Genomic DNA, 72,089 nt, shown 5'->3' with positions numbered 1-72,089 from the left:
GTTGACCAATCCTACGGGGGGAGGCGCGCTGCATCATGGGGGGCGTTTCATGGCGTGTGTGGGCGGGGCCTAATCCTTCAAACTGAAAAGCAAGCGGCGGCTATTGTTGTTTGTGATGGAGCAACTCTGCCTCTGTCTGACCATTGGGCCCCCAGTCCCACCCTCAACCTTCTCCTTCTCTCCGCTTTCTTCCCCCTCTCTCCTGTCACCCCGGCCTCTCTGCTCGCGGGTTTTTTGCATCCACGGTGGATGAGAGCTGCCTGCAGTCCCCAGGCCTCGAAGCCTCGGCCTCCTCCTCGCCAGCCACACCCCGAGCTAGGCACCGCCCGTCCCGCTGGGCCTGATTCCAAACCAACGGCCCGCCATCGCCACCATCTTGGTAAAGGCTTGCTGCCTCCTCCTTCTCTCCGCTTTCTCCCCTCTCTCCTGTCACCCAGGCCTCTCCGCTCTGCAGGATGTCAGTGCCGAGCTCTTCAGGCCGGAGGGAGCGGGAGCTCAGCTCGGGTGACTTGGGCTGGGCCTGAAGCGATACGCCGCCCACGGTTGTCTCCGGGGGCGGCGCAGGCCGCAGCGGCGAACTCAGTTCGGGTGACTCCGCCGGGCCTCAGGCGCTAGGCCGCCCACGTGTGTCTCCGGGGCGGCGGCCTGCAGCGGGAGCTCATCAGCGGGGGAGCTCAGCTCAGGTGAGTCGGGCTGGGCCTGAGGCATTAGGGAGGGAGAGAGGAGGGAGGGAGAGAGAGGAAAGGAGGGAGAGACAGGGGGAGGGAGGGAGGGAGAGAGAGGGGGAGAGAGAGCGGGGAGGGAGAGGGAGAGGGAGTGGAGAGGAGTGAGGGAGAGGGAGAGAGGAGAGAGGGAGACGGGAGGGAGGGAGAGAGAGAGGAGGGAGAGAGAGCGGGGAGGAGGGGCAGGGAGAGAGAGGGGCAGGGAGAGAGAGGGGCAGGGAGAGAGAGGGGGAGGGAGAGAGAGAGGGTGAGGGTGGGAAAGAGTGAAGGGGTGGGAGAGGGAGGGGGAGCTCGCCTTCTTCCTCCAGGCTAATCCCGAACTAAATCCACCAGTCTCTCTCTCTCTCTCCCCCCCAGTCTCTCTCTCTCTCTCCCCCCCAGTCTCTCTCTCTCCCCCCAGTCTCTCTCTCACCCCATCTCTCTCTTCTCCCCCCAGTCTCTCTCTCTCTCTCTCTCTCTCTCCCTCCAGTCTCTCTCTTTCTCTCCCCCGTCTCCTCTTCTCCCCCAGTCTCTCTCTCAATTCAATTCAAATTCAATTCAAATGCTTTATTGGCATGAAAGTTTACAGGGAACCATGTTGCCAAAGCTTACATAACAAAAAGTACAGGTTTCCAACATTCTGTAGGTGTCAAACGTTTTGACCCTCTCTCTCTCTCCTCCCTCTCTCTCCCTCCCTCCCCTCTCCCTCTCTCTCCTCTCCCTCCTCCTCTCCCTCCCTCTCCCTCTCCCTCCCCGCTCTCATCTCCCCCTCTCTCCTCTCTCTCCCTCCCTCCCTCCCCCTGTCTCTCTCTTCCCCCCGTCTCTCTCTTCTCTCCCCAGTCTCTCTTCTCTCCCCCCAGTCGTCACTCTCTCTCTCTCTCCCCCAGTCTCTCTCTCTCTGTCTTCCCCCCCAATCTCTCTCTCTCTCGCTCCCCCGTCTCGCTCTTCCCCCCAGCCTCTCTCTGTCTCTCTCCCCCCCAGTCTCTCTCCCTCTCTCTCCCCCGTCTCTCCTCTCTCTCCCCCCGTCTCTCTCTCCCCCAGTCTCTCTCTCTCTCTCCCCCCCAGTCTCTCTCTTCTCCCCCAGTCTATCTCTCTCTCCTTCCCACTCTCTCTCTCTCTCTATCTCCTTACCCCCTCTCTCTCTTTCCCCCCTCTCTCTCCTCCTTCCCCCTTTCTCTCTCTCTCCTTCCCCCTCTCTCTTTCCCTCTCTCTCTCTCCTTCCCACACAGACAATCCCAAACAGTTTCATAAACAGTTTTATAAACATTGCACAGGTTTCTTCATTTCCCTCAGCACCGCCGGGCACTCCAGCTAGTTATGCTATAAATTGGGTAGCATATAGCTACGGACCTGTAATTTCCCACACAATGGCCTGCATATTTACTGGGGCGGGTTAAGTAGGTGGGGGGGTGGTAGAGTTTCAGAAGGAAACAGGAAGTCATGGTTTCCCTGCATGCTATGGAGTTTTAACTCCGTAGCATGCGTCTTTTAGCCCTGACAGGTTCCCTGCCTGGAAGTCAGCCTGATTGGCAGGCTTCGCTTCCAGTTCGGCGGGGAGAACTCCTGAGCAGGCCACAGGACCAGGTAGGTCCGATCCATGACTCCTGGGGGGAGTGGTCCGAACCCGGGGGAACGGGTCCAATCACTGACGCCGAGGGGATCCAATGCCAGACCTCAGGGGGGGGCGGGGGGTGGTTACCGATCCCAGACTCCCGGGGGAAGGTCCAATCCCCGACCCCGGGAGTCTTTGTATGGAGGGGTCTGATGGAGGGAGGGAGATTGAGGGGCTGGGGGGAAGCACTCCTGCGCCTCTTGGCCCACAAGCAGTGCTGTAAAGGCACTTACCTTCTCCCTGAAGCTGTCCTCACCTTGCTTCAGCAGCTGGGTTTCCCTGGCCTGGAAAACCTGGCTGCCCACTGTAAAGCAGGTCAAATCAGAGGCTGCCAGTCTCGGTAACATATTTAAAATGCCAACCCGCCTCCTGGGAGCGGGTTGGCTGCCCACCCCTTGTCCTGCCTCCGTAATACCGCGAAGTCGGGCGGGTTGTAGGCTGGCTTCCCGATGCACTCAGAATTTTTTTCCGATTTCAAACCCCTCACCCCATCCCAATCCCATGTGCTGACCAATGTTAAAATTCCCCCCAATGAGTTTCCTATCTCAGGTGTGCTGTTAGGGAAAGGTATTTAGGTGTTTTATTACCTCCGAGGAGGAGGGTAAGTCATATTGAGTCACCAGCTGTCTTCTCTTGTAGTCAGCTCGAAAATAACCTATTGGTGTACCTGGTCACAGGGTTAAGTAATGGTGTATAACCTCCAGAGACCCAAGGAAGGACAGAGAAAATGAAAGTAAACTAGCAATACGTGTGCAATTTTAGATTTAAATTAGACTGATTTCATATTAATAGTAAATCCTTATCTGTGAAATTATCATACTTGCCTCGTCATTGCTGCATATAGGGTTAAAGGTTTCATCTCTCTTGTATAAGCCAGCAGCTTTTCATAGAGATAATTGGACATTTTTACCATCTCCATATAGAGAATTAAAAAAATACATAAAACTCTGTTTGATTATATTAATAGACTTTAGTTCTCTGCTTAAGGTTGCTGATGGAATGCATTTTCCCTACTGGGGGAAATGCAAAGGCTTCAGTTAGACGTGAGTGCCTGCAGGCAAAGATTTCCTTGAGCTTTCCCCTAGTTAATTCTAGTAACCATGAAAGGCAATAGAATTATTGCTTCATATTAAAACACATCACTAAACACTAGCTATGCCTCCTAGTTTATCTCCCAAAAATAATTTAATTCTAATAATAAAAATGACTAAATATAATAAAAAAAGAAATATGACATGAAAGCCAACCTGATTTTCCCCAGTTCCACTCTAAGTTGCTGTATTATGCAGCAGTAAATGAACAAATTATTGACAAAACAAATTGCAGGGTTGCAGTATTGGTACCAATGCCAGTGTTGCAGCTCAAATTACATTAGCTACATCTTAATGGTTTCAGCCTTGGCTCATTGGTAGCACTCTCACCTCTGAATCAGAAGATTGTGGGTTCAAAACCCATTCCACTAAGACTTGAGCACAAAATCTAGATTGACACTCCAGTGCAATACTGAGGGAGTGCTGCACTGTCGGAGGTGCTGTCTTTTGGATTCTCAGGTGGATGTAAAAATTCCATGGCACAATTCAGAGAAGAGCAGGGGAATACTTCCAATATCTTGGCCAATATTTATCACTCAACCAACAACACTAAAACAGATTACCTGATCATTATCTCCTTGCTGTTTGTGGGGGCTTGCTGTGTGCAAATTGGCTGCCGAGTTCCTTACATTACAACAGTGACTACACTTCAAAAGTACTTCATTGGCTGTAAAACATTCTGGAATGTCCTGAGAATATGAAAGGCGTTATATAAATGCAAGTTTGTTAATATATCCTGTGAGTTTACATTGACACACAAGTGTAATCTGTAATGAATAGAAATGGATAAAAGTTATTACATTCATATAAGTGATATATTGTGTGACAATTATTGCACAATATTAATATTACCTGTTAGTTCTAAGCTAAGAGAAATCAATATATGCAATTTAGAATAGCTAAAGAAAGTTAATGAAAGCAGAACAGTTTGTTTATCTCATGCCATTTCACTGCCTGCTGTATCACTGCATTTCAATGAAAATACTGTGCAAAAAATGTAAATGAAATTGCTGTGCAAATTAAGTGAGTGTAAAGGACTTTTGACCTTTCCAGACGTGAGATTTATTATTTGAAAATTAAAGAAAAGTTCTGCTGACTTTCAGTTCTGCTTGATAGTTTGAGATGTCTATTGAAGATATTGATAGTTAATAGCTGCAGCAGAGTATGCCTGCTTCACAATATGTTGAGTTTGGAAGTAGAGCTTGTCTCAGGAACTCTTTTGTCACTATCTGCCGGGTCTATGGGGCTATATGTATGCTCACAGTGTTGTGATATCAATGACATGGCTTTAAGCTGAAAGCAAAATGGAAAAACATGTGGTCATAGTGCAAATCTTTTTCATTCAGTTAGGATAAAGCAGTTCATTGCAAAAATTGGGATTGGCGATTTTGCATTGAATGGGTTGAATTATCTAAAGTATTTAATCATGTCAAGCTGCGTTCACCATGTTCTTCCTACTACAACAACAACTTGCATTTATATAGCGCCTGTAACGTAGTAAAACGTCCCACAGGCACTTCAGAGGAGTTTAATCAGACAAAATTTGACACCGAGCTACATAAGGAGATATTAGAACAGATAACCAAAAGCTTGGTCAGCAAGGTAGGTTTTAAGGAAAATCTTAAAGGAGGAAAGAGAAGTAGAGAGACAGGGAAGTTTAGGGAGGGATATCCAGAGTTTAGGACCTAGGCAGCTGAAGGCACGGCCGCAAATGGTGGAGCGATTAAAATCAGGGATGCACAAGTGGCCAGAATTGGAGGAAGGCTAAACATCAACTATAGTGACTATCTTTTCCAGTAATGCTGAATTTCTTGGTCCTACACAATGAACATTTATGCTGCTACAGAACACAGTATGCAGAACGGCTTTGAAAATTGAGATTCAACGAGCCTGTACCAGCCCAACCGACGTAACCAGGACAGCTGTGGCCTGAAAATGGCATCGGATTTCTTACCAACCCACTTACACTGATTCTCTGGCCATCGCTATTTTGGAAGGGGTCTTCTAATGGGCGGTCGGCCCTTTTACAATGTTAATCGGGGTCCTATACCTATTTGTCCCAGGCAGCAATTTCAGAAAATGGCCCCAAGTCTCTTTTGTTTTCATTTTTGTGGGGCTAGGAGGAGCAGGAGTGTTCCTCTGGGCTCCAAAAGAATACTTTGGGCTACTGCCACACCAGGCTTATCCACCCTCCCCACTCTATGCTAGGTCCTTCTCCCCCCTGCCAGATGGCTCAACATCCAACCCAACTAGAATTCTTCCATTGGCCATCAGGTGAGCTGCAGCAGAATGCCCGCTTGGCGTATTTAGCTAATGAAGTCCGAGCCTCAAAATGGCTCAGACCTCTCCGCTGGACTAGTGAGCGAATGCCCAGCATACTCTGCTGGTTGGCCACCCAAAGGTCTAAACATAGAAACATAGAAGATAGGAGCAGGAGTAGGCCATTCGGCCCCTTGAGCCTGCTCCGCCATTCAATGCGATCATGGATGATCATCCAAATTCAGTACCCTATCCCTGCTTTCTCCCCATACCCCTTGATCCCTTTAGCCTTAAGAAATATATCCAACTCCTTCTTGAATATATTTACTGAATTGGCCTCTACTGCCTTCTGTGGTAGAGAATTCCATAGGTTCACCACTCTCTGGGTGAAGAAATTCCTCCTTATTTCTGTCCTAAATGGCTTACCCCTTATCCTTAGACTGTGACCCCTGGTTCTGGACTCCCCGACCATCGGGAACATCCTTCCTGCATCTAAATCTACCTCAAGATGTTTTCACAAGATTATAAAAACATGTCATAGTGTAGGAATTGTCAGATTCCTAAACAAAAGACTGAGATCGAGTCAGTCTGTTAACCAAACGAAGTTTAATACTGTTTTGCAGAAGTAACAATCAAACGCAGGAGAACTAACAGGTCTGTGCTCAATGCTGGCTCCACGAGGACTGAGAGAGTGAGCTCCTCCCTCTGACGTCATGACATCATCACGTTTCCTGCCGTTGGGAACATCACGTGACCCACGTGGTGACGTCATCGCGTTTGGTCTTAACCCTCTAGGGACCGCGCTATTTACATGTAGTAAAACGAATACAGGTACCGATTCATTCTGTTACAGATAATTATGTACATCGATATAAGAGTCCCTTGGTGGCTCTGCCACATGCGCCCCCCCCCAAAATTGTCTTTAACAGTGAAAGTCAATCGAAGAGGAGGTCAGACAATTCTGTTCCAACGACTCCTATATTCCCGGAATCGCCATCACGGCCGTGGGACATCTCTCAGGCTCGGGCTTCCTTTCCCAGACTTGGTGTTGGTGTTTTTTCTTTAGTTGAGGCGTGAAACTGCAGGGAGGCTGGCATCATCTGGCTCTCGCGTCAAAACGGGCGTGGTAAAAGCACAAGCCGGGCGATGGAGGCATCGGGGCGGGATCCGTGAGGGGGGGTCGCCTCGTGATGGCGCAGTTCTGCTGCGTGACCGCATAAATGGTGTCTGTCTCAGCGGCAAGTGCGACGCAATCCATAGCATCCGATCTTGCGAGAGCTGCCTGTACCTGCTCAGGCAATTGGCTCAAAAACAGCTCTCGAAAGAGGAAGCATTGTGGTTCGGCGCCAAGGAGTGTGAGCATCTGGCACATTAACTCAGATGGCTTGGAGTCGCCTAACCCGGGCAGCGTAAGTAAACAGCGTGCGCGTTCCGCCTTCGTGAGGCCGAAAAGCTGAATTAACCGCGCTTTTAGCATTTCGTACTTGCCATCGACCGGGGGGTTTTCAAGCAGGTTGATGATCCTTGAAGCCGTGGAGCCGTCGAGTGCAGAGACCACATAGAGGTAACGGGTCTGATCCGCCACGATATTTCGCAGTTCAAACTGAGCTTCCGCTTGCACGAAGCAGGAGGCTGCCTGTTGTTCCCAGAACTGAGGGAGCTTCAAAGCCACCGTGTTCGCTTTCATCATCTCGTTGCGCGTCACTTCCTCCGTGAAGATCGTTCGCGAAAGTTCGGGGTCACCACTGTAGGAATTGTCAGATTCCTAATCAAAAGACTGAGATTGAGTCAGTCTGTTAACCAAACAAAGTTTAATACTGTTTTGCAGAAGTAACAATCAAACGCAGGAGAACTAACAAACAGGTCTATGCTCAATGCTGGCTCCACGAGGACTGAGAGAGTGAGCTCCTCCCTCTGACGTCATGACATCATCACATTTCCTGCCGTTGGGAACGTCACGTGACCCACATGGTGACATCATCGCGTTTGGTCTTAACCCTCTAGGGACTACGCTAATTACATGTAGTAAAACGAATACAGGTACAGATTCATTCTGTTACAGATAATTATGTACATCGATATAAGAGTCCCTTGGTGGCTCTGCCACAATAGGATGGTTGCTCTGACAGCAAGATATCCCTTGATAAAAGAAAGTTTTTGAATGCAGGGCAGGTCATTGATATTTATTTGCTGAGGGTATTAGGGTTTGGGGAGTATCTTGCAGTAGATAGGTTATCAGTCAACTCCTTATTATAACTTTATTCAATTTAATTCCCTGCATCATTCCTTTCTCCGTTGCTGATGTTATTCAATTGAAGCTCTTTCACTTGGTCTCATTTACAATTCAATGTCATTGCACCTGGCAGTTTTATAGACATCATATTTGATTTTAAATGAGTTGATGATTCAGACTTATACATCAGTAATAAGCCAAGAGATCAAACTGTCCAATTTCAAACACACAACAATATCCATGAGCAAGATCTCCTCTTGGAAAACTTATGATTACATCCAAACCTCTAAGAAAAATCCACTGAAACACATGAAAAGTAATATTTAGAACTAATCTAAGCAGTTACATGACTGTGATAGACTTTGAACTAGTCAAAGTGTTGCAATTTTATGGCATTTAAATATGGTTAATATTTGTTAATGGTAATGTTTAAAGACAATCTGGATTTTTCAATATTTCCTAACTTACCCCGCTCCCCCAACCCTGCCTATGCTACGTGTTGTACTGGGTGTTACATGGGTAACATTATGATGGTCATAGAATCATAGAATCAAATAGCACAGAAGCAGGCCATTTGGCCCATCATGTCTGCCAGCTTTTTGTAAGAGCTATCCAATTAATTCCACTTCCCTGCTCTTCCTGCTCATGATGTTTGAGTAACACAAATCAGCATCAGATGTATCAACTAATTGGGCTAGAAATTCATTTTGGCCTGTTTTTGGGCACAGAATGGTCGGCACGCTGGGTGCATGCGCCAGTTGCTGGGAACCTGAGACGCTGAGGCACTATTCAAAGAAGAGCAGGGACATTCTTCTGGTGTCCTGGGCAACATTTATCCTTCAAACAATACTTAGAAAACTGATGATCTGGTTACTTATTTCATTGCTGTTTGTGGGAGTTTGCTGTGTGCAAATTGGCTGCCACATTTCCTACATTACAACAGTGACTACACTTCAAAAATGCTTAATTGGCTGTAAAGTGCTTTGGGACATCCTGAGGTCCTTTAGATGATTTCCTAGACCAGGAAACTCACCCAGCTTTCAATGGCTATTAAATCTTTTCTCACGAAGGTGCAATACGGTGATGCTCACTTAGTCTTTAACTGCATTGCTGTTCACAACATTAACATAATTTATTAAAGCAATAACTGATTCAAAGAGGTAAAGAAAGAACTTGCATTTTTCTAGCACCTTTCACAATCTCAAGATGTCCCAAAGTGCTTCACAGCCAATAATGTACTTTAAAAGTATAGTTACTGTTGGAAAAAGATGGAGAGATTGTGTTCTAGCGCACATAGTTGGACCAGTACCATTATAACGCTCTTGATTCATATGTGGAGAATTGTAAGGTTGATGCAGATGAATATCCACAAGCAGCATTTGCCAAGCCTTTCTGCTCAGTTTTCTGTGGAATGATACAGTTGCAGGGCACCTTGCTCAAAGTGTAGATATTCAATAGCGAGAATCAAAAAGTAAATTTGATACTATTGTCAATATTCAATTATGTGAGCCATAGCTGACATTTCCGCTACTGTCAAGAGTTGGTGAAAACTCAAATGACATCTGCACACAATGGGGGCCTAAATTCTACACGGTATGATTTGATTGGCTGTGTGTTGCTTGACAGATCTCTGCAGTGCTGACCCTATTACAGTTTGTGGGGACAGTAGGAGGGAAACGAATTACAATGGGGCAGGCAGGCACAAGCACCATTACTGACGCATCTCCAGTAGTCAATGGCCCCAGGCAGTGGAGATTCCAGCACACACCCATCAATGGGGGTAAAGGTTGTACAGGTGCTTTCTGGCGCTGGCTGTGATTCCCCCAGCCCCCTGTGTATGGTGGGAGACCAGCAGAACACCTCCAGAAAATGACGGAGACTTGTGGCTCAGTTGAGATGCAGCTGTTTTTTTAAATGGTTAATGCCCTGTTTTAAAAAGCTGAGGGAAGAATTTGCTTGAGCTTGTTAAGAATCTGTTTGCTGTCACCGTTGAAAGTAATTCTACGCTACAGTGTTTCTTTTGATATTTTGATGACATTCTCCAAGCTAGTCGGTTTCTTATAACACCAAGGCTATCATTGGTTTAACTAAAGAGAAAACAACATTGTTGCACACATTTGTAACAAGCTGGTTCAAAAATTGTCATGGCATTTAAGATAAGTCTGTTGTTTATTCTGAGATAATAGGTAGCTCGACATTGCCCCTAAATTCCTCACAATTGGTCCCTCACTGATCAACGACTACAAACAGTATCTCTGTGAGCAATCCTGAGATACTAGTCTATAAACGAACATCTCAAATACACCCCAGCCCTCTTAACGGTATCTCAAAATTTATAAACAGCACCGAATTGTTTGAAACTGCTTGTAGTTTGGCACAGCTCCAGAACAATCAAACTTTTTCCCTTCAGTCATCACCAGAAGTGCAATGAACTTACTAGCGTAAAACTCCATGTTGCTGTACAGGAATTTAAGGGGGTAAAATTGGATAGCTCCCAAAAATTGGCGCGGGAATCGCAATGCGCGATTAACCTGTACCTGTTGAGTGGAATGCAGGCAGTATGCCAACTTCCTGCTGCCTGCTAATTATAATGGGCCGGATATTCCGATCCCTGTAGGGACATCGAAAATGCCGGTTTCAGGCATGTCAAGCATCTGTGCTGAAAACTGGCATTTCTGTTCTGTCAAGAATGCTCTTGACAGATTAGACACCTGCCCTAGAGAAGGGCCTCTGCGAGCGGATAGTTCCGCTTTCTGGCAAACCTCTGCCTACAGAAAACACACAGAAATCTTACGCCTGGTAAAAGGCATAAGGCCTGCTTTTACCAGCATAAGATTTGAAAAAAGTAAAAAAAAAAGTTTCACTCATTTATCATTTAAAAATACTTTAAAAAAGGTAAGTTTATTTTTAGCCCCGTAAAAAAATTTAATTATTTTTTTCAAAAAATTAAATTTTTGTTTAAAATAGTTAATTTATTGTAATTTCAACTCATTTTAAAAATGTGATGGTTTTTTAAAAATGTATTTAATGTTTTACTGTGTTTTTGGGGTGATCTCCATTCATATATTGGACAGTTCTATCTGTCAAGTGTATGAAGGGAGATTCCCTTCTTTGATTGGTTCCCCATGGCCCACGTGATCCCAGGAACGCTGCAAACCACATGCGCCTCAGGGATACCTGGGTCCTGCACATTCCGAGTTGGAAAGGCCCAGGAGCGGAAGTGTCTGGACCTCGGGAGCCCTCAGGTAAGTTCGTAGATTTTTTCCAGATCGGAGCCATCTGCACGCTGGAAGCCTCTGATCGGAAAATACGGCCCAATGATTTCTGCGTGCAGCCAGCACTCGCTACGCTGTTCATTGGTTGCACATATCACCAGAGGGCCAATATCATTACTAACTTGCACTACTTGAAGCTAGTCTGCACTTCTTAAAAGGGAAGGTACATTGTGGCTGGAGCAGGCGCTGGGAGCCATTCTGCAGCTGAATCTCACCTGGGAAAGAGCGATCAATGGCTGACCATGGGAGAGAGTAGTCACCCAGGTTTTAGGTTGCTGCACTGGAGGTCTTGGTGGAGGACGTGAGAAGGAGAAGAAATGTCCTGTATCCACAGGGGAGGCAAGAGGCCCTCCAAACACATAATGAGAAGGCAGAGGAAACAGATAGCTGTGTAGGTTATTGCCAGGAATGTAACCCCAAGGACCTGGATGCAGTGCCGGAAGAAGTTCAATGATCTCACATGAGTGGTCAAGGTCAGTGAATGCAACTTCAAATTCCATATCCTACCAACTGCACCACTAGCCTCAGCTGCTGCTCAATTCACCACACCCCCATCACTCTCCTACAACAATCTCTGTCAATCAGGACTCATACATAAAATTCATATGCTTCACCTAACTCTCACACACTTAGCATTGTTGCAAGCCTCACACCCACATCTCACAGCTTGCACACACTGGGAGCTATTCAACCATGATAGCCACAGCAGCCAAATAGATTGCACCACACTCACTGACACTCTTCCCTCTCTCTTGCAGGAGAAGGTGGCACACAACCGGAGGCAGCAAAAACTAACCAGAGTGGGAGAGGCCGCCTGCATGTTCCAACCTTCATGGAGGAGATGGTGCTGGCCATTATGGGAAGGGCCATTGCTGAGGCCAGGGCCACCATTGGGAATGAAGCCATTGAAGATGACGGTATCCTCATACCTAATCCTTCCACTTCTCCCTCATCCCTAACTCTCTTCTGATTTGCAAGCTGCAGATGGTATAAGCATGCACTTCTTACTCTCTCCTCTCCCCTCACCAGAACCCAACCCTTGTCCTTTTTTCATTTCAGATACCCAAAAACTGCAACCTGCCCAGGCAGTTTTGGACGAGCAGGAAGACAGTGAATATGAAGACACGTAGTCACTGGATTTCACACTCACAGCCACTAGCTCAGATACTGACATTGCGTGTAATTTAGAGGAAAGCATAGAGGCGAGATCTGCACATGGTGGGACACCGGGCACAAGTGCGCTGCGGCCAGGGCAGGGGAAAGGAGAGTGCAGCAGGCAGCTCAGCGGAGTGCAAGGTCGCGCATTGGCTCAGCTGCAGAGGGCTCAGACGAGGAATTTGATGGGCCAGGCTACAGAAAAAGGCTGATGGGTGTACATACCGAATGCTCCCAGAAAGAATGGGCTAGAAATTCAGTGGGCTTTGCGCCCAGTTACCGCCAAAATAGGGTTTCTGTGCCAGTGTAAGAGGGTGCGCTGATATTCAGCGCTGCGGTAATGGCGGCGGTAGTCGGTAGCGCTGCGCCGACACCGATGACGTCATCGGTGTGCGCAGTGCCCCGGTTCCGCCCCGCTTCCGGCCCAAACCCCATATTTAGTTGCGGCCACCTCTTCTGCAGTGGCCGCAAACAGCGATTGAAAAACGGGGCCGTACTGCTGCGCTATTGGGGCGCTTTAAGGTGGAGGTGCGGCCGGCCGCTTTTTCGGCGGCCGCCTGCCCGCACCTCCTTCCCCGGCCTCCTCCACCGCCCCCCCCGCGGCATTGCCGGCTGCTTTCCGCGAGCCCGGCACTTCTCCGTGGTGCCGGGCTCATTTGCCGGCACAATCCAGCGGTGATCTCCCCGTTGCAGGCACCTCCACCTTAAGAGAAGGAGGAGGCCTGCAGTACCGCAGCCTGCCGCACCGCATCGGGTGGCGCAGTGGCACTTAGAGCGCTGAAATTCAGTTTCAGCGCCCCAAGCGGGGGCGGGCACACCCTGGAATAGCGGACGGTTCCAACTTGGGGCGCAAAAAGCGAATATCGGACGGTCGCACATGGCTCCGCGCCCAGCGCTAACCTTTGGCCGTTAGCCAGCTGGTGGGGCCATAGTGAATTTCTAGGCCAATGTGTTTAATGTCAAGGAACATGGAAGAGTCTGACATCAACTTGGCACAGGGCTTTCCACAGAGCTTGGAGCCCATACTTTCCAGCGTGGAACATGTGGCCTACTCCATCATAATAGGGGGAATGTTTTGCAGACAGGAAACCCAGAAGTATGGGTTTTCCGCAGATCCTACTGAATTTAACTGTAGGACCTGTTATAACATTTTTGAGAAGGATTCCTGCCTGACAGCCTGCGCTCAGTTTGGGTTCCACGAGTATCACTCGGCTCCAGATGTTGTACAGCTTTGGTCCAAATATGGACAAAGGAGCTGAATTCCAGAGGTGAGGTGAGAGTGACTGCCCTTGACATCAAGGCAGCATTTGACCGACTGTGGCATCAAGGAGCCCTAGTAAAATTGAAGTCAATGGGAATCGGGGGGAAAACTCTCCACTGGCTGGAGTCATACTTAGCACAAAGGGAAATGGTTGTGGTTGTTGGAGGCCAATCATCTCAGCCCCAGGACATCGCTGCAGGAGTTCCTCAGGTCAGTGTCCTAGGTCCAACCATCTTCAGCTGCTTCATCAATGACCTTCCCTTATCAAACGGTCAGAAGTGGCGATGTTCGCAGATGATTGCGCAGTGTTCAGTTCCATTTGTAACCCCTCAGATAATGAAGCAAACTGTGCCAGCATGCAGCGAGACCTGGACAACATTAAGGCTTGGGCTGATAAGTGACAAGTACCATTCGTGCCACACAAGTGCCAGACAATGACTATCTCCAACAGGAGAGAGTCTAACCACCGCCCCTTGGCATTCAACAGCATTACCATTACCAAATCTCCCACCATCAACATCCTGGGGGTCACCATTAACCGGGTAATAGGCTCATGGGAACACCATCACCTCCAAGTTCCCCTCCAAGTCACACACCATCCTGACTTGGAACTATATCTCCATTCCTTCATTGTCGCTGGGTCAAAATCCTGGAACTCCCTCCTTAACAGCACTATGGGAGTACCTTCACCAAATGGACTGCAGTGGTTCAAGATGATGGCTCACCACCACCTTCTTAAGGGCAATTAGGAATGGGCAATAAATGCTGGCCTTGCCAGTGACACCCAAATCCCACAAATGAATAAAAAAAGATTGTAGTGAGCAGATGGAGATCACGGAGAGGTGGTGGGGGCAGTCGTAGATCACGGGATCCAATCACGGGGTGTATAATGAGGTTAGCTTGGCGGGCCAGTGGCAGCACTGCTGCTCCTCCTGGCCCACAAGCAGTTCTGTAAATGCACTTACCCCATACCCTCCTTGTCTCCTTTTATCTGCCAGGATTCCTGAGCCCCAGGAATCCCGGGCTCCATGGGTTAAAATGAAAGGTTTAGGTAAAATGAAAGCACACAGCCTCCTTAAACGATTTTACTGACCTAACCACCTCCTGAGAGCAGGTTGGTGCCCGCCCTCCTGACCTGCCTCCATTAAAACTAGAATTGGGTGGATTGGAGGCTGGTTAGAATTGGGTTTGAAAATTTTAAAATTTTTACCACCCACCCACCCCCAACCCACTCATCCTTGGCGGTTAACATAGAAACATAGAAGATAGGAGCAGGAGTAGGCCATTCGGCCCTTCGAGCCTGCTCCACCATTCAATGTGATCATGGCTGATCATCCAAATTCAGTACCCTGTCCCTGCCTTTTCCCCATATTCCTTGATCCCTTTAGCCTCAAGAAATATATCCAACTCTTTCTTGAATATATTTAATGAACTAGCCTCCACCGCCCTCTGTGGCAGAGAATTCCACAGGTTCACCACTCTCTGGGTGAAGAAATTCCTCCTAATTTCAGTCCTAAATGGCTTACCCCTTATCCTTAGACTATGACCCCTGGTTCTGGACTCCCCGGCCATCAGAAACATCCGTCCTGCATCTAGTCTGTCCAGACCTGACAGAATTTTATAGGTTTCGATGAGATTCCCTCTCAATCTTCTAAACTCCAGTGAGTATAAGCCCAATCGACACAATCTCTCCTCATACGTCATTCCTGCCATCCCAGGTATCAGCCTGGTGAATCTTCACTGCACTCCCTCCATGGCAAGAACGTCCTTCCTCAGGTAAGGTGACCAAAACTGCACACAATACTCAAGGTGCGGTCTCACCAAGGCCCTGTACAACTGTAGCAAGACATCCTTGTTCCTGTACTCGAACCCTCTTGCTACGAAGGCCAACATACCATTTGCCTTCTTAACCACCTGCTGCACCTGCATGCTTACCTTCAGCGACTGGTGCACAAGGACACCCAGGTCTCTTTGCACTTCCCCTTCTCCCAATCTATTGCCATTCAAATAATAATCTGCCTTCCTGTTTTTGCCACCAAAGTGGATAACCTCACATTTATCCACATTATAGTGCATTTGCCATGTTTCTGCCCAATCACCCAACCTGTCCAAATCGTACTGGAGTTTCCCGACATCCTCCTCGGAGCTTACCCTCCCACCCAGCTTTGTGTCGTCTGCAAATTTGGAGATATTACATCCAATTCCCTCGTCCAGATCATTAATATATATTGTGAACAGCTGGGGTCCTAGGACCGATCCTTGCGGTACCCCACTAGTCACTGCCTGCTGTGGTGTATGTAACCTGTTCCACCTTAAGAGAACTTAAGCCTGTTCCACCTTAAGAGATGTACTACTTTCTCTGGCTGCTGTATACGTAATACCGGTGGTGACCACCGGTATATAAGCACTGTGTAGTAATATTGTATTTAGTATAGTCCTGACCTCCAACCAGTAAAGACCTGTTGAACTTTAATCTTGTAGTCTGTGTTAGTAATTACAACTAGAACACACAGACTTAACAGTGGCGACGAGTCCGATTCTTACCCTGCGGCAGTTTATATCCACGGCGGCTTCGTCCACAGAACGGACGTCGAAGAGAGGCTTCCACCCTCATCACCCTGCTGGAAGACACGTCGCGCGGCAGACATCGAGAAACCAGAGTGCAGAAGACACCCTGAACTCGAAGCCTCCATCAGCGGCTGTCAGCTATCTTCTTTCTACCTCGGTGGTGGGTAAGCCGGGCAGCGACGTGACCAGAAAGTCGGCCGCGTTGGCTGTACAGACGGGGAGGGAAGATGGAGGAATAAGGGCGGTGAGATCGATCGCGACCGGAGATAAGGGCCGGGCCGCATTCGGGCTAAAAAGGCGCAGCGTCTGGGGCAACTGAAGGCGTGAGAGCCGCGGTGAAGCGGAGACAGCGTCGGGGGACGGGTGAAGACTGCCAAGGGCGGGAAAACCACCATTTTGTAGGCGGAGGACGAAGACAAGAGCCGGAAGCCGCCATCTTGGATAAAAATAAAAATAAATTAAATTGCAACGATGCCTAAACATGGGAACATTAATACCTTTGATAGCGACATCGAAGATTGGGCCATGTATGTAGAACGCATACAAAATTATTGTAAAGCAAATAAAATCCCAGATGAAGAGAAAGCACTAACATTATTAAACTTAATGGGTGCGAAGACATACGGGCAATTGAAACACCTTTTACCACCAGATGAACCGGCGGATAAGACGTTCGAGGAGATTGTTACTGTCCTGAAAAATCATCTAAACCCCACGCCACTGATGCTAGCGGAACAATTTAAATTTTACAGCAGAAGGCAGCTGAAGGATGAAAGCAATGCTGAATATTTAATGGAATTGCGTAAGCTAGCAAAGCACTGTCAGTTTGGAACGAGACTGACAGAGGCGCTACGAGATAAATTTCTGTGTGGTTTATTAAAAGAAGATACACAAAAGCGACTGCTCGAGGAGAATGAGCTGACGCTTGAGAAAGCGGTCACTATGGCAGCAGCACACGAAGCCGCAGCGAGAGGCACGGCAGTAATGCAGCTACGGTCACCGGAACTCAGTACAAATAAATTGGGTTTGAGTACTGTAAAATGTTATCATTGTGGAAAGACAACGCACGATCAGAACCAGTGTTGGTTTAAAAACCAAGAATGCAGAACATGTGGCAGGCTTGGCCACATAGCTAAAGTATGCCGGTCAGGAAAGAAGACCATCAACAAAAAGTCACCGCAAGGAAAATGCATAAAGGTACACAAGGTGACAAAGAACAGTTTGACCGAACAGAAGTCAGATTCAGATGCTAGCAGTAATGAACTGGGTAGTTTAAGAATACACAACGTTGGTAAGGATACAGACCTCCAGACAATTTGGGTCACCCTTCAGATAGCAGGAGTCCAAGTAAAGATGGAATTGGACACTGGATCGGCATTGACGGTCATGAATAAGAAAGATTACAAAAGGTTATTACAACATATTCCCCTACGGGATACAGAGGTAATATTGAAAACATACACGGGGCAAAGAGTGTACCCCATCGGAAAGATAGAGGTAAAAGTGGTCCACAAAGGCGAAGAAAGCCAAGTAATGGACTTATATGTGCTACCTGAAGGAGGTCCACCACTACTGGGATGGGAGTGGATTAGGAAAATGAATACGGACTGGCACTCCTTGAAGGCACTAACGGTAGATTCCGGGGAAGCAGATGTCAAACCTAAACAATTGTCCAAAATATTGGATGATGCTAAAGAGGTGTTCCAGCAGGGACTGGGAACACTGAGAGGAATTACGGCAAACATCAAGATTGATGAACATGCACACCCAAAATCTTTTAAAGCCAGACCGGTACCCTATGCAATACGACCTACTGTAGAAGCGGAACTGGAAGCGCTAGAATGTTCAGGTGTACTGTCTAAGGTAGATTGGAGTGAGTGGGCTACGCCCATTGTCCCATTATGAAACGTCCTTCGAGCAACAAGCCAGGAGAACCAGGGAATGTTCGCATCTGTGGAGATTTCAAAATCACCGTTAATCCGGTGCTTCACACGGTGCAGTATCCACTTCCGCGGATTGAGGATATTTTTGCTTCGTTGTCTGGCGGGAAACACTTCACCAAGATAGACCTGGCGCAGGCGTACTTGCAGATGGAGGTTGAAGAAGAGTCACGCCAATACCTCACGATCAACACGCATCGAGGTTTGTACCGGTACAATAGGCTGGTTTTTGGAGTGGCATCGGCTCCAGCAATTTGGCAGAGGGCCATGGAGCAGGTATTACAGGGAATTCCAGGCACACAATGTTACCTGGATGATATTCTGATTACAGGTGATGGTGATGAAGAACACCTCGCAAACTTGGAACTGGTGCTCAACAGACTGAAAGAGTATGGACTTAGAGTTAATCGGCAGAAATGTGAGTTCTTTCAGAAGCGGATCTCGTACTGTGGTCATGTCATTGACCGGGAGGGGCTTCATAAGTCTCCTGACAAGATAGAGGCAGTTGTAAAGGCTCCCGCTCCGGATAATGTCTCTCAGTTGAGGTCGTTTCTAGGATTGATTAACTATTACCATGAATTTCTACCAAACCTATCCACGGTACTGCACCCGCTAAACGCTCTTTTACAGAAGGGGGTACCATGGGAATGGAGCGAAAACTGTAAGAAGGCATTTCACAAAAGCAAAGAATTGATCACCTCAGAGGAAGTGTTGGCTCACTTCAACCCGACACTGCCTATTCGGTTGGCTTGTGATGCTTCTCCATATGGTATTGGGGCAGTACCCTCACACAAGTTGCCAAATGGCATGGAAAGGCCAGTCGCGTTTGCATCCAGATCATTGACCTCCGCTGAGCGCAACTATGCGCAGATCGATAGGGAGGCTCTCAGCCTTGTATGGGGAGTGAAGAAGTTTAATCATTACCTGCAGGCCAAAAATTCACACTTCTGACAGACCATCAGCCGTTGGTATCCATTTTTAACCCTAAGAAGGGTGTTTCAGTGATGACAGCACAGCGTCTCCAGAGGTGGTCCCTTTTCCTAGGGGCACACCAATATCAAATAGAATTCAAAGGTACGAAGCAGCATGGCAATGCTGATGGGCTGTCGCGCCTGCCACTACCTGAAGAAGAAGAAATGACGAAAGTTGACCCTGTTGAGTTATTTCATTCGACCATCATCGAGTGTTTACCAGTCACCAATGCAAGTATTGAAAGAGAAACCAGGAACGACCCGACACTGTCCAGAGTCTACGAGGTGACAGTGAAAGGATGGCCAACACGTGGTGATCCTCTGTTACCGGCATTCTCGGCAAGGCGAGACCAGCTGTCCGTCTGCCATGGTATTTTGATGTACGGGACAAGAGTGATTATTCCTCCCAAGTTAAGGGAAAGAGTTCTAAAAGAACTGCATGAAGGTCATCTGGGGGGAGTTAAGATGAAAATTCTTGCTAGGGCTTATGTATGGTGGCCGGGTATTGACCAACAGATAGAGGAGTTGACGAAAAGCTGCGCTGGGTGCCAAAAAGTGCAAAATGCACCTCTGATCGCACCACTACACCCATGGGAATGGCCTTCAGCCCCATGGCAACGCGTACATATTGACTTTGCTGGTCCATTCATGGACTCGATGTTCCTAATTGCGGTGGACGCACATTCCAAATGGCCAGAAGTGATCAAGATGAATACCACTACTTCAGAAAAGACAATTGCGGTGTTAAGAACAATATTCGCAAGGAACGGATTGCCAGAACAGATCTGTTCGGACAACGGACCACAGTTCGTGTCGGAAGAATTCCAAAAATTCTTAAAGAAGAATGGGGTGAAACATTATACCTCTGCCCCATATCATCCGGCGACAAACGGGTTGGCCGAGAGATTTGTCCAAACATTCAAAAAGGCAATAAAGGCCATGAACGATGATCAGATTCCGCTGCAGCACAAGGTGGACAATTTCCTAATGGCATATCGAAACGCCGCTCATGCAGTGACTAACCAAAGTCCTGACATGATGTTTTATAACAGGAGGTTGCGGTCCAGGTTGGACATGTTAAAACCAAATGTGCGGAGGGAAGTGGAAAACAAACAGTTCCAGCATATTAATAACAAGACCACTCGAAGTTTCGACATAGGACAACCAGTGTTGGCAAGGGGCTATGGAAACGAAAAATGGCAGTCCGGAACAATTCGGGCCAGACAAGGACCTCTGATGTACACAGTAGATATTGGTAACAATGTGATAAGGCGTCATGTGGATCAACTGGTAGAATCGAGAGCAAGGGTCGAACCTATGGTTGCGACAGAGACAACTGTGGAAGACGTTAATGAACCTGAAGCATCTACCTCGGCAGGGAATGTACCTGATGATGATAACACCCAATGCATGGGAGACCAACTAGAGGAGTCACCTCAGCAACAGGAATCAGAGATCACTGAAAGGCGTTATCCAAACCGAATCAGAAGGCCTTCTGAGAGACTGAACCTTTGAACTGTTTATACCTGAAGTTATATATGTTATTATGTTATGTTAAATGGGGATATGACTGTTAAGCTAAAAAGGGAGGATTGTGGTGTATGTAACCTGTTCCACCTTAAGAGAACTTAAGCCTGTTCCACCTTAAGAGATGTACTACTTTCTCTGGCTGCTGTATACGTAATACCGGTGGTGACCACCGGTATATAAACACTGTGTAGTAATATTGTATTTAGTATAGTCCTGACCTCCAACCAGTAAAGACCTGTTGAACTTTAATCTTGTAGCCTGTGTTAGTAATTACAACTAGAACACACAGACTTAACACCTGCCACTCGGAAAACGACCCATTTATTCCAACTCTTTGCTTTCTGTCCGCCAACCAGTTCCTATCCAAGTCAATACCTTGCCCCCAATCCCATGTGCCTTAATTTTGCATGCTAATCTCTTGTGTGGGACCTTATCGAAAGCCTTCTGAAAGTCCAAATACACCACATCCACTGGTTCTCCCTTATCTATTTTACCAGTTACATCCTCAAAAAATTCCAGTAGATTAGTCAAGCATGACTGCTGCCAACGAACCAGAAGCTGCGTGGAAGCGTTCATTATGGGAGCAGGCTTGTTAAAAATGTTTTGAGAAAGCCAGGAAGGGAGCGGGCTCATTAAAAAAAGCCGGGAAAAGAGCGGGTTCATTTAAAAAAAAAGCCGGGTAGGGAGCGAGCTCATTAAAAAAAGCTGGGAAGGGAGCACGCTCGTTAAAAAAAAGCCGGGAAGGGAACGGGCTCATTAGTGTGCTCATTTAAAAAAAAGCAGAAACATCATGCTGGAGTGCGCAGTACGCTTCTGCGCAGCTTCCGGTCGTTGGCAGCAGTCACTCCGAGATTTAAACTCCTCCCCCAATCCCAATCTCCACTCCTCCTAAGTGATTCCATTAAGGAAGGAGTAAGAGTGCTGACAGGTTGCTGAGATTCTGGTGACCCTTGACATAAGAACATAAGAACATAAGAAGTAGGAGCAGGAGTAGGCCATACGGCCCCTCGGGCCTGCTCCGCCATTCAATAGGATCATGGCTGATCCGAACTCAGACTCACGTCCACTTCCCTACCCGCTGCCCGTAACCCCTAATTCCTTTATCTGCTGGGAAACTGTCTATATCCATTTTAAATTTATTTAATGTCGCAGCTTCCACAGCTCTCTGAGGTAGCAAATTCCATAGATTTATTACCCTCTGAGTGAAGAAGTTTCTCCTCATCTCAGTTTTGAAAGGGCAGCCCCTTATTCTAAGATTATGCCCCCTAGTTCTAGTCTCACCCATCAGTGGAAACATCCTCACCGCATCCACCCGATCAAGCCCCCTCACAATCATATATGTTTCGATAAGATCGCCTCTCATTCTTCTGAATTCCAATGAGTAGAGGCCCAACCTACTCAACCTTTCCTCATAAGTCAACCCCCTCATCTCCGGAATCAACCGAGTGAACCTTCTCTGAACTGCCTCGAGGGCTGTGCATTGCAAAGAGCCTGAATATCATTCTTGTTGGGATGGTAGTCGCTGTCTAGTGCTGCCTGTTTTTGTGACAACCTTGCACTTGAACGTTTGCATTACTAATTTATTTTGGAATATATTGTGAGTTACTGAATCTCTTTTAATAATGTGTGCATCTCAGAGTGAACACAAAAACAAGAGTTAGCTAAAAGGAGGAAATTATTGTACCATCGTTCAACAAATACCTTTGGTTAACAGAAATTTATCAATCTCAGATTTAAAATTAAGAATTAACCCAGCATCAAATGCCGTTTGAGGAAGTGAGTTCCAAACCTCTACCACCCTTTGCAGGTAGAAGTGTTTCCTAATTTCACTCCTGACAGGCCTGGCTCTAATTCTTAGGCTCTGATCCCTAGTCCTAGATTTCCCAACCAGCGGAAATAGTTTCTCTCTATCTACCCTATGAGTTACCTGTAATATCTTGAAAACTTTGATCAAATCACCCCTTAATCTTCTAAATTCCAGGGAATACAATCTTAGTTTGTGTAATCTCTCCTTGTAATTTAACCTTTGGAGTCCGGGTATCATTCTGGTAAATCTACACTGCACTCCCTCCAAGGCCAATATATCCTTCCTAAGGTGCGGTGCCCAGAACTGCTCACAGTGCTCCAGGTGTGGTCTAACCAGGGCTTTGTATGGCAGTAGCATAACTTCTACCCCCTTGTATTCTAGTCATCTAGATATAAAGGCCAGCATTCCATTAGACATTTTGATTATTTTCTTTACCTCTCCATGACATTTTAATGCTCTATGTACATAGGCCCATAAGGCTCTTTGAACCTTTTAGCATTTCACCATTTATAAAGTACTCAGATCTATCCTTTTTAGGTCCAAAGTGAAAGACCTCACACTTGACTATATTGAACTCCATTTGCCATAACTTTGCTCATTCACTTAATCTATTAATATCTCTTTGTAAATCTATGCTTCCATCTACACTGCCTACAATACCACCTATCTTTGCGTCATCAGGAAATTTGGACATGTGGCTTTCTATCTTATCATCTAGGTCATTAATAAATACAATGAATAGTTGAGGCCCCAACACAGAACTTTGCGGGACGCCACTAGTCACATCCTGCCAATTAGAGTACCCGCCCATTATCCCTGCTCTCTGTCTCCTGCCGCTTAGCCAATCTCCTAACCAGGTCAATAGTTTGCCCTCAATTCCATGAGCTTCAACTTTAGCTAACAGATTCTTATGAGGGACTTTATCAAATGCCTTCTGTAAGTCCATATAAATAACATCCATAGACATTCCCCTGTCCACTATTTTAGTCACCTCTTCAAAAAATTTAATCAGGTTTGTCAGGCATGACCTACATTTTACAAATCCACACTGGCTCATTCAAGGTGTTCAGTCATTCCATCTTTAATTATAGACTCTAGCAATTTCCTGACAACAGATGTTAGGCTAACTGGTCTATAATTCCTTGGTTTCCCTCTCTCACCTTTCTTAAATAGCAGAGTGATATGTGCAATTTTCCAATCTAAAGGAATGGTTCCTGAAATTGAGAAAATTTTGGAAGATCATCATTAGGGCTTCTGCAATGTTCTCACCTACTTCCATTAAAGCCCTAAGATGAAAACTATCTGGTCCTGGGGATTTGTCACTCTTTAGTGCTATTATTTTCTTCATTAATTTGCTTACGTTCATTTTGGTGCGTCCCCGTCCCTTATTGAATATTAGTTTCTTTGGGATGTCTGGCATGCTATCCTCTTCCTCTACTGTAAATACTGATGCAAAGTAATTATTTAACATGTGTGCCATTTCCTTATTTTCATTTATATTTATAGGCTGAAAAGCCTAAGGGGGAAAAATTGGGTTGCTTTGCATCTCCCATTAGTGTCCCCAGGGGGGCGCTAATGGGGCACAAAGCCCCAAGCGCCTGGGTGCAGTGCCACTAATGCCTCCTGCAAAATTTGCGGGAGGTTAGTGGCGGCGGCAGTTGGTAGCGCCCCATGGCACTGCACCTCCGGTGATGTGTGCAGCGCCACGCTCACGCCCCGGCCACAAACTTTGGGCATGCCCCCTGACCTACCACTGGACGATATGTCCGACAAGGTCAGGGTGGCAAGTTTGTGGCCGCGGTGGTGCAAATTAAAGGGCAGGTGCCGGGCGGCCATTTTTTTTGGCTGCCTGCCGGCACCTGCCCCCTTCCACCTTTTTAAGCGGGGTGCCAACCGCGATCCATCCCCAGTGGTCCAGCAGGGCCCCAATGCACGCAGCGTTTGGCCCCTCCCCTTTAATCAGGGGAGGGAGGCCTGCAATACCGCGTGGCGCTGTTGCACGTATTCAATGGTAGTGCCCCAGGAAGGAGGGGGAGCGCTACCACTGAATTTATGGTGCAGGGGCGCTAACTTTTTTGGGGCACTAAAAGTAGCACCCCGGCGAAGTTAGCACCCCAAAGGGAGCACCACCAAATTTGTCCCCCTAAATTTCTCCAATTTTTCTTATACCTCAGGCCCCTGACACTAAAGATCAATTTCATGGCTCATCTCTGCACTGTCTCCAGTGTTTAAACATCTTTCATATTTCCTGGTGACCAGAATTGGATGCAGTATTGAATGTGTGCTCTGTCCAGAGCACTATACTTCCTCTGGCCTATACTCTATTGTTTTGACTATGTTGATTGATACTCTGCATTGGTCGTCCATGTTTATCAGGACTCTACTAAAATGCCTGGGGGGTCACATTCAACGTTGCTGCCTGGGTGGTAACCTGGCAAGATGGAATGCCCAGCCATTGTAGAACTTGCCAGATTGTCGTTCCATTGATTTTGATGGAACAAAAATCAGGCATTTTGTACAATGCCTGCATTAAATTTCATCATCCAACATCCAAATGATTAAATCCGTCCACGAAACTCACAGGGTTAATGTACAGACAGGAATAAAATAGCTTTTATGCTGACAGTCAGGATGATTCTGGATACTATCATTAAGCCAAGTTGTTTCTATTTCAAGTGTGTATGTTCAGCTCCCTCACAATGTTGGAGCCAAAATCTGCCCTCAAGCCAATTGCGCCATTGTGTCATTGGCATTTGCTTTTTATAATAAGTTTCCAAACAATGCAACAGACATAAAACAATGTTAAAGCTAATGCTAGTTTATGTTATGGTATAATTTTGAGAAGAGGTAATGGTGATGGCATTCTTTAATATGAAGCAACAGTACGTAGGAATAGGTGTATTCCCAACAAATAACGGAGTTTGACTCGGAAGAACAACAAACAGGATTTTAATGTTGAATTAGATGAAGTACAGCAAACAACGTAGAACGATGCAGGAGAGTCGTGGAACAGGTCTTTCCCCAGTGGGGATGCCACGAGGACTGACTAGGCAGTCCAGAGGTTTGCGCGATGATGTCATCGCGTTTGCGTCATGACATCATCGCGTTTCCTGCGCTTGGGGCGTCACGTGACTTGCGATGTGATGCCATTGCATTTGCCCGCGCTTGGGCCGGTCACGTGACTCGCGTGATGACGTTATCATATCTACCCGGCACCCGGCATTGGAGCTGGCCTTTGCGGCCGAAGTCGCGGGAGCGGGAGGCCGAGCTGGGCCAGCGATTGATGCGGGAGTGGGAGGCCAAACCGGGCTGGCGATTGCCGCACTCTTAAAGGGGCAACGGCCCGAATAGGTAAACTATAGGTAAGTTAAAGGGAATTATGTATCATAAGTAAGGGACACCCGTTGGTACCGCTACAAGTAGGTCATTTCTAAAGCTTTTAAGTTTTGTGTTTGTAAGTTTGATCATTACTGAAGCAGATGGCTGGTTATGGAAAATTAAACTCTAGTGGATATCAGTTATTACATAAACCAGCATCATAGGTAAGTCCTGAATTATAAACATCACAGTTAATTTTATCGAAAGCACAGCAATATATCCAGTTTTTTCTTCATCTCAGTGGAGTACTAATCTGGTAATCTGCTCTCTCCTGACAAAGTCTTCAGTATAAGGATCCTATTACGGTAAACAAAACAGGATAAATTATGTGCTTGTCTTTTTTATTAATGGCATCATTAATGGTTCACTAACACCCAAGGGGCAACTTCAGTAATTCACCTACATTTTACAAAGTACAGCAATCACAAAAAATTTTAGTCAATTAATTGCAGAGTGCACAGTGTGGCTCAGTAATCCAACCACATTTGTCAGAGATGAAGTTTGATTCGGTAACAAGGTTCCGGGAATAACCACTAAAAGATTCCATACAAAAATGTGTTTAAAATTATGATGATAATGAGATGTTAAGTAACAGGGCAAATATGATTAACTGGTAAGATGCTAGTCACTAACCACTTCTTTGGCCGAACAATGCAAGGTTTCTGTGAATTGATCCGGGTAAACATTAAGATGTCTCTATTGTGTAATTAATGAGATGATCAGATTTTTTTGGGCGGGAAGTTTCTTTGTCAATATTTTCAAGTTGGTATTGACTATATTCCTATTAGAAACATTTCTTCATTTATCCCTACAGTCATTACAACTAACAAATACTTACATGATAGAATCATAGAATGATACAGCACAGAAGGACGCCATTCAGCCCATCGTGCCTGTGCTGGCTAGTTGAAAGAATTATTCAAATAGTCCCACTCCTGTGCTCTTTCCCCAGAGCCCTGCCGATTTATCCACCTCAAGTATTTATCCAATTCCCTTTTGAAAGCTATTATTCAATTTGCTTCCACCACCCTTTCAGACATTACATTCCAGATCATAACAAATTGCTGCATAATATTTTTTTCCTCATGTCGCCTCTGGCTCTTTTGCCAATTATCTTAAGTCTGTGTTGTCTGGTTACCGACCCTTCTGTAAGATTTGCAAAATTCCTACATTTCCCCAAAGGTTATTATTAACAAAAGGGACCCTGCGTGGACATTTTAACTGAAAAGGGTACCCAAGATGGTGTCCGCGCCTCGTGGCAGAAAGCCTGTGAGATTTTAAAAACTTGGACTCTGCGGCACAGGCAGCTTGTGGAGAAATCGAAACCAAAGCCGCAGTTTCTGTGAAGAGAGACTTTGCATTTTGAAAACCAGACATGACCTTGAATTATGTATTAGACCAAATCGGAGACAGATCAAAACCCAGTTAGGCCTATAGTTAAGGTCATCAAACTGTTTGCATAAATAATCGGGAACAACTTAAGGAAGCCATCGAGGCTGGACAGGCCCATTAAGATGTATTAATAACAAAACAAGTCAATTATCAGGCCAGTAGATGCGATTACCGGCCATCTAAAAACAGTTAGTGTAGATTGCTACAATTATTTAAACTAGCCCGCCAAGACTGTGACAAAGAACTAACCTGATTTGGCGCGCAGATAAGGGGCGTCCGAAGGAGTATAATTGTAGGCCCACTGGCATCCTTCTCTCTCTGCTCTCTGCCCTTGATCCCGGCTCCTGCTCCAACCCCTCGCCCTCGTGGCTACTGCTCTTCCCCCGTCCCAAGCTTACCATCCGGCCACTGCCCATGCGTTCCCCATTCCATCAGGGACACCGGGCATTGCACCAGGCGGACACAGACAAACCAGGCCAGGTGAGGCGGGACCCGACGAGGCGAGGTGGTGAAGAAGACGAATGGAAAGACGATTGAAGAAAAGCTTCAAATAATCGGGCCTTCAGTCCAGCTGACCTGCGACTATCTTCATGCAAACTCCAACTGTCGGCCGAGGAAGAGGAACCATCATCCCTGCGAGGTAAAGTACCCAAGCAGAGACTTTAACTTTGGGGTACTCGTACCTGGACAACGCCCTTGCAGCACCCGGAGACCAAGTGACGACGGCAGGCTCCAGAGAGCACAAAGAGCGAACCCCAAGCCCCACTGCTGTTTTGAATTCAGTAGATCTTTGATTGGTGAGCATAAATTCTGGCCCATCATAGCTTAATCTAGTTAGGTATAGGGGGTGGGATAAGGATAAGGGGATTGTTAAGATAGTTGTTCTCCCTCGATGTGCCGTGTGTTCCCCATTCCCTGTATAAGTATAGTTATTTGTATTTGTCTGTAATTTTCTTTATACCAGTAGCTTCTCGTAAGACTGTGTTATTTCTGCTTCAATAAAATCTTGGTTTTGCTTACATCCAAACCACCTGTCTACTCGAGTCTTTTCTGTATCGCCGCCTTGGACCTAAGTCCGGTGTCTAGAACCCAGGGGTGTGGGAGCGATTCGAACCACTCACAAACAGTCAGAGGCATTACTGACTGGGTGTACGAGCCACCCCACCACCACCAACCCCTACAGAAATGGCGGCCGTGGCAGGACACTGGCAACAGTGTTGCGATACAGTAGACAATGGTTCGGATGAGCAAACCATGATGGAGGAAAGGATTTCTGATTATGTGTTTAGCAAGGTGAATATCACTAAGAAGTGGATCTCCACTCTGTTAAAGGCTGGGCGCCCAGTAGATGCAGCAGCTAAGTGGACAGATGGAAAGGAACACAAGAAGTCCGTAGAAAAGGCAGTTTGGCTGATGTGTTTTAAAAAGCATGTCCAGCTTTTGGACAGGCTCGTTGCAGCACAGGCAGTCGAGTTAAGGGAGTCAGCCCTGGAGATCCAGGATAAGGCTCTCACAGATGAGAAATTATTAGTAGCTTTGCAGGCTTTGAATCAGGAGAGGGTGCATTTAATAGGAGAACACAAGGCCCAGTTGGAATACCTACCATGCCAAGTCACCGAGGCCAAGGGAAATGAGTTAAGGATATGGGAGAAAAACGCCCGCTTGGCAAGGCAGATTAGGGAACAGGAAGAGAAAGTGCATGAGGTAAAAGCCGCTTACAAGCTAGCAAGGGAACAGGGGTTTGAGGAGGCAGACCACGGCCCCTGTAAAGAGAGGATAGAAAATCTGAGCCGGGCCCTCCGGAAGGCAAAAGGCATGGTATGCCTCATAAGCCCAAAGGCAGGCCAGGCAGATTTTATGGAGAACGAGGGGAGGACAGTTCCAATGTCACTGGTATTGTCTAGGGACAACCCAGTTGAAAGAGAGGAGACCTCAAGACCACCACCCGTAGCGCCAAGTTTCAGCGAGGTTTGGCAGCAAGGGGGGGTGGAACCCGGAGTGGAGCCAGAGGTGGAGGCGGAGGTAGAGCAAACCCTGCCCGAGAGGTTAGAGCCGAGACCGATGTGCCCAGCACAGCATTGGAGGTTCGGCCCACCCGCCAATGACGACAATGAGGGACCCCTCCAAAACAGTTCGTATTACCCTTTAACACCCAACAGCTTAGGGTTATGGTCAACCATATCCCGAGGCTCTCCGAAAAGGGAGACCCCTCGATCCACTTCAGGGAAATAGAGCAGACAGCCAGCGCCAACAACTGCGATGACGCTGAGAAGGCCAAGATGCTGCTATTCTCCCTGGAGAGTAGTCTCCTCCAATCCCTCTCTGACAAGTGTAAAAGGGGGCAGAGCGGGTACGAGGAGCTTAGAAATGCGGTTCTGGAGGCCATGGGGATGGATGTGGGAAGTCCTTTCTCCTGCGTGGAGATGACGATCCAGCTCCCAGGGGAAACCCCGCAGGCTTTTGCGGACCGGCTGTGGCCGGTGTACTGGAAGGCTTGCCCGGGGATGCCGGAACGAGTGTTCCTGAATGGGGATCTCCTGTGCCCATTGGCTCCGTTGCCTGGTGGCGAACAGCTTGCCAAAGGTCCGGGCCAAGGCAGAAGCCTGGTTCGACCCCAAAAACCCCCAGACCACCGAACTTATGGTAGTTAGGCAGCTCACTCTGGCCTATAAAAAGGGTAGGGGAGCCGATGCACACCCACCCAAGGGAAAGGTGCATGAGGTAAAACCAGGACCGGGTAGCAAAGAGTGGCACCAGGAAGGGATTAACCCCCCCAACACAAAGACCAATTGTTATGGGTGTGGGAAGGATGGTCACTGGCGGAAGGAGTGCAAAAATCCTTGGAAAGATAACAAGGGAAAGCATCCCACAGCCCCAGCCCAAAAAGCGGGGGCAGGAACCCCTTCCGCAGAGGTCGAGTCACTTTTGGACGCCATGAGGTCCTTATTGACTGGCCAGGGGAGAGTAGCAGCCGCCACCGGTGCTTTCACCCCGTCAGCCCCATCCGACCCACAGCCATGACGAGAGCCAGCGCAGCCTGTTTATCTGTGTTCTCTCCGGTATGATGAGTGGAAAAGACCCCTTTTGGAGATGGAGGTGGAGAAGGTGACGAGGACCTATCTGTTAGACACGGGGGCATCATGCACTGTGGTCTACTCAGCTAACCCCACCAGTTCACCTCTCTCCAGCGGGGTCCCATACAGTCTATCGGGGTTCACGGGTAGGGAACAGGCTGGCTTGTTTTCCATCCTGCTCACCATTCGGTTAGGACCGCTCCGCTCCAAGTGGACCTGTGTCCTGATGAAATGGGATGTGGAGGGTGGAAGAGGGGTCCTGGGAGCCGACTTTATCATAGGCCACGGGATCCTAGTGGATTTGAGGAATCACTGCCTTTGTGGGGCAGGTAGAGTAAAGAACGGAGAGGTCGTAGTAATCCCGGGAAAGGAAGGGAAGGGGACCCTCTGCACCATGAAGCCCAAAGAGGATTATAACCTCGGGCTCATGGTCAGCAACACCCCAACAAAGTTCCAGGCATTTGTGCAGGCCCACCTGGCCACATTTGCCACTCACAAACACGACTGCGGGAGGGTCACAGGGTTTGAGGGCAGCGTAGACGGGGACCCCATGGCCCGACCACAGAAACAGTATAACTTCCCCAGGGAAGCAGAACCAGACATGGAAGCAGCCATGTCCTCGTTAGTGCAGCAGGGAGTTCTGAAACCGATAGCTACCTACGTGAATTCTCCTTTATGGCCGGTCAGAAAGCCGAACAATTCCTGGAGGGCCACGGTGGACTATCGAGTGCTCAATAGTAACATCCCAGCCTGCGCACCCACAGTAGCAGCAGTTGCCGACCTCATAGGGAGCATTCCAGCATCCGTGACCACTTTCATGGTGCTGGATATTTCCAATGGGTTTTTGTCCATCCCTGTAAGGAGGGAGGATCAGTACAAGTTTGCCTTTACGTTTAAAGGGCAACAGTACACATGGAACTGTTTGCCGCAGGGCTTTCACAACAGCCCCAGCATTTTCCATCAGAGCATACCCAAAAGTTTGAAGGATTTTAGCCAGCCCAGATAGTTGGTTCAATATGTGGATGACCTGCTCCTGTTCACTGATTCGAAAGAGGAGCATGGCCCGCTATTGGCCGAACTGCTGGAGCTGCTAGGGCAGAAGGGTTTCAAAGTTAATCCCAAGAAAGCGCAGATCGGCCAGCAGGAGGTGAAATTCCTTGGCCTGACCGTGCACGCTGGAGAAAGGGCCATAGATAAGGCTAGGAGGGAGGTGGTACAAGAAATACTGGTCCCCAACACAGTAACGGGTGTGAGGTCATTTCTAGGGCTAACCAGGTACTGTAGAGACTTTATTGGGGACTATGCAGCCACCGCAGCCCCTCTGCTCCGACTCCTACACAAGGGAGTGGAGTGGCTTTGGGATGAGGGTTGTCAGGCAGCATTTGTCAGGCTCAACAAAGACTTGCAGACCGCGCCAGCTTTAGGGGCCATAGATGGGGGGAAAGAGTTTTCCTTGAGGTAGCGGCCAGCGGGGACAGCATGAGTGCTGTGCTGCTCCAAGAGCGGCACGGCCGGCTGCAGCCAGTGGTCTACTCCTCTAGGATACTCACAGATGTGGAAAGGAGCTATTCCAACTGTGAGCAGCATCTTTTGGCCACACATTGGGCTGTGAAAAGATCATTGATCTTCACAGGCCCCTCTCCCATCAACCTCCTCACCCATCACACACCCACCCAGATGCTTCTGGACAGGAGGATTAAGGATGGAACAGTAAGCAGTGCCCGCATTGCCCGCTGGACCTTCCTCCTCTCACAGATGGATCTGAAGGTGAAGGGTCTCTGTGAGCCAAAGCTCGCAGCCAACCTGGTATATCCTGGAACAGCCCACCGGTGTTCCATTGAAGGGTTTTGGGAAGTAAACATAGGTTTATGGGCCGGGATACATCCCACAGGCCGCAAAATCTATGTAGACGGTTCCAGCACAGTATCTGCTGGCAAGCGTCTCACGGGGTGTGGAGTTTATGACCCAGTGGCAAACATTGCCCTGGCGATTAAGCTCCCCAGCACCATGAGCGACCAGCAGGCTGAACTGTCCGCAGTGGCGTACGTTGTTACACACCCCAAAATCTTCCCCAACCCCTACACAATTTGCTTGGACAGCATGTTCACGTGCAATTCGTGTACGGAGTACCTGGCCATCTGGTCCCGCCGCGGATACACCTCCGCTGATGGGGGCTATAGGGGGGAGGAGCTAAACACGATTAAAATCACTATATGTGGTACTCGGTAAGATAATGGGACTAAAGGCGAATAAATCCCCTGGACCTGATGGCTTACATCCTAGGCTCTTGAGAGAAGTAACGGTAGGGATTGTGGATGCATTGGTGGTAATTTTCCAAAACTCCCTGGATTCAGGAAAGGTCCCAGCAGATTGGAAAACTGCTAATGTAACGCCCTTATTTAAAAAGGGAGGCAGACAAAAGGCTGGAAACTATAGACCAGTTAGCCTAACATCTGTGGTTGGTAAAATGTTGGAGTCCATTATTAAGGAAGCAGTACAGGTAGACTATCCTTTATCCGCACTTCCGAAACCGAAAACCTCTAAAAACCGAAAGTTTTTTCGTGGAGCGTAAGCCGTGCGCACGACATGACCCGAGTGGTGCCAAACATAACAGGAGTGGTCCAGGAGCTCTGCATTTCCCTGTGAGCAGGGCAGAGGGTCACAGAGTTCCCTCCTGGGTAGGAGATTGCAGGCCGAGCCGGGCAGTGTGAAGGAGGTACCGGGAGAATGAACCCAACAATACAGCGGCCCGTCCGATAGCTGCAGCGGCCCGTCCAATAGTGTTTTCTTCCCCCCCCCCGAACTGATTTGCGGGCCAGCTTAGTGTAGGAGTCAGCCGATATCTGGCTTTCCCACAACTGGAGGCGGCAGTCGAGCCACAGACCCCCGCTAAATCAAGGAATTCAGATACGGAGCAGGGGGAGCCAGAAACCTCGATCTAACGGCAGAATTCAGCAACCGTTTTGTTAGTTTTTTTTTCTTCCCCTAGCATTTTTTTTCTTCCCCTAGCATTTTTTTTAACAGTCAGGCTGTGGAAAGAGTCTCTGTAGCTTAGCAACAGCTTCAGAGATGCTTTCAAGGCAGGGCCCGAGTGTTTACAAGCTGTTGCTAAGCAACAGTGTTTGTTGTCAGATATGGAGATGAAAACCTTATGAAATCCGAAAAATTCCGAAAACCGAAACACAGCTGGTCCCAAGGTTTTCGGATAAAGGATAGTCTACCTGTAACAGGACATTTGGATAAGCATAATTTAATCGGACAGAGTCAGCATGGTTTTACGAAGGGGAAGTCATGTTTGACAAATATGCTCGAATTTTTTGAGGACGTAACATACAGGGTGGATAAAGGGGAACCAGTGGATGTGATGTATTTGGACTTCCAAAAGGCATTTGACAAGTTGCCACACAAAAGATTACTGCACAAGATAAAAAAATCACGGGATTGGGGGCAATATACTGGCATGGGTGGAAGATTGGCTATCTAACAGAAAACAGAGAGATGGGATAAATGGTTCATTCTCGGGTTGGCAATCAGTAACTAGTGGTGTTCCGCAGGGGTCAGTGCTGGGACCCCAACTCTTTACAATCTATATTAACGATTTGGAGGAAGGGGCCGAGTGCAACGTATCCAAGTTTGCCGATGATACAAAGATAGGAGGGAAAGCAGTGAGTGAGGAGGACATAAAAAACCTGCAAAAGGACATAGACAGGCTGGGTGAGTGGGCAAAAATTTGGCAGATGGAATATAATGTTGGAAAGTGTGAGGTTCTGCACTTTGGCAGAAAAAATCAAAGAGCAAGTTATTATCTAAATGGAGAGAAACTGCAAAGTGTTACAGTACAAAGGGATCTGGGGGTCCTGGTGCATGAAACACAGAAGGTTAGTATGCAGGTACAGCAGGTGATCAGGAAGGCCAATGGAATCTTGGCTTTTATTGCAAGGGGGATGGAGTATAAAAGCAGGGAAGTCTTGCTGCAGTTATACAGGTTACTGGTGAGGCCACACCTGGAATACTGCATACAGTTTTGGTTTCCATATTTAAGAAAAGATATACTTGCACTCGAGGCAGTTCAGAGAAGGTTCACTCGGTTGATTCCGAAGATGAGGGGGTTGACTTATGAGGAAAGGTTGAGTAGGTTGGGCCTCTACTCATTGGAATTCAGAAGAATGAGAGGCGATCTTATCGAAACATATAAGATTGTGAGAGGGATTGATCGGGTGGAAACGGTGAGGATATTTCTACTGATGGGTGAGACTAGAACTAGGGGGCATAATTTTAGAATAAGGGGCTGGCCTTTCAAAACTGAGATGAGGAGAAACTTCTTCACTCAGAGGGTAGTAAATCTATGGAATTTGCTGCCTCAGAAAGTTGTGGAAGCTGCGACATTAAATAAATTTAAAACGGAGATAGACAATTTCCAAGCTGATAAGGGAATAAGGGGTTATGGGGAGAGGGCAGGGAAGTGGACGTGAGTCTAAGTTCGGATTAGCCATGATCCTATTGAATGGTGGAGCAGGCCTGAGGGGCCGTATGGCCTACTCCTGCTCCTACTTCTTATGTTATGTTCTTATGTTTTACCCCTCACAGTAAAACCCCTGCTGGAAAAGATCCTGGCAGCAGTGGGGGAGGAAGGGGAGGTTTTCATCCACAAGGTGAAGGCCCATTCCTCCACAGAACCCCACGGCCAAGGCAACCAGCAGGCTGACTTGATCGCCAAGGAGGGTGTCCGCACAGGCACTTTCTGGGACCCATTTGGGTCCAGACCCATGGCAGCGGTCAGAGGAAGGGACGGGACCAAGGGAGTGTAGGGGTAGCGTTAGCCCCGGACATTAAGACGGTCCAAGCCCAAGACCCCATCCTCAAAGCAATCCTCAGTGCAGTGACTGAGGGAAAGAGAGTAGAAGGTCCCTATGGCACAGCGACCCCATCCGTTAAAGAGGGTATGCTGTTACGGGGGGAAGAGTGCCGCAGCAGCACCGGAGGGAATTCCTTCAACTGGCCCATGAGGGTCCAGGAGCGGGACACCCCGGGCCTGAGGCCACCTGGCAATGGGTGGAACAGGCGGGATGGTGGCCGGGGCTCAGGGACGATGTCCGCGAGTTCTGTGCAGGCTGTCTTGTGTGCACTGCAAATAACCCTGACCCCCACAAAAGGAAGGTACCTATGGGACACGTCAGGAGGGTAGAGTGACCATGGCAGTCGATACAAGTCGACTACATCGGGCCCCTGCCCACTGCCCAGGGAGGCTGTAAGTACTGCCTAGTCCTGGTGGACGTGTTTACCAAGTGGGTAGAGGCCTTTCCCTGCAGAACTGCCACAGCTCTGGGTACTGCCAGGATCCTGGTCCGGGAAGTGTTCTCGAGGTGGGGACGACCACAGTATGTGGAGTCCGACCAAGGGAGTCACTTCACCGGACAGGTGATGCAGCATGGTGGCATAGTGGTTAGCACTGTTGCCTCACAGTGCCAGGGACTGTCTGTGTGGAGTTTGCACATTCTCCCCATGTTTGCATGGGTTTCCTCCGGGTGCTCCGGTTTCCTCCCACAGTCCAAAGATGTGCGGGTTAGGTTGATTGGCCATGATAAAAATTGGCCCTTAGTGTTAGGGGGGATTAAATATGTGGGGTTACGGGGTTACGGGGATAGGGCTTGGGTGGGATGGCTGTTGGTATAGGGACCGGGTGCTAGGGTTTGGATGATCAGCCATGTTCTCGTTGAATGGCGGAGCAGGCTCGAAGGGCCGAATGGCCTACTCCTGCTCCTATCTTCTATGTTTCTATGTTTCTATGTAACACCCTGATGCTGCTAGGCATTGAAGGGAGATGGCACGTGGCCCACAACCCCCAGTCATCGGGAATTTTGGAACGTATGAATCGGACCCTCAAAGAAAGGTTGAGGAAGGAAGCGGTGGACTCGCCCCGTAAATGGGCCGAAGTCCTACCGTTGGTTTTGATGGGGTTCTGGGCCAGCCAGTCTAAAAGCACGGGGTACTCCCCGTACGAGCTAATGACTGGCAGGGTTATGCGGACCCCCACCCATGTACTAGCCCCGGTGCTCACGGAGGGTCAGCTCAGAGAGGTAAACCGGGGCGGGTTCGCCCAAAACCTCTTTGAGCACCTGAAGCAGGTCCATGAGCAGGCGGTTGGGAACATGGGAAGGCAGCATCGGAGTAACCGATTGCTGCTTGAACCCCGAAAACATCACGAATGGGAGGTAGGAGATCAGGTTATGGTGAGAAACTATGCCCGAGTGGGGAGTTTGGAACCATTGTACATGGGGCCCTACAGCATTGTAGATAAAGCCAGCCCCGGCGTACAAAATAGTTCCATATCAACCAGTGTAAGCTGTTCACACCTGAAAGAGGAAAACAGCCAGTTGGGGTAAGGTCTGAGGATAAAGATCCTCAGCCTGCAGCAGGGGCGAGTTCACAGCCTGCACAGGCAGGTGCTGTGGCTTGCTTGAAGGGAGGGGCCATCCCGCCCTTCGATTGGGACACTCCCCCACACTTCTGGGACCCAGACGAGGAGGAGGGAACCTCAGGGTGAAAAGCCCGCCCCTAACCCAGGTGTAGAGAGGGAGGGACCTGAGGTCAATAACCCCACCCCGGACCCAGCCATGGGACCTGGGGGCGGAGACTCTCAGCTCGCAGCAGCAGGCTGCGAAGGGTTACCTGCCCTAGCCCAGGTTCGGGAGAGGTCAAGCCTGAGGGAGCAGCGGTTCGGGTAAAAGGCTCATCGGCCAAGAAAGCCCCACCCACCAAGGGAGGCTAGAAGGTCCCCACGGACGCCCCAGCTGAGAAAGCCATGGTCACCAGCCCTCCAGTTACCAAGGGCTGCCCCTCGAGTCAGGGAGGGGTCCAAGGACAAAGGTGCTCAGCCAGCAGCCATGGGCTGCGAGGGACCAACAGTGAAGGATGGTGCGGTCACGCCGGGGGTAGCGACGAGCCGCAGTCCAACCAGGGATTAGCCTGTCCGCCCGGGGACGGGCGGCGGATGTATATAGTTTTAGTTTAAGTTTTGGTTATTGTTAAGTTTAATTGTTTAGCTTAAGTTTGGGCATTTTAGTTTAAGTTAAATAAGGTGATGGGTAGTTTTAAGTAAGCAGTCTGCTAAGAGTTGTATATTTGTGGTCGAGGTCGCGGGACCCGACCATGCTTCACCAAGCCAGAGAATCTCTTGGGGACCTGGCTGCATGTTTTTACATCTTTTTGCAGAAAGACTTTCAGGATAAAGGGGGTCGTGATCCTATTCGCCCTGATTGGGATGAAAATGGGAAGACGAGGCGACGTCCAGGATTCCCACATCTACGGGTGCTCGGGAGACAGGGCGCCCATAGCAATCGATGGAAGCGGTGAACGGGGTGTGGAGGAGACCGCCGTCTATGTCCATGAGGGAAGGTGGCCAGGATGGCTGGGGCCCAATTTGTCTCAGTACTCCAGCCAAACCGGATTCACGTATGGGGAGACCTCCCTCCTGTGCCCCAGGGTACAGGTCATTACCACGAGGGTCAGCGTCACAGTTGGAAAGCGAATATGTTGAACGTGTAAAGGACACATTCCACTGGATAGGTGGTGGTGGCTCAGAAAGCTGAGCAAGGACATGAGGAACCCTGAAGTCGAGTGGGAACGGTTGGGGAACAACACGCATCGGATGATTACAGGGACTCATGGAGGATTAAGTGTGTGTTGGGACAAGTGGTGGGAACCGGACCAAGGGATCTATATCTGTATGTGGGGGTCAGAGAGGGTCTGCCCCGCAGGCATATCCATTATTTTCCACCGGCAGTGGCAAGACGCCGGGGAGGGGATGAGGTGGGATACCAGCCTGAAGTCGTGCGCAGTCCCATTCTCCCCGATCCCAGTCAATGCCACTGAGCTTGTAACCCGCCCCCGTAAGCCCCTGCCCACAGCGCAGGTGGCGACGTTATCCAGGGCAGGTTGCCCCACCACCACCAAGGGACCAGGGAATGGGTTGGTACTTGTCCCCACCGATCAGATGCTGTACCAGGGGTTACGTTACGTGGTAGCCTCTGTGATTTTAAATCTCACCGAGGTACATTTACCGGAGTGGTGTCCCAAAGAAACAGAGCAGCTACACCAGGCCCTATTAAAGGACATGTACAAGAAGTTTTACGAGTTCGATTTTGCCCACGTGGACAAGACCAAACTGTACACCACACACCGGGATATTTTGGATAATGCAGGGAGGCAAAGAAGGGGAGTATGGAATGATGTTTTTACTGCGTTTCATACTGGGTCCTTTGTCATTAACAGTTTAGATGACATAGAGCTGCAGACCCAGATAAACGGCTTAAAAACACAGTTAAAGAAAATATTACTGGATGAGAACAAGGTAGTGGGCTTGGAGCTGCATAAGGACCAGGCCATGACAGTTTAGCCTAACATCTGTGGTAGGTAAAATTTTGGAGTCCATTATTAAGGAGACAGTAACAGGACATTTGGATAATCATAATTTAATAGGACAAAGTCAGCATGGTTTTATGAAGGGGAAGTCATGTTTGACAAATTTGCTGGAGTTCTTTGAGGAAGTAACATATAGGGTGGATAAAGGAGAACCAGTGGACGTAGTGTACTTAGACTTCCAAAAGGCATTTGACAAGGTGCCACACAAAAGATTATTGCTTAAGATAAAAAATCATGGTATTGGGCGTAATATTCTGGCATGGATAGAGGATTGGCTATCTAACAGAAGGCAGAGAGTTGGGATAAATGGTTCATTCTCAGACTGGCAATCAGTAACTAGTGATGTTCCGCAGGGGTCAGTGCTGGGTCCCCAACTCTTTACAATCTATATTAACGATTTGGAGGAGGGGACCGAGTGTAACATATCAAAGTTTGCAGATGATACTAAGATGGGAGGGAAAGTAGTGAGTGAGGAGGACATAAAAACCTGCAAGGGGACATGGACAGGCTAAGTAAGTGGGCAGAGATTTGGCAGATGGAATACAATACTGGAAAGTGTGAGGTTATGCACTTTGGCAGGAAAAATCGTAGAGCAAGTTATTATCTTAATGGCAAGAAACTGGAAAGTACTGAAGTACAACGGGATCTGGGGGTCCTGGTGCACGAAACTCAAAGGGTTAGTATGCAGGTGCAGCAAGTGATTAAGAAGGCCAATGGAATGTTGGCTTTCATTGCTAGGGGGATAGAATATAAAAATAGGGAGGTATTGCTTCAGTTGTACAAGGTATTGGTGAGACCGCACCTGGAATACTGCATACAGTTTTGGTGTCCATACTTAAGAAAAGACATACTTGCCCTCGAGTCACTACAAAGAAGGTTCACTCGGTTAATCCCGGAGATGAGGGGATGGACATATGAGGAGAGGTTGAGTAGATTGGGACTCTACTCATTGGAGTTCAGAAGAATGAGAGGCGATCTTATTGAAACATATAAGATTGTGAAGGGGTTGGATCAGGTGGATGCGGGGAGAATGTTCCCGATGATGGGTGAAACTAGAACTAGGGGGCATAGTCTTAGAATAAGGGGCTGCTCTTTCAAAACTGAGATGAGGAGGAACTACTTCACTCAGAGGGTGGTAGGTCCATGGAATATGCTGTCCCAAAAAGCTGTAGAAGCTACATCATTACATAAATTTAAAACAGAAATAGACAGTTTCCTAGAAGTAAAGGGAATTAAGGGTTACGGGAAGCGGGCAGGAATTTGGACATGAGTCTAGGTTCGGATCGGACATGGCCCTGTGGGTAGCGGAGCGGGCCCAGGGGCCGTGTAGCCTGATCCTGCTCCTTTTTCGTGTGTCTAATTCTGTTAGATTCAGGAGGTGGTTCTGTGATAGTAGATTGGCGGTTAGGATCAGATCAGCCATGATCTTATTGAATGGCGGAGCAGGCTCGAGGGACCGATTGGCCTACTCCTGCTCCTATTTCTTATGTTCTTATGTTCTTATGACGGTCCATTTAAAAGAAATCATAGCGGAGTTGTAAAAGCACCCAAAGACAGTAAATGCTCTCATAAGGAGGACAGAAATGCTTCTGACCAGGCTGCGCAGAATGAGGTGTGCGTGTTATACAGGGCGTGGTTACTGGGCGAGGGCTGCAGTAATCTGGAGGATTTAAAACAGGGTTTGGTACCCTCCTGGATTAACAACAAGCAATTCGCAGCCCTCCACCCTTTTGAGAATGCATTGAGCCCGTGCCAACTCCGGCTAGCCTCCGAGGCCTACCCAGTCCCTGTGGATTGTGGACGGTCCAACCACACAATCATGGGAGTAGTAGTTAGGATGCCGGTCATGGGTAGGACAGCCCGACCCACGCTGGTATACAGGGTTGAGAACATTGGAGTCATTCAAGGGGGTGCACACATTCGTTTCACAGCGGTCCCGCCTTACGTCATAAAGTGGGAGCAGGCTATGACAGGTACTGACCTCTCAGGATGCCGGAGCCGGGGAGCACACATAATCCTGTGTCCCCAGCACTTGAAAGCCTATTCAAAACTGCAGTGTGGGTTCAGAGCTGCTGGCGTGAAACCTATAAATTGCACCATGGAGGCAATGGCACAAGGCCATGTTCCCCCGCAGGTAGCATATATAGGAGGTGGGACATGTTGTGTCACCACCGGCGCATCCCACTACCAGCATGGACAGCATAGCTGGTGTCCGGTCATTCACACAGTTTCTGTTTTAAACCCGAGGCAGAAGTTCAAGTGGCCCAGGAGCGAATTGTCCCCATTCCTGAACCCTCCACTGTTCACCTCACTGTGAAGGAGAATTTTACGAATTTGCAAAAGTACGTGGTGCACTTTGGCTACAAAATTCCCCCTCTCCCTGAACACCTTACCAAAATACTCAAAGCCATTATAGTTTCGCAGAAACATTTTTACACTCTAGAGCAGAAAACAGTAGAGATAGGGACTAAGATATTGGATATTGTGATTCCACCCTGGTGGGACATTTTCAATAACATAGAGGTCCCTTTGTGGATAAGACTGGCTTCCCACATTCTCGTAGTTTGCCAGTTAGGGATAGTGTTGTATTTAGTTTGCATTCAATTTAAGGGAAAATGTCAGTGGTCAGAATTCCGAAAGCAGAGGATCTGGAAAGAACATTATGTAAAGGTGGAGGGAGATACGCCTGTTTAAGTCTTTTTCCCTGTATTTTTGATTAAAGATTGTTGTTTTTTTGTGTTTGTTATTTTTAATAAAGGTTTTTCTGGGGTTTTTTGTGACGGTTTAATAAAGATGTATGTGTGTACCAAGTGGTGCAGGGGTGTTAGACCCCCTCCATGCTTGGATGTGTGTACAAGTGTGTAATTCAATCTCTGTATGCTGATGTACACTACATTTTTGTGGAATGGGAAGTGCATGTGTCGTCGGTATATTTAGATAGATACTTACAGGGGAAGGTTGACTATGGAGGGTCAGACAAATTTTGCTCACCTCATTAAAAGTATGATACTTCAAGCAAGTTTTAGTATCACAGGGGGGAGTGTAAGATTTGCAAAATTTCTACATTTCCCCAAAGGTTGTTATTAGCAAAAGTGACCCGGCGTGGACATTTTAACTGAAAAGGGTACCCAAGATGGCGCCCGCGCCTCGTGGCAGAAAGCCTGTGCAGATTGCTACCATTATTTAAGCTAGCCCGCCAAGATTGGGACAAAGAACTAACCTGAATTGGCACGCAGATAAAGGCCGTCCGAAGGAGTATAATTGTAGGCCCACTGGCAACCTTCTCTCTCTGCTCTCTGCCCTTGCTCCCGGCTCCTGCTCTGACCCCTCACCCTCGTGGCTACTGCTCTTCCCCCGTCCCATGCTTACCGCCCGGCCACTGCCCGTGCCTTCCCCATTCCATCAGGGATGCCCGGCATTGCGCCAGGCGGACACGGACAAACCAGGCCAGCAGAGGTGTGACGCGACGAGGCGAGGTGGTGAAGAAGACGAATGGAAAGACGATTGAAGAAAAGCTTCGAATAATTGGGCCTTCAGTCCAGCTGACCTGCGACTATCTTCATGCAAACTCCAACTGTCGGCCGAGGAAGAGGAGCCATCAACCTTGTGAGGTAAAGTACCCAAGCAGAGACTTTAACTTTGGGGTACTCGTACCTGGACAATGCCCTTGCAGCACCCGGAGACCACATGATGATGGCAGGCTCCAGAGAGCACAAAGAGCGAACCCCAAGCCCCACTGCTGTTTTGAATTCAGCAGATCTTTGATTGGTGAGCATAAATTCTGGCCCATCATAGCTTAATCTAGTTAGGTATAGGGGGTGGGATAAGGTTAAGGGGATTGTTAAGATAGTTGTTTTCCCTCGATGTGCCGTGTGTTCCCCATTCCCTGTATAAGTATAGTTATTTGTATTTGCCTGTAATTTTCTTTATACTAGTAGCTTCTCGTAAGACTGTGTTATTTCTACTTCAATAAAATCTTGGTTTTGCTTAAATCCAAACCACCTGTCTACTCGAGTCTTTTCTTTATCGCCGCCTGTACCTAAGTCCGGTGTCTAGAACCCAGGGGCGTGGGAGCGATTCGAACCGCTCACAAACAGTCAGAGGCATAACTGACTGGGCGTACGCGCCAACCACCACCACCACCCCCTACACTTCAGCCACTGGAATCAGTTTCTCCTTATTTACTCTATCAAAACGCTTCAAGATTTTGAACATCTCTATCAAATCTCCCCTTAACCTTCTCTTCTCTAAGGAGAATAATCCCAGTTTCTCTAGTATCTTCATGAAACTAAAGTCTTCCATGTCTGGTAACATTCTAGTAAATCTCCTCTGCACCCTCTCTAAGGCCTTGACATCCTTCCTACAGTATGGTGTCCAAAATTGGACATAATACTCCAGCTGAGGCCTAACCAGTGTTTTGTAAAGGTTCAGCATAACTTCCTTGCTTTTGTACTCTATGGGCTCGAATATCCAAACCCCGTGGAGGCGGGTTTGGAGGATGGAGTGGTGGGAAAATTGCAGAATCGGGGTGCAGGAACCCATCCCACCCCCAACCCGTCTCCGTGCCAATGTCCCAGGAGGCGGGTATCCGACCTATGTTGGGAGCCACCTCCCCAAGGCGGGAAGGGGATTAGTGCCAATTAACTGCCTGTTAACAGGTAGTTAACAGGCAGTTCTTTGCCTAATCCCTATTTTTAGCCCTGAAGTGTGGGCTTCCCGACGGCTCTGAACCACGCCAAGTTAGCGAGGCGGACCGTCAGTCTGAAGGGGTTGGAGGGATCGAGATGTCCGTTGTGCAAGTGAGTGATGGGTGCATGCGTGCAGAGGTAAGTGTGTGAGGTAAGTGTAAAGTGTTTTAATAAGTTTTACTTACCTTTACTTTCTCCTGCAGGCTTCCTTCCTTCAGTTCTCGGGAGTCCCTCAGCTCACCAGCACAGAAAGTAGAATGGCCGCTGAACTGTCAAAAGCTGCAGCCTCTGCTTTCTGGCCTGGAGAGCTCTCTAACTGAGTCTGAGTAGAAGGACTCAAGTTAGAAGACAGATTGTCCGTGTTTGACTGCTTCACAGAGCTGTCAAACGCTGATTTTCCATCTGTCAAAAGCTCTTGACAGATGAAATGTCAATCGCTGACGTCACCAGTAACCAGGTGTCCCTTAATTGGCCTGCTGAGCCCGCTAGGCGGGCTTAACAAGGTCAATCAAGGGCAAATAGCGTGGGTTGGCCACAAGTCAATGGAGGCGGGACTACAACCCAAAAAGTGGGAGTCCCACCTCCACCATGTCCCCATTGACAAAATCCAGCCCATTGCCTCTATTTATAAAGCCAATGATCCTGTATGCCTTTCTAACAGACTTGTCAAATTGTCCTCCCTCCTTCAAAGACAACTGTACGTACACCCCCAGGTCTCTCTGTCCTTGCACCTCTTTAAAATTGTGCCATTTATTTTACATTGCCTCACCTCATTCTTCCTACCAAAATGAATCACTTAACATTTCTCTGCATTAAATTTCATCTGCCATGTGTCTGCCCATTTTACCAGTCCGTCTATGTCCTCGTAAAGTCTGTTACTATCCTCCTCATTGGTTACTACATTTCCAGGTTTTGTGTTAGCTGCAAACTTTGAAAATATGCCCTGTATACCCAAGTCCAGTTCATGAATATATATCAAAAAGAGCAGTGGACCCAACACCGACTCCTTAGTGACACCACTGCACACTTCCCCCCCACCAAATCTGAAAAATAATTGTTCACCACTACTCTGCTTTCTGTCCCTCAGCCAATTTCATATCCATGCATCAACTGCCCCTTTGATCCCTTTGCTATTTGCAAGTCTATTATGTGGTACTTCATCAAAAGCCTTTTGAATTTACTTTTGAATAATAACTTTCAATTCTTATACAGAATACCAACTGCACTGCCCTCATTCACCTACTCCGCTACTTCATCTAAAGATTTCAATCAAGGTAGTCAAACATGATTTGCCTTCAACAAATCCATGTTGGCTTTCATTTATTAACCCATATTGTTCCAAGTGCCAATTAATTTTGCCCTGGATTAATGTCTCTAAAAGTTTCCCCTACTGTTAAGTCTGTGTGTTCCAGTTGTATTAAGATTAATTACTGACACAGACTACAAGAATAAAGTTCAACAGGTCTTTACTAGTTGGAGGTCAGGACTATACTAAATACAATATCACTACACAGTACTTATATACCGGTGGTCACCACCGGTATTACGTATACAGCAGCCAGAGAAAGTAGTACATCTCTTAAGGTGGAACAGGCTTAAGTTCTCTTAAGGTGGAACAGGTTACATACACCACACCTACAATGTTAGGCTGACTGGCCTGTAGTTGCCGGGTTGATTATTCTCCCCTTTTTTGAACAGGGGTGTAATATTTGCAATCCTCCAGTCCTCTTGCACCACTCCCATATCAAAGGAGGATTGGAAGATCCAGAGCCTCTGCAATTTCCACCTTTACTTTCCTCAGCATCCTAGGATGCATCTCATCCAGACTGGGGGACTTTTCTACTTTTAGTGCTGCCAACTTTCCCTAATGCTGTCCCACTAAAACATGCTCCACTTGCCCCACTTCATTCCCCAGAAGAAGATCCAGCAGTGCTTCCTTCCTTGTTTGGCTGGAAACATACTGAACAAGAAAGTTCTCTTGTACACTATTGAGACATTCCTCCCCTCTTTGCCCTTTATATTGTTACTATCTCAGTCTATATCAGGATAATTGAAGTCCCCCATTATCACTACTCTAAAGTTTTTGTAGCTTTCTTGCAATTTGCCTGCAAATTTGCTCCTCTATCTCCTTCCCACTATTTGGTGGCCTATTGTATAACTCTTTCTTTTTAGGCAGTCCCTCGGAACCGAGGATGACTTGCTTCCACATTAAAAATGAGTTCTCAGGTGACTGATGAGTCCAAAGAGGGACCAACAGTCTCTGTCACAGGTGGGGCAGACGGTGGTTGAAGGGGTGGGTGGGTGGGGTGCTTGGGTTGACGTGCGCTCCTTACGCTGCTTGCGCTTGGCTTCTGCTTGCTCCCGGCGAAGAGACTCGAGGTGTTCAGCGCCTTCCCGAATGCTTCTCCCCCACTTTGTGCGGCCTTGGGCCAGGGATTCCCAGGTGTCAATGAGGATGTTGCACTTTTTCAAGGAGGCTTTGAGGGTGTCCTTGAAGCGTTTCCTCTGCCCACCTGGGGCACTCTTGCCGTGCCGGAACTCTGAGTAGAGCGCTTGTTTTGGGAGTCTCGTATCGGGCATTCGGACAATGTGACCCGTCCATCGGAGCTGATTGAGCGTGGTCAAAGCTTCGATGCTGGGGATGTTGGCCTGAGCAAGAACACTGATGTTGGTACGCCTATCCTGCCAATGGATTTGCAGGATCTTGCGGAGGCAGCGTTGGTGGTACCTCTCCAGTGCTTTGAGCTGCCTGCTGCATATGGTCCACGTCTCTGAGGCATACAGTAGGGCAGGTATCACTACTGCTCTGTAGACCATGAGCTTAGTGCCGGGTTTGAGGTCCTGGTCTTCAAACACTCTCTTTCTCAGGCGACCGAAGGCTGCACTGGCACACTGAAGGCGGTGTTGGGCTCCAGTAGTGTAAGGGCTCTCTTATTGTTTTTTAATTCTAACCAAATAGATTCTGTTTTTGAATCTGGAAGTACATAATTTCTTTCTAGTGCTGTAACAATGGCCTGGATTTTAGCCTGGAGGTAAGTTCCGTGCATGGGGAGGGGTGGGGGGAGTGGGGGAGAGCTGTTGTGAGGTCGGGAAACCTGGAAACCTGTCGGGTTCATACCCACAGGCAGCCTGATTGATAGGCTAAAGGCTTTTCGGGTGGGAAACGTGCTTCACATGAGCGCAGCCTCCGAGAGCAAGTAGGTGTAGTGAGAGAGAAAAGGGGGGTCCTGATCAATGGACAGGGGCGGGCGGGGTGGGGGGCGGATGTGGTCCAATGGTGGTCAGGGGGAGCAGACAGAATGCAGGGGAGGGGTTTATTGAGTAGCTTGTTGGGCCTGGAGGAAACAGTCCTGCTCCTCCTGGCCTACAAGCAGTGTTGTAAAAGCACTTACCCCAGGGATTCAGCCCTTCTCGCCTCCTTTCACCTCTCTGGTTTCCCGAGGCCTGGGAAACCCGGCCAACATGGGTTAGAAATAGAATGTCTGTTAAATTGAAGGCACGCAGCCTCATTATAATATTTAAATGGCCAACCCACATCCCGCGAGCGGATTGGTTGCCCACCACTTGTCCCTCCTCTGTTAAAACCGTAAGTGGGCGTGTATGAGGCAGGTTGGATTCCTGTTTCTGATGTTTGAATTTTAATCTCTGACCTGACACCAAACCACCTATTTTTGGGAGCTAAAATTCAGCCCAGTATCTTTGATCAATACTGCCACACCCTCCTTTTGCAAATGCACTCTAAACCCATCTTAACCTGTCTCACATTTATCCCTGTCTGATCCCTCCTATTTCAGAACTACTCTTTATTCTAAAGCAGTTTGTCTCTCCCAGTCCTCTGTGCACCTTGTATCTCCTCCGTAAATGCTTCATCCTGGTGCCCAACGCACCCCACCCCAGCCCCAACGCACCCCCACCCCAGCCCCAACCCACCCCCACCCCAGCCCCAGGCTAAATTAGTTTAAACCCTCTCGCACAGCACTAGTTATCCTCCCTGTGAGGACACTAGTCCCAGCCCTGTTGAGGTGCAACCCATCCATCTTGTACAGGTCCCTCCTGTCCCAGATCTCATCCCAGTGCCCCAGGAAATGGAAGCCCTCCCTCCTGCACCATTTCTCCAGCCGCGCAAGAACCTGTCTTATTTTTTTGCTCCTACATTCACTAGCACTGAGAGTACCTTGTCCCAAGGCACTTCACAGGAGCGTTATCAAGCAAACTTTGACTCCGAGCCACATAAGAAGATCTTAGGACAGATGAGGTAGGTTTTAAAGAGTGTCTTAAATGAGGAAAGAGAAGTAGAGTGGCGGAGAGGTTTAGGGAGGGAATTCCAGAGCTTAGGGCTTAGGTAGCTGAAAGCACGGCCACCAATGGTGGAGTGATTAAAATTGGGGATGCTCAAGAGGCCAGACTTGGAGGAGCACCGAGATCACAGAATCACAGAATCCCCACAGTGCAGATAGAGGCCATTTTGGCCCATCGAGCCTGCACCGACACATATCCCACCCTATCCCCATAACCCCACGTATTTAATCCCCTAACACTAAGGGTCAATTTATCATAGCCAAATCAACCTAACCCACACATCTTTGGACTGTGGGAGGAAACCGGAGCACCCGGAGGAAACCCACGCAGACACAGGAAGAATGTGCAAACTCCACACAGACAGTCGCCCAAGGCCAGATTTGAACCCGGGTCCCTGGCGCTGTGAGGCAACAGTGCTAACCACTATGCCACCGTGCCCCCCTCTGAGATCTCAGAGGATTGTAGGGCTGGAGGAGGTTATAGAGATCGGGAGGGATCGAGGCCTTGGAGGGATTTGAAAATAAGGATGAGAAATTTAAAATTGAGGTGTTTCCAGACTGGGAGCCAATATAGGTCAGCAAGCATATTGGAGATGGATGACTGGGATTTGGTGCGAGTTAGGATATGGGCAGCAGAGTATTGGATGAGCCCTTGTTCATGGAGGGTGGAAGATGGGAGGCCAGTCAGGAGAGTGTTGGAACAGTGAAGTCTAGTGATAACCAAGGCATGGATGAGGGTTACAGCAGCAGATGAGCTGAGGCGGGGTGGAGTCGGGTGATGTTACGGAGGTGTAAATAGGCAGTCTTGGTGATGGCGCAGATATGTGGTTGGAAGCTCACCTCGGGGTCAACTACGACACTAAGGTCTTGTAAGGGTATTAATAATCTTTGACTACCTGACCAAAGTAGTATAAATGTTAAGTAGGTACACAGGAAAAAAATATGTCTTAAATGAACACTCTCCAGGCTGAACAGACTGGCCCATTTCCGACAGTTTTGCTAAATACAAACTGAGGAAAGGCCGTTTCCATGGTTACATGTTTGGAGTGGATAGTCCATTCACGCAGCTAGTGCTGTTACAGAGCACAAAGCAATAGTAGGTACTACAGATGACTGTCTACCTAGATGGTGTGAAAACATTATGGGCTAGAAATTCATCTCCTTACCGACACTCCATAGCAACAGCCGCCATATTGCGCTCCCCCTTTGCGCTGGCAGCGCCGTGGAAAAAAATGGCGGTGTGGTGAGGTCAATCGGTCTGCAATGCCGACTTAACGTCACCAATGTGAATTTTGACCCTAGCGCTGAATTCAGTGCTGGATGCTTAGCATGCCAGGCTAACCTGGCGTGCAAACAGACTGACAGTGGCGATGTCTGCACCTCTTAAAGGAACACATCATTCAGGTAAGTTTGAATTTAAGGGTTTGCACTGGGTTTCTTTGACTTTATTGAAGTGGTGGTTTGCTGCAATAGATGTGAAAAGTTTTTTAAGTGTGTAGGGAGTACTGCTGGATGCTTGCAAGGGCTCAGATGGTAAATTAATGCCTTTGAGAAGACAGATCATGCTGCGAATACTCAGCAGGTCATGCAACATTTGTGGAGAGAAAAACATAGTTCATGTCTCAGGTCGACATGCTGCCTGACCAACTGAGTATTTCTAGCATTTTATGCTGTCATTTCACATTTACACCAGTCGCTTGCAGAAGGAAGAGGAAGATGCAGAAGAGAAAGACACACAAGAGGAAGACGCAGAAGAAGAGGAAACCGAAGAGGAGGAATCAGATGGAAGGATGCATCCCAGACAGCCCCTTTGTGGCCAGGATAGCCGGGATGGAATCATCCGCCTGTGGTCCCACTGGCTGGGCAGGCTGCCTCTTCTTGTTGACCCACTGGCTGGGCAGGCTGCCTCTTCTTGTTGACCCACTGGCTGGGCAGGCTGCATTTCTTGGGTGTGTGAAATGAGGAAGGCACAAGGGTGGAGTTGTGCTAATGGGAGGATGGGAAAGCAAGAGGTGCTTACCAGGATCTTCCCTTAGATGTAGGGGAACTGGGAAGAAGGTTTGCCCATGCTCACTCCTGCACTGTATTGAATGGGCACTTTGATCAGCATGGAATCTTGGTGGAACCAGGTTCCTCACCAAATTCCTGCTCCCACCACCACCCTCCAGCTGAAGTCTTCTTTTCTGCCCTCCTACACAGGAATTTCAGGGTTTTGGATTTTTATCTACTTATGCTTTCATTAAGTATGTTACTATTTCAGTTCATAATCCTGGGTAGATACTAGCTGTTGAAATGAATACCATACCCATATGGAAGGGCAATGTCCTATACGTATATATATATAATATAGATATATGTTGGCATTCGTGCATTCAAACTGAACTGAGCGGATACCCATGAATCTAGAGTGAAATCACATGGCAGGATTGTGAAGGAATAGCCATGATTCAGAGAAGTACACGATACTATGAACAGATTTCTAATATTATTAATACTGGGTTTAAAAGACACAAGTTTCAGCAGAAAGGCTGTAATCAGAAATACAGGCTTCTGAGAAAAGATCAGTTGATAACAAAGTTGTAAACAAGCTTTGAAATGGGAATTAGTTGAATATTCGAAAACAATGAAAGATTGAAGCAAACCATTGGTGGTTCCGAAAGGTCTACGGTTTGCAACGAACACAATGGGAAGACCCAATTTAGGTGTTACAAACTGACACGATTGAAACAGAAGTACAAATATTAAAAGAGGCACGTGCCTTTGAAAACATGACATCAAGTAAAGAAACCTGCTGAACAAATAGTTTTATGTTAAACTTGAGTGACAGGAAACACGATTAAATATGCAGCCAATTGAGATAGCTAGAAAACAAGTAAACACACAGTTAAAGTGGTTTTGATTTACATACAGTAAAAACCATACCAACAAGACTTTGAAGATATAACTTCAATAGATGACATCAAGCAATTGCATTGTGTTTGTGTTAAACTTGAAGCAGAACGGAGTCAAAATGTCTGCTAAAAAGCAGTTAAGCCAATATTAAGAAATGAATGAAGAATCTTCGGTAAGAAAGGCATCAAACAGAAACCATAGCTGTCATTCTTTTTATGATAGTTTTTGGAACACCTAAAAGTAGACAAATAATTATGCATGCAATAGTTGAATTGATAGTAATATAGGAAGCATTCAAACAGAGGGATCAATAAAAACAATTACCTGACATCAGCAGAGAACATCAAAGAAGAAACCAAAGCCAAAAGGTTATAAAAATAAGACCTTTTTAACAGAAAGTCAGAATTCGCTGAACGGGCAGGGCGATTCTCAACTTTCCAGAGGCATCTCTGTAAGTTTTTAACAATGAGTCTCGGATATATCAAAGTGATTGATTTTTGGTGGAGCTTCTGGATTTAGAAATAAGAAATAAGAAATGTTCTGGATTTAGAAATAAGTAAGAAATAAGAAATATAAAGAAGGCTTGAGAATAAGGATCTCTGAGAAATAATAAATATAAGCTAATTGTACTTTGAATTGTTAATGTTGCGACTGATTCAACAGATGTTAACTGAATGCCAGCTCTTAAATAAAACTATATATTTTTAGAATTGTCTCTAAAAGAGTGAACCTGTATAGACTCGCGAATCCACAAATTCTGTACACTCTTTTGTAAGGAGTTGCAGAATTCTGGGGGATATTGTGGACCCTCATAATATCCGGAAGGTTACAGTCCAGTTCAACTTATTAAAAGTACTAACCGGAGGACGGTAACATCTTTAGTCGTTCCTTTCCTTTAGGAAGAGATAGCCTGAACCTTTAGACCCATTTAAGCGTCTTATGGAATTTGGCTATCTCTAACTTAAGTTGAGAGTGAACGTCTGGGGAATACGCCTGATCTGGGGTAGCCCAAAGGGGCTAGGACTGTAATTAACCCTTCAGGATATTATGAATGAATAGCCAACTCTAGGGGAAAAAATTGGGTGATGCTGCCTTTGGGGCGCTAACTTGCGCTACTTTAAGCGTCCTGAAGAAGTTAGTGCCCCCGCGCCCGAAATTGAATGGTAGCGCCCAGGCAGGAGACGGGGCGATACTGGAAGTGCACTCCCTCCCTCTTGGGGTGCTCCCATTGCATATCGCGGCGCTACGCGCAGCAGCGCCATGCACGTCGGCACATACCGCCATGGTACTGCAGGCCTCCCTCCCTTGTTTAAAGGGGAGGGGCCTAGTGCAGCGCACACCGGGGCCCTGCTGGGCCACCGGGGAGCGGGATGCCAGCAAAAGAGCCCGGCTGCAAGAAGAAGAAGAAGGAACTGCCAATGTCGGCCATCCAGTGCTGTAAGATGTTTAATGAGCTCACACGAGTAGTCGAGTTGAGTGAAGGCTTCAGCAAATGCCACATACCACCATCTGCTCCACTAGCCTCACACACTGCTCAATGCACCACATGCCCAGCACTCACCTACCAACAATCTCTACCTATCAACACTCACACCTCACAATCAGAGCTTCACTTCACTCTTACAACCTTGTCACTGCTACAACACTCACACCCACATCTCACACCTTGCACAATGGACAGCTGTTCAACTATGACAGGCACATCACCCCATACTCACTCCCACACTTCTCTTTCTCTTGCATGCCAAGGTCACACATAATTGGAGAGAGCAGCAGCAGATAGGCGGGGTGGGGGGTGGGGGAGGTGGGCAGGTTGACATCCACGACCACAGCCAGCTCGGGGAGAGAGTTCTGGACATAATTGGATTGGATGGCAGATCATAGAAGCCGTAGCAACCGACGAGGTTTAACCCCTTGAAGACAACAACGGTATGGTCATTCCTAATACTTCTTCTCACATCCCACTTCCCACTCATCCCAAAATCTCTTCTCATTTTCAAGCTGCTGATGCTGTTTGCATGCATATCTTGCTTTCCCCCACCCCTCCCCTCCTCATAACCTAACTCTTGGCCTTTCTGCTTTCTGATAATCAACAACAAGCATTGGAACTGCATATCCCCGAGGCCATGCATGAGAGCGAGGGGGGAGAAGAATGGAAGAAGAAGACACTGCATCACAGCATCTGTCACTTGCAAACACCAGCTCAGAAACTGGCATTACGCAAAATTTAGAGGCTAGTGTAGAAGCGGGATCTGCACAGGGTGAGGCACCGGGCACAAGTGGGCTGCAGCAAGGCCAGGGGAAAGGATAGCTTGGGGGCCACCTTCTCGGAGGGCGAGTTCACATGTGAGTTTTGCTGCACAGGACTCAGATGAGGACCACAATGGGGCGGCCTTCAGAAGAAGGGCATGCACACCGAATTGCTAGGTGCAATGGCAAGCCTGCCAGAGAGCCTTGTGGCAATATCAAGGCGTATGGGGGAGTCCACCTTCAACATTTAAATGGGGCTCTGCACAGAGCTTGGAGTCCTGGATTTCCAGGCTGGAAATGATGGAAAATGCACAAAGAGATCATGTCGCCCCAGACGTGATGGCGCGTGTGATGGGCGATGTCGCAGCTGCCATTGCAGCACAGGCGGAAGTGACCCAACATCTTAGTGCTGCAGTGGAAGCTCAGACTGCTCTCATGGGACTAGGGACAGGGTCACTGGCAAGGCTTGGAAGCTAAGCTAGAACCAGGCCTGGTTAGTACTTGGAGGGGTGACTATCAGGGTAAGACCAGGTGCAGAAGGTCACGGAAGGAGCCCCGAGGAGGGGCGGTTGGTGAGAAGGTCACGGAAAGAGGAGCGGCTGGTGAGCAGGCCCGGGCGTTGGACTGAAGATTGTCGAAATGGTGGAAATGGAATGGTGGCGCGCACCGACGCAGCGGCTTTGCTTCTCCCAGTCATGGGAGCTTGCAAAATCACATTTCATTGTTCATGTACTTGTGCAATGACAATAAAGTTGAATTATTATTATGTAATCTCTGCTTGATGCCTCCCAAGCTCAGACTGCTGCCATCATGGCTGGGTTTACCACTGTCGACCGGGACTTGCAGGGTGTCCCAGCAGTGGGTCAGTGGAGCAGGACCCTAATATCTTCCCTCAAGAGGACAGCATTCCTGTGCTCACCACTGCCACTCTGACACTACCTTTACCAGTGCCTGTCAACCAACCAGCCCAGACTGCTATGATAGCAAAATACTGCAGATGCTGGAAATCCAAAATAACAACAGAAAATGCTGGAAAAACTCAGCAGGCCAGGCAACATCCATGGAGAGATAATAGAGTCAACGTTTCGGGTCAAAACCCTTTGTCAAGACTGAAAAAGCACAGGAAATGAAATAGATTAAAAGGCCAGGCTGGGAGAGAACAAAAGAGAAGTGAAGAGACATTAAGAGGTATTCAAAACGAGACGAGATGGTGATAGGACTAGTGGAGACAAAAGACGGCTCTAGATTAGGTGTGAAATGCGCTGGCAGAATGGGAGACAGCTGCTGCCGTCCATGCCGAGGTGGTGCAGTCTGCAGCCGGTCCTTCTAGGGCTAGAGCTGCTCGAGGTCATCCAGCACAGCCACCTGAAGTCTCCCCCATGGAAACTCACCAGCCTCCCACCAGCTATGTTGCAGCCACTAGGGGAGCACTTCGTAGGAGCACTAGGAGAGGAAAGATCAACCATATACAGGCCCTAAGTGATTGTACAAGGGTGTTTAGTTCATATTATTATTGTAAATCTATGTGAAATGATTTCTGATAAATGTATTCATTTTGTTTGGAATCTTTTGTGGTGTCTCTCATTTCAGCACTGTGCGCAGGAGGATGCTATGATATTCTCTGACAGAAAGATATTGGGCCAGAAATTCGTGACCAAAGGCGTGAGTACGGTCGGGGTACTCACGCATCTGGCCGTTGGAAATGCCGGCGTTCAGCATGAACAGCGCATGCGGAGAACGCCGGCATTTCCAGACCTCGGAACGAAGGGGTTCATAGGCACAGCGCGTGCGACTGCACAGGCAGCGCTTGCGCAGTGAACTTCGTAGATTTCATTCATGGATTCAGTGAGGGTAAGTCCTTACAAGTTACACTTGAAAAAAGCAGGTGTAAAGTTGTTCCAAGGCTGCAGAGGAAGATATATTTTATCGTGGAGCTTCTGAAAGGCAATATTTTTGTTTGGGAAAGGGAGGGAAGTTATTTTAAGAAATTTTAAGTAAGTTTTAAAGTTTAAATTTTTTTTCTTAAACGGGTTTTCAGAATGGTAGGTAGAAGGAGCAATTGTGGCTGTGTGAATGGAATATGAAAATGATTGTTCTAAAATGAGTAATGTAACATTTCCAGCACTTTTAAGAAAGAAACTTTTCATCAGTAATAAGTAATTATGTATGTATGTCCGCATATATTCCTTTACGTATATGTATGTATGTTTTATATTCCTTTACTAATGTGTATGAATGTATGTTTTTAATTATGATTTTCCAATAAGTTACTTTCTCTGAAAGTCATAATTAAATAATACATTCATACACATAAGTAAAGGAATATATACATAACACGCAAAGGAATATATACAGACATACATACTTTCAGAAGCTCCACGATAAGAAATATCTTCCTCCGCAGCCTCTGGAGCAACTGTACCCATGCTTTTTTCATGTGTAAGTTGTAAGGACTTGACCTCACTGAAATCATGAATGAAAGCGGCGAATTTTACTGCGCACGCGTTTTGCCTCTGAACCCCTTCGTTCAGAGGACAGGAAATGCCGGTTTTCCCCGCATGCGCTGTGCATGCTGAAAACCGGCATTTCCTCCGGCCAGACGCGTAAGTACCCCGACCGTACTCGCGCATTTGGAAGGGAATTACTGGGCCAGCATTTTACATGTAAAAAAAATGAAAAATTTAACAATTGCACGATTTGCCCCCTCGCATCTGCGACTGAGGGTCCAAGGAGGTGCATTGCGCAAGAGGTCATTGTCGTACATATCCTCACACTGTTCCCTTTCGGGAACTGTATGAAGTGGTGGAAGGATTTATGGCCGTGATTAACGCTCATTCCGTGACCGTAACCATCTTTGGACCAGCCATTAGGGTGGTTAGTCCTATGGCGTGAGGGTTTTACGGGCTCCCACAACCCATCTGAGGCGGGGGGCCACCCACACCCACGGACGCAAGTATCCCGCTGGATGTCCACCCAGAATTTATAGTTGGAGCTCCGACTCCACTTGCCGGGACTGTCTGGAGTGGGGTTCGAAACCGTACTCCTTCTGGCCCAGCGGCGGGGATGCTTACTGCTACGCAAAAGGCCCACTCCACACAAAAGGTGACACCCATACGTTTCCTGCGCCTTTTCCCTCCCCGTGACTGGAGCCCTATGCTGCCACTTGAAAGACCAAGCTATCATCTGCCCTTTTTGCGGCGCCTTTGACTTCTCATTACCAATGATGAGCAGGCGCTGCGCCTCCACCTCCTTGAGGAGATTGCTGATGTCATCATCAGTTCAATTGTGAGTTCTTTCAATGCCGTGAATTGTGCTCATTCCAGCCATTTTACGTTGCTAATCGGATTGGGCCTTTGGCATAGCGGTAGGATCCCCGCCGCTGGGCCAGATCAGGGTAGGGTTTCGAACCCCGCTCCAGACAGTCCCGGCAAGTGGAGTCGGAGCTCCGGCTCTAAATTCTGGGTTGACATCCAGTGGGATATTTGCGTCCGTGGGTGTGGGTGGCCACCCCTCCTTGTATAGCTTGTGGGAGCCCGTAAAACCCTCCCGCCATAGGACTAACCGCCCTAATGGCTGGTTCAAAGATGGTTACGGTCACGGAATGAGCGTTAATCATGGCCATAAATCCTTCCACCACTTCATACAGTTCCCCAAAGGGAACAGTGTGAAGACACGTATGACGACGACATTGCTAAATAAATACATGGAGTTAAAAAAATTCTTTTAGGGCTTTTAAAAGTCTTTAAATTGCTTTAATTCTGTTTAAAACTACTTCAGATTCTTCAAAATAATGTAAGCGTTTTTAAAATTTTATAAAAGTTCACAAAACATTCATAAAATAGCAGATAACTTACTTTCCCTGCAGCTGTGCAACTACAAAGTCCTCTGCAGCTGCTTGGCGAGATTGGGGGCGTGTCCTACTACAATGAGACCTTAAGGGGCATGTCTCACTTGCACTGCACGCTCCAGGCTTCGCGCTGGCTGCACCCCTGGGCGGCGTGACGTCATACGCTGCCCGGGATTCTTCTTTTTGAAACACCAATTCCAGGCGTCCCTGGAGGTGATCGGCAGGAGCGTCGGGTAAGTGCATATACGGGGCTTGCACGCGCGGCAAGCCCCATTCACGAATTTCTGGCCCATTATGATGGGAATGTGGTGCGCAACAGTGATCTGGGGTATCATTCCTTCGAATTGGAGTCTGATGAGGCATTCATGGACAGCCCGCTGGAAGGGGGATTGGCTGCCTGCCTCCTCCCTGCCTCCTTGTCCTCTTCATCTTCCTATTGCTCCTCTTCCTCCTCCTCCTCCTCCTCATCCTCCTCCCCCTCGTCCTCCTCCTGAGGTGGTCCTGCAATCCCTGTTGGCAAGGGCTGTTCCCTCATGATAGCCATGTTGTGAAGCATGCAGCAGACCACCACAAAATGGGACACCCACTCCGGCATGTACTTGAGGGCTCCTCTGGAGCACCAAGGGAGCGTAACCATTGTTTCAGTAGCCCGATGGTCTGCTCAATGATGTTCTGGGTAGCAGCATGGCTCTTATTACATGAGTGCTGGGCACAAGTGTTGGTGTTGCGGAGGGGAGTCATAAGCCAGGTGGAGGGCGGGTAGCTCTTGTCTCTGCCCAGCCACCCTCGAGTTTTTTGTGGTGGCTGGAAGATTGCTGGCACACCAGACTGACGCAGGATGAAGGCATCATGACTGCTGCTAGGATAGTGGGCATTAACCATCAGGAAGCGCTGGGCGTTGTCACACATCAACTGCACATTAAGTGAGTGGTAGCCTTTTTGGTTACGGAAGACCTCAGGATTGTTATACGGTGCCTGTAAAGCCACATGTGTGCAGTCGACGGTGCCCTGCACCATGGGGAAGCCCGCTATCCTAGAAAAGCCAGATATGCGCTCGTCCTGCTTCTCTCTGCTCAGAGAGAAGACAACGTAGTCCCTTCTTCTGATGTAGAGAGCCTCAGTGACCTCCCGGATGCAGTGATGAACGGTGAACTGTGAGATATTAGCTATGTCTCCTGCTGCAGACTGGAAGGATCCGCTAGCAAAGAAATTAAGGGCCATGGTGACCTTGACTGCCACTGGGAGAGCTGTGGTCGCCCTGCTCTCAGGCTGCAAGTCTGGTTGCAGTAGGTGGCAGAGTTCTGTGACCACCTACTTGGTGAAGCATACCCTCCCAATACCCTGCTCCCCGTTTAAATTGATATAAGATAAATGCTCTCTGAAGACCCTGGGTGGATAAGGCCTCCTGTTGAGAGCCCTCCTGGCCCTCCTCCTCCTCCCTCTGTGTGCATCTTCTCATCTTCTTCGCTGCCGCCGCTCCCTCTCCTGAAGATACTTGAGCGCGAGGGGGACTGCAAATAGAGCCCCCATGGCTGTGAGCAAGTGTTGTGAGCAGAAGCATTTAAATAAGAATGAAGGTGTTCTCCACTTGCACCAACACTCCCTGTTACCTTAGAACCTCGCAGTAAGTTTATAAAGCTGCTGGAGTTGCAGAAAGTTGCACAGAGCCAGTCAAACTGAACAATCATGTCAGATGCAAGTGATTGCTGATGATCCCGTTAAATACCGCTGCTGAAACCTCCTTCCTTCTTGTCAACGCTTGCTCAGCTCATTGTATTTAAGGCATGCCGGTAGGTTGAATGGCGAAGTCCAAATTTGCAGATCGGGCGTCAAGTGAGCATTGGACACACACTGATATCACGATCTATTTCATTTCAATGAATTTCACAATTGCTGATATCGGCAGCACTGCCGGCCATCCAAAAATGGTGGCCACCATGGGACCCACTTAGACTGGCGGAGGAGCGATGGCCGCCATTTTTGGGCAGACGGGGGATCTGCTCCACTACACTTGCATCAAGAGAAGGGCCCCAGAAATCTCAGAGCTCTAGAATTCAAAAAGTACTTCCAAAAGGCTTTAAAGTCATTACTTTATCACATGCATGTGATAGAAAGCAATGTAACATAGCATGACCTAACTCTTGCTTGTCTATGAGCATGTAATCCCATGGTATTATCAGTCAGTTAACAGATAAGTTCATTTACTATTAAAAAAATGCATCCATATTCCACTAATATATTTGAATATTTCAGTAATAGAGTTTGAGGTTGTTTTCTATGCAGTTCCATTCCTTGAAAATATAGTGTGCATATTAACTTTCCCTAGACTGTCACTGGCTTTTTAATACTAATTATATCGATTACTGTATCATTTTTTGACAATGTTATGTACATTCCCTCATGAAAGAAATAGTGTTAATTTTTCTTATTAATGTAGAAAGCATTTGCATGGCAGCACGCCTCTCCCAACTGAATGATTCCAAGTAGGTGTAGAACTGATGAGCTAAAAGGTACGAAGAGTGATGGTGTGTGTAGAACATAAATAATCTCTATCATCCCCTCCCCTCACAAAAATATACTAACATACTGGGCTGGATTTTGCCAGGCCCGAGGAGGCAGGTTTGGAGGCGTGTGAGTTGTTAAAATCGCAAAAAATGGCGGGCAGATCCTATCCCGCCTCCAGCCCGCCTCTGAGCAATTTTCCCACAATCTCCATTTCAGACCCCATTTCCATGCCGCTTACAAGAGGATGGATAGGCCCTTAAGGCCGTTAACAACCAGTTAAGTGCCTCTATAATCCAATTTTGAGAGGCCGTTCTGAATTTAACACTTTTCCCCCGTGCTGCACGTCTCCTCTGGAACACATCAGTTAATCCTGGCGGCCTCACAAGTGGATTGCTTACTAACAGCTGCAGCTCCACCATTAAAAAGGAGTTTTCAGCAATCATCATTGGCAGGTGGCAGAACTTTTTTGTCTCAGGTCTGGGGGAACTTTTAGCAGGCCTATTCATTGTTGTGGAAGTTTGGAGCCTGACACCTGGGAAACCCCTCTCCCCACTTTGACTGAGCGCTTCCTCAGCTGAGGTATATAGCAGAAGCATGGGAACCATTTATTTCCTTTCCTCCTGGACATCAGATTCGGATGAAGACCAGCCACGGCAGCAGCAGAACCCTGAACAACAGCAGTGTAGTGTATATAACCTGTACCACCTTAAGAGGATACCTTAAGGTGATGGACTACTTTTTGATGGCTCCTGTACATTGTAGTACCGGTGGTGACCACACCGGTATATAAACTCTGTGGAGCAAAGTGTATTCCAGTTCAGCCCTGACCCTCAATTACTAAAGACCTGTTTAATTATTTCTGTATTCAGCATAACTACATTTGGAAACACAGACTCAACAGTGGCGACGAGTCTGATCTTACCTAGCGGCAGTTGCATCAAAGGAAGCTTTGCCTTTGAAACGGGCGTCGATCAAGGACATCCACCCACAACATCCTGCTGGGCACTGCATATAGCACGGGAGGCAATCGGGAACCCGGGTTGGTTTCTGGCCACGAAGTCAAACATCAGTGAACATCCCTTCGATGACAGCGGCGGGTAAGCCCGATCGAGCGGCACGGGGGGGGAAGTCGGCCGAGTTGTCAGTAAGAGAAGGAGAGGGAAATGACGAAAAGGGCGGAGAACACGACCGCAGCCGGTGTCAGGGGCCGGACTGCAATCGGGGCAGAGACGCGCAGCAGCCAGAAAAGCGTTTATGTCCACAAGGACCGCAGGAGCGGCGGGGAACAAGAGCAGCAGCGTAAGGGAAAATAAAGGACCGCTGGGAGGCGAGAACGGCAACAGCACGGTAATCGCCATTTTGAGTCGGCGGGGGAAGAAGACAAGCGCAGGAAAAGCCGCCATTCCGAAAAAAATAAAATAAAATAATAATCATATCCGAAGGAAAGGAAACTCAACAAGGATGCCAAAAACGGGTAACATCACTGCTTTTGATAGCGATGTGGAAGATTGGGCCACTTATGTGGAACGCATCGAAGTTTACTGTACAACGAATGAGGTACCGGAGGATAAGAAAGCACTAACCCTATTAAACTCGATGGGTGCGAAGATGTACGGGTTATTAAGGAACCTTGTAACACCAGATAAACCAGTAGGAAAGAGTTTCGCGGATATTGTTACTATCCTGCAAGAGCATTTAAACCCCACGCCACTGTTGATAGCGGAATGATTTAAATTCTACAAAAGAATTCAACTTAAAGAGGAAAGCAACGCTGAATTCTTAATCGAACTGCGCAAGTTATCAAAGTACTGTCAGTTCGGTACAGGACTAGCAGACGCACTGAGAGATAAGTTTGTGCGTGGGCTCCTAAGGGAAGGAACCCAGAAACGACTGCTAGAGGAAAAGGATCTTACACTGGACAAAGCTTTCAGCATTGCAGCATCGCACAAGGCAGCAGCATGAGGTGCTGCAGAGATACAGCAAAGGCCATTGGAATTCAGCACCAATGAAATGGCATTGGGCGCAGTAAAGTGCTATCATCGCGGAAGGACAACGCATGACCAGAACCAGTGCTGGTTCAAAGATAAAGAATGCAGGCAATGTGGCAAACTTGGTCACATAGCGAGAGTATGCCGGTCAGGAAAGAAGACCAGCAGCATAAAGTCACCGCAGGAGAAGTACAGAAGATGGATTCAGACTCCAGCAGTAAGGAACTGGGTTGTCTATAAATACATAATGTGGGTAACACAGCAGACCACCAAACTAACTGGGTCATGGTTCGGATAGCAGGAGTCCAAGTGACGATGGAATTGGACACTGGATCGGCATTGACGGTCATGAATAAGCAAGATTACAAAAGGTTATTCTCGCACATTCCCCTGAGGGATACGGAGATTGTATTGAAAACATACACGGGGCAAATAGTATACACCATCGGAAAGATCAAAGTAAATGTGGTCTACAATGGTAAAGAAAGTCAGGAAATGGACTTGTATGTGTTACCTGATGGAGGTCCGCCACTACTGGGACGGGAATGGATCCGGAGAATAAATGTGGACTGGCATTCCATACAAGCACTGATTGTAGATTCCTGTAAAGAGGACGACGTCAAACCTAAACAACTGTCCAAAATATTGGACGATGCTAAGGAGGTGTTCCAACAGGGACTGGGAACACTGAAAGGAATTACGGCAAACATCAAGGTTGAAGAACATGCAAACCAAAAATTTTTCAAAGCCAGACCGGTACCTTATGCGATACGACCTGCTGTAGAAGCAGAGCTGGAAGGGCTAGAACGTTCAGGAGTACTGTCAAAGGTGGACTGGAGCGAATGGGCCACACCCATTGTTCCTGTCATGAAGCGTTCATTGAGCAACAAGCCGGGGGAACCTGGGAAGGTTCGCATCTGTGGCGATTTCAAGATCAATGGTAAATCGGTTCTTCACATGGTGCAATATCCGCTTCCGCGGATTGAAGATATCTTGGCTTCGCTGTCTGGCGGGAAACACTTCACCAAGATAGACCAGGCGCAGGCATACCTACAGATGGAAGTTGATGAAGCGTCATGCCAGTATCTCGCGATCAACACACATAAGGGCTTATATCGGCATAATAGACTGGTTTTTGGAGTGGCATCGGCTCCAGCGATTTGGCAAAGGGCCATGGAGCAGGTATTGCAGGGAATTCCAGGCACACAATGCTACCTGGACGACATTCTGATTACAGGAGATGATGATAAGGATCACCTCGCGAATTTGGAGCAGGTGCTCACCAGATTGAAAGAATATGGGCTCAGAGTTAATCGCCAGAAATGTGAGTTCTTTCTAAAGTGAATCTCGTACTGCGGCCATGTCATTGACCAGGAGGAGCTCCATAAGTCACCTGACAAGATCGAAGCTGTTGTGAAAGCTCCCGCTCCGGAAAATGTATCCCAGTTGAGGTCGTTCCTTGGGTTGGTTAACTATTACCACAAGTTTCTTCCAAATTTATCCACGGTGTTACACCCGCTGAACACTCTTTTGCAAATGGGAATACCATGGAAGTGGAGCGATGATTGTTAGCGGGCTTTTCAAAAAAGCAAGGCACTGATCACCTCTAAGGAAGTGTTGGCTCACTTTAACCCAATGCTGCCTATTCGCTTAGCTTGTGATGCTTCTCCATATGGTATCGGGGCAGTGCTCTCACATAAGTTTCCAAATGGCTTGGAAAGGCCAGTCGCGTTCGCATCCAGATCATTGACCTCCGCAGAGCGCAACTATGCTCAGATAGATAGGGAGGCCCTCAGCCTCGTGTGGGGAGTTAAGAAATTTAACCATTACCTGCAAGGCCAAAAGTTTACGCTGCTGACAGATCACCAGCCGTTGGTTTCCATTTTTAACCCTAAGAAGGGTGTTCCGGTTATGACGGCGCAGAGGCTTCAGAGATGGTCCCTTTTCCTAGGGGCACATCAATATGATATCGAATTCAAAGGTACAAAGCAACATGGTAATGCTGATGGGCTGTCGCGCCTGCCACTACCTATAGCGGAAGAGGCACCGGCAGTTGACCCTGTCGAGATATTTCACTCGACCATCATCGAATGCTTACCAGTCAACAATGCGGGTATTGAGAGAGAGACCCGAAGCGACCCGACACTGTCTCGGGCCTACGATTTGACAGTGAAGGGATGGCCAGCACATGGCGACCCACTGTTACCAGCATTCTCAGCCAGACGAGAACAGCTGTCCGTCTGTCAAGGAACATTGATGTATGGAACAAGGGTGATTATTCCTCCTAAATTAAGGGAGAGAGTTCTGAAGGAATTGCATGAAGGTCATCTGGGGGGAGTCAAGATGAGAAGCCTTGCTAGGGCTTATGAGTGGTGGCCAGGTATCGACAAACAAACAGAGGATCTGACTAAAAGCTGCTCAGGGTGCCAAAAAGTTCAAAGCGCACCTCCAATTGCACCGCTGCATCCGTGGGAATGGCCTTCAACCCCATGGCAACGTGTGCATATCAACTTTGCAGTTCCATTCATGGATTCCATGTTTTTGATAGCAGTAGACGCACATTCTAAATGGCCAGAAGTGATTAAGATGTCGACCACTACCTCTGAAAAGACGATCGCAGTTCTAAGAACCATATTTGCAAGGAATGGGTTGCCGGAACAAATATGTTCACACAACGGACCACAGTTCGTGTCAGAAGAATTCCAGAAATTCATGAAAAAGAATGGGGTGAAACACTATACATCTGCCCTATATCATCCGGCTACAAATGGGCTGGCCGAGAGATTTGTACAAACTTTCAAAAAGGCGATAAAGGCCATGAGCGAAGACCATATTCCACTACAACACAAGGTGGACAATTTCCTGATGGCATATCGAAACGCCACGCATGCAGTGACAAATCAAAGCCCTGCCATAATGTTCTATAACAGGAGGTTGCGGTCCCGGTTGGATTTGTTAAAACCCAATGTGCGTAGGGAAGTTGAAAACAAGCAATTCCAGCACGTAAATAACAAGGCCACTCGGAGTTTCGAAATAGGACAACCAGTGTTGGCCAGGGACTATAGGAATGATAAATGGCAATCTGGAACAATTCGTGCCCGACAAGGACCCTTGATGTACACGGTAGACATTGGAGAGAACGTAATACGACGTCATGCTGACCAACTTGTGGAATTGAGAACAAGGTTCGACCCCATGTCTACGGCAGAGACACCAGTTGAAGAAGTTATTGAGCCTGTAGCATCTACCTCAGACTCGAACGTACATGATGATGTTCAATCCATAGGAGATCAAATGGATGAGTCACCCCAGCAACGAGAACCAGAGACCCCTGAAAGGCGTTATCCGGCCCGGATCAGGAGGCCTCCTCAGAGACTGAATCTTTGAACAGTTTTGTGTGAAAGTTGTATATATGTTATCCATGTAATGTTTAAATTGGGGTGTACACTGTTAAGCTAAAAGGGGAGGAATTGTAGTGTATATAACCTGCACCACCTTAAGAGGATACCTTAAGGTGATGGACTACTTTTTGATGACTCCTGTACATTGTAGTACCGGTGGTGACCACACCGGTATATAAACCCTGTGGAGCAAAGTGTATTCCAGTTCAGCCCTGACCCTCAATTACTAAAGACCTGTTTAATTATTTCTGTAGTATGTGTCTAGTTATTCAGCATAACTACATTTGGAAACACAGACTCAACAAGCAGCACCAACAGCTGGAGCAACAACAGGAGCACCAAGCTGCTGCTCACCCACCTGAAGCTGTACAGGCCAGAAGGCGCCAGCACATGGAAGCACGTCGCCGTAGGAGATACTCCCAAAACAGGGTCTACAGGTAGAGGATCAGCTACCTCAACATGACTGAGCAGCAGTGTCAAAGGAGGCTCAGACTTTCGCGAGAGGTAGTGGGTGACATCTCCGCAATGCTGCAGCAAGACCTGGAGCCCAGAGGAGCAGGTGGACACCCCTTAACAGTGACCTTCAAAGTCACCACTGCCCTCAACATTTTTGCTTCAGGCTTATTCCAGGGATCAGCCGCAGACATCAGCGGCATCTCCCAGGTGGCCGCACACACTCGCATCATGCAGGTAACCGATGCCCTCTTTGCCATCGCGCACAATTACATCAACTTCTCCAAGGATCAAGCAAGTGTAAGCGCGCGTGCGGTTGGATTCACTAATCTAGCAGGCTTTCCAAGGGTGAAGGGCATCGTTGACTGCAGACATGTGGCCCTTAAGGCATTCCATCACAAACCAGGTATTTTTGTCAACCGCAAAGGCTTCCACTCCTTCAACGTACAGCTGGTGTGTGACCACAAGAAGGAAATTTTGCATGTTTGTGCCAAGTATTCTGGCAGTTGCCATGACTCCTTCATACTGCGCCAGTCTAGTGTGCCTCCGCTATTCAGGCCGCCAGACCAACTTTTTGGATGGCTACTTGGAGACAAGGGCTATCCCCTGAAGACATGGCTAATGGCGCCGTTGAGGAGCCCATCCACCGAAGCTAAGGAGCGCTACAACTACAGCCACATTTACACCAGTTCCACAATCGAGCAAACCATCAGCTTGCTGAAGATGCGCTTCAGATGCCTTGATAGATCAGGTGGAGCCCTGCAGTACTCAGCAGCCAGGGTCTCCAGAATCACCGTGGTCTGCTGTGCACTTCACAACATGACACAGCATCGTGGCTTGCAGCTGCCTGAGGAACAAGTGGCTCATTGCATAGCCTCCTCAGATGAGGAGGAGGAGAGCGACAATGAACAGCTTGCGGAGGAACATCAACCAGCAGCAGCAGCACGCGAGCATATTGCAGCCCTGGATGCAAGGGACGCACTCATCTTGGCCAGATTTGCTTAGCCTAGCGAATCAAACACTTTTGCCTTGCACCTTCTTACCAGAGCATCGACAATGGCCAAGAACCTTTAGATTCCTATCACTCTGACCACCATACTGACAATTGCAAGTTGCCCTAAGCCCTCAATGTGGAAGTCCCATTTGCAAAATGACACAGGCCACAACTTCAAAAGTTTGCCATCAGATTTTTTTATCACAACAAGCAACTGATGGCATTTCAAAAATAAACACAACATAATACCCAAGTGAATACTTCTGCATTATCTTCCTCTTACGCGTGCTCCTATGTGGTACTTCCCCTGTGGCTTCAGCAGATGTGGAGGCCCCTTGCTCACTTTCTTCCTGCTCCTGCCTCGTCACCTTTGGCAGGCGTCCTCTGGGTTTGTGAGCTTATGAGAGCTGGGCAACAGTCTGCTGCTCCTGCAGCTGTGCAGGGGCTGAGATGCCGATCTCAGTTGGGTGGGGACTCTGGTGGGACGCTGACCGAGGGTTTTGCAGTGGCATGGTCGTGTGAGCTTGGAGAGGAGCCCCCACTTCCTTGCTCTCTGCCACCAACTTCCCTCTCATGGGTCAGCCCCACTTCAGAGCTAGCAAGTGGCTTGACAGCACCTTGCTGCACTTCAGGGGGGCCATGAGGACTCATTTCTGCACTGGAAGTCCTACTCCAGAGTACTTCCACGAAGGTCTGGTTTCTCTGCTCAATAGCTGACCGTCGCTCCTCAAGAGATGTCGGTCTATTCTGAACAATGGCCATGTTTTCAAGATATGGCGACTAAGCTCCTCTATGGCCGTAGCCATCCACTCCTTTACCGTAGCCATCCTCTCCTCTATGGTAGCCAGCTTTACCACGGAGGTAGCCATCCTTTCCACGGAGGTTGCCATCCTTTGCGTGGTGATGTGTTCATGCGCCAATGCCTCCACAAAGGCTCTGCTCTTGTTAGCGATGGACTTCTCCATTTGCTCCACGCTCGCAGCGACTCTGGAGACAAAACCTGCCAGAGACTCCTGCACCTGTTCCTGGAGTTCCAGCACCGCACTCCTTTGGGATGGACCCGGAGGCACAGGGTCAACATGCAGCGGAGCCAAGCTGGGAGAGTCCTGCACCCTCCGATGAGGACTCTCCACTGCTTTTCCTGTCTCCACCATCTGCTGATGCTCACTTGTCAGCTGTGTGCACCAGGTGACAATACTACTCTATGTCCCGAAGTTCCCACCTAGGTGTGAGTGTCTGCGCTGGTGCCGGGTATGCTTAATTCTGCTGACGCTGCGCCCTCAGAGGTTGCAGCTTCCTCTGAAGAGTTTGGGGGCTCAGGTTGTTCCTCCTGGACAGTGGGGAGGGTTTTTTTCGATGGTCCTGTGGTGGAGTAAAGGAAAGAGTTAGACATGTGAGATAAACATTGCATGCACATTGAATTGTGCAGATGATCATATGTCAATCTGTTAGAGCATTAGAATCAAGATCAGTCACTTATGCAATATCAATGAGAGAGATGAAAAACAATTCTGTCACCAACTTGCTCTGATGCGCCTGTCTGTCCGTCCCCCACTTGTGCATCCTCCTCCACTCCCATGATCTCCAGGGCCGCCTCCTCTGAAGTGGTGAGCTGGGCTATTGAGTGTTGCCCTCCTCCTGTCCTCACCCTCTCCCTCTTATTGTGAGCTCTCGTTTCCTGCAATGAGGGAGACAAGTGGAGTTTGAGTGAGAATGAAGGAGTGCGTGTAGAGGATCAATAGCATAGATGTTTAGAAGGACACAAAGGTGGAGTGACTGGCAAGATCAAGGGCTCTCCCTGTGTGTTGTCAGTTGTTTTTATTGCATCACAGTGATAGGGAGTGTGAGGGCTGCATAGTCGAATAGTTAAGTGAATGTGAACATACAGAGAGAGGGATTGGTTAAGGGTGCAGGGATGTAAGGGTAAAGTGGGATGTGGAGGAAGAGGTTGACAAAGCAGAGTGCTGGTGTTGAGAGGTGATGGGGATCAGATTGAGGGTCATGGGGATGGAATACTCACTTTTCCTGTGTGGAGAAGGTCATGAAACCTCTTTCGGCACCGCAGCCAGGTTTTGCTGCACATTGAAATGGCACTGACCTGCTGGGCCACTTGCAGCCACACAGCTTTGGTCTGCTGTGTAGGCTTTTTCCTCCCTGAGGAAGGAAAGAGCACTTCCTTGATAGCTCTTGCTCCCTCCACCAGAGCTTGGAGGGAGGCCTTATCGAATCTGGGTGCACACGTTGGCCTGGTGCTGGACATAGTAGCAGTAGGAATCCATCAGAAGTATGGTCATAAAGTTGTCAGGCTGAAAATGAACCAAGGCTGCTTGCTGGTCTTAAATCCAGCTGCATAGATGACGTCATCAGAGGCGAGTTTCAGTATCAAAAGATTCATTAGGCCAGGGGTTCCCACACGCTAGAAATCAAGTGCCCAATTAGGGCAAAATCGCACTTTTGCCCCGCCTCACATCGGAGGCGGGGTCCTGACATGTCGACCACCTGACATGCCCCCAGCCCGCCCCCAATGACAAAATCCAGCTCACTGTGTCTACCATCTTACATTAAACAAAACAATCAAATGATGCTATTGTAAGATTACCTGGCCGTGTTCTTTCTCACATTTTCATACCTTCATAGTCTCCTTTATTTAAGCTTAGTACACTGGTTTGAGATCCAACTCTCTCATCCTCAAACTGCATTTGGAATTCAACCATATTATGGTCACTCATTCCAAGGGGATCCTTTACTAGGACATTTTTTATTAATCCTGTCTCATTACACAGGACCAGATCTAAGATTGCCTGCCCCCTGGTTGGTTCAGTTACAGACTGCTCAAGGAACCCATCCCTAATACACTCTATGAACTCTTCCTCAATGCTGCCATGCCCAATTTGATTAGTCCAGTCAATATGAAAGTTAAAATCCCCCATGATTATAGCTGTTCCCTTATTACAAGCCCCAACTATTTCCTGATTTATACTCCGACCAACAGAGTTGCAACTGTTAGGAGGCCTATAGACTACGCCCACTAGCGACTTTTTCCCCTTATTATTCCTTATCTCCACCCAAACTATTTCACTATCCTGATCCTTTGACCCAATATCATTTCTGACTATTGCAGTGATTCCATCCTTGATTAACATAGCAACCCCACCTCCCTTTCCTTCCTGCCTGTCCTTCCTAATTGTCAAATACCCTTGTATGTTTAGTTCCCAGTCATGATTATCTTGCAGCCATGTTTCCGTAATGGCCACCAGATCATACCCATGTGTCGTTATTTGCACCAACAACTCATCAATTTTGTTACGAATGCTGCGTGCATTCAGATAAAGAACTTTCAAATATGTTTTCTGATAATTTATTCCTGCTTTTACCCCTTTTACTACTTTACCTTTATCATTATACATTCTGTCCCTTCCTGACATGCTCTGGTTTTTAATTCCCCCACTGCTACCTTGCTCTATTGCCTTCTCCACTGTCAAATAGTTTTATTTTATACTTGGAAAACAGGAACCATAAGATTAAATATGCAACCAATTGAGATAGCTAGAAATGCATGAAACATTCAGTTGAAGTATCTTTAATTTAGATATAGTAAAAACGATACCAACAAGGAAGCTTTGAAGATATGACTTCAATAGAGGCACCAAGCAATTGCATTGTGATTGTATTAAATGTGGACCATCACGGAGACTCAATGTCTGCTAAAAAGCAGTTAAGCCAGTATTAAGAAATGAATGTAGAATCTTCGATAAGAATGGCATCAAACAAAAAACCATTGCTGTCTTTGTTTTTATGATGGCTTTTGGAACACCTAAAAGTAGAGAAATAATTATGCATGCAATAGTTGAATAGATAGTAACATAGAAAGCATTCAAACAGAGGTATCAATAAAGACAATTAGCTGACATCAGCAGAGAACATCAAAGAAGAAACCAAAGCCAAAAGGGTATAAAAATAAGACCTTTTTTAACAGAACATCAGAACATGCTGAATGGACAGGGCATTTCTCAACTTTCCAGAGGCATCTCTGTAAGTTTTTAACTATGAATCTCGGGAAGTTAAAATATTGATTTTTGGTGGATGTTCTGGATATAGAAATAAGAAATAAGAAATGTAAGGATTTAGAAATAAAAAATAAGAAATGTTCTGGATTTAGAAATAAGTAAGAAATAAGAAATGTAACGAAGTAAAGATTTGAGAATAAGGATCTCTGAGAAATAAGAAATGTAAGCTAATTGTTCTTTGAATTGTTAATGTTGCGATTGATTCAACAGATGTTAACTGAATGCCGGCTCTTAAATAAAACTATATATTTTTAGAATTGTCTCAAAGAGTGAATCTGTATAGATTCGTGAACCCACAAATTCTGTACACTCTTTTGTAAGGAGTTGCAGAATTCTAGGGGGTATTTCGGACCCTCATAATATCTGGAAGGTTACAGTCTAGTTCAACTTATTAAAAGTGCAATCCGGAGGATGGTAACATCTTTAGTCATTCCTTTCCTTTGGGGAGAGATAGCCTGAACCTTTAGACCCATTTAAGCATCTTATGGAATTCGGCTATCTCTAACATAAGTTGAGTGTGAACGTCTGGGGAATACACCTGATCTGGAATAGCTCAAAGGGGCTAGGACTGTAATTAACCCTTCAGAACTAATGACCAAGACAAAAAGAAAAGTGGAAGAAAGTGAGAAATATTTTAAACAAAATCCCATGATTAAAAAAGGGTGGAGGATACAGAAAGGATACAGATGAATGATGACTGCAAGAAATGAAACAAATAGAGAAACAACGTCACGTCAAAATAGTCAAAGAAACAGGCAGATCATATGTCAAGTGGATGGGGGAATCTGTTGGCTCCTTCGCAGAGCTGAGCTGGAAATAATGAGTTAAGGAGTAGGAAGCATTCTTGGGGGTGGAACACGGACAAGCCAAGGCTGGTTGTTTTCAGCCCTGTACTGTTTACTCATTTTCTAATATATAAAAATGATTATTGGAAGGATATATTTTGAAAAATAATGATAAATAGTAATAACAAAAATAGAAAATTTAAGCCAAAAAGGAATGATGAGATAAGAGAGAAGAAAGAAAGCTGAAGCAGAACAATCGCGGCAAGGTAATATTCTCAAGTCATATGAGACAGAGAGCATTCTTGTTAGAATAGATTAATATAGGAATATATATTTCTATAAATAAATACCTGCACATATAAGACCAAATAACCTGATAAAAATTTCAGACAAAAAGGGAAAAACAACACATGGATCAATGTCCCAGGCCTTTATGTGTTTGTAATAATTGAGGGGAAGAAACAAGCTCCTTCAAATTTACGCTAAAGAGCTCTTCTTTTTTGTCAAATTTCTGACAGTTTGTCTCATTACGCTCCTGTGAATCACTTTGTGACATTTTCCTACGTTAAAGGTGCTATATAAATGCAAGTTGTTGTTCTTTGCACCTGGATTTGAAACATTTCCATTATTGCTATGTCTATGTCCAGAGTTTTCCTTACTGAGTAGGGTTGGGTACATGCGGGCTGCGTGGCAGGTCAGAACTGCATTGTTCTGATCATCCCGCTCCTCAGAGTGAATTTCAGTTAATGGCACCTATTAAGGAAGATCTGCTCATTACCTGGCCCTATTAAATGGTGTGGATCTGAAGACATCATCGATAACTCATTTCCAGTGGAGATATTTAAAGTTGCTTTGGCCACATCGCATTTGAAGGTTCATCTAGGAGTGTGCATGGAAGATATTGCACAATCTGATTATTGATCAGACTTGAAAACATGGCTTCACAAAGACACAGGGCTGCATCCAGGTTTTCAGATGACACCCTGCATATTCTTGTACAGGGAGTCAGAGCATGCAGGGAGGTCCTCTTCCCTGCTGATGGGTAGAAGAGGCCTCCCCAGGATACAAAAAGAGCCTAGCTCCAAATAGCTGAGGAACTGAACAACAGTGATGTGGTGAGGAGGACCTGGGTGTAGTGCCGAAAGCACTTCAATGATCTCATGAGATCAGGAAAGGTGAGTGCAAAGCCACACTCAACTTCATCCTGCTGTGCCTCTCATAACCTCCCCATCACTCTAACTTCCTAAGCCTGC

This window comes from Somniosus microcephalus, chromosome 2, assembly GCF_052327205.1.
Source record: "Somniosus microcephalus isolate GS21.2 chromosome 2, FLI_Smic_1.0, whole genome shotgun sequence".
NCBI lineage: Eukaryota > Metazoa > Chordata > Chondrichthyes > Squaliformes > Somniosidae > Somniosus > Somniosus microcephalus.
The sequence above is the reverse complement of the archived record's forward strand: the minus strand, read 5'-3'. Positions refer to the sequence as shown.